This window comes from Vigna angularis, chromosome 4 (assembly GCF_016808095.1).
Source record: "Vigna angularis cultivar LongXiaoDou No.4 chromosome 4, ASM1680809v1, whole genome shotgun sequence".
NCBI lineage: Eukaryota > Viridiplantae > Streptophyta > Magnoliopsida > Fabales > Fabaceae > Vigna > Vigna angularis.
In genome coordinates, this window is record NC_068973.1 from 7939719 (window position 1) to 8011807 (window position 72089).

A 72089-nucleotide genomic window follows, 5' to 3' on the forward strand; every position below is an offset into this window, starting at 1 on the left:
CCATTTTTACACAAATACCCACTTCATTTTCTTTTGACATCACTTTCTTGAAAGTTTCTCTTTACACCATCCCAGATTTCTTCCTGCATCCTGTTTAAACTTTCTGTCTGGGGTAATTGTGGAATAAGGTGGTGGAGAAAGAAATTTGGGGTGATATAGGAAGAAACCCTCCACTTTCTTTCTATGGGCTAGTAAGCCCATTCCATTTTTATTTTCATACCCTCAATTGATTTACCAATTGCTTCCTGACATCCCATCATTTCTTTAATATCATTCCTACCCTTTTGTCTTTTATTTGAACACTATGACGCTGTGGCTATAGCGTTGTGGGGTCTCTACTTAATCATAATTTATACTTTTGATAATATTTTAAAAATACGATCGTCATATGCTACGTTATTCCATTATAACAATAATTTATGAGTATAATTAACTCATATTTACAACAGTGAATCTGCCATTAATGTCAGTTTTAATACACAGTCAAAATTTTGAATGATAGTATTAAATCTCCTCTAACACTTGACTTGCAAGTACCCTTAACAACCCCAACCATGTGATTGGGACAACCTACCCTTGTATACGCATAACCTTCATCTTCGCATACAACGTAAAATTAACACAAATCGTATCATATTATGTAGCAAATAAATTACATTAATACTTTTTTGCATGAAAAGTTCATAATAAAGTTAGTAAAACTATACATTAAAAGATTCATCGATACTAGAAAAAGAGTAATTAAAAACAATATATCTATATAACATAGGACATAATAAGAAAAAATAAAATGCAGCAAGTGTTTAAGAAGTTTATATGAAATAATAATATATCTATATATAGCATATATGATCCAAATTATGATTTTTCTTTACTTTTCATTTACACACATGAAGGAAAAAAGAAGCGAGACTTAACCCATCAAGTGTAAAATGGAAGTTTCGAAAAATCAAGTACAACAAGAAGACTAAAAACAGAAGCAAGAACAAAACATAGTGGTTCTAGTTCTTAGGCGACAACAACTGAGGAGAAAATATTCTTAAAGAAAGTGATTGGAGAAGAAACCTTAATTAACAGATGTTATTATTACACGAAGAAGGGCTAGTGGGCCAGTTTCTGCTGAGGAGTTCTTCTATCATCTGCATAGCGATTCTCTCTTCCTCGTCCATCTCTGTTCTCACATGTTCCTGTCGTCTAACTTGCACCGTCTGATCACACTCAGAAAACGAATCAAACGAAGCACCACTCGTAGAACTGTTTCCACCTTCATCACCCTTCTTTCCAAAGGGAACCATCATTACCCAGTTGGAGTCAGAACAGTGACCGGCGCGCTTCTGCCACACGCCGATGTGGGAGTTCTCTGGGTCCAGTCTCAAGCAAGTCATGGAAGGTGAAGGAAGCTTCCCACACTTTCGAAGCTTTGCGTGAAGAATCTCTTCCAGTTCCTTTGAGGTTGATGGGGTTTCGTGCGTGGCTGTTAGCGTCTTTGGGTCACCCTCTGGTGTTTGAAGCATTGGAAAATTCGTTTTTGCGTTTCGTCCACTCATCAGAATCGCAGCTTGATCGTATGCTCGTGCTGCTTCTTCTGCTGTTTCAAACGTACCCAGCCACACCCTCCTTTTGCTGTTTCATGCACCCAATAAAACACCATTGGTAAAAAGAGTAAAATAATAAAATTTGAGTGAAAAACAGGATGTCAGTGTGAGAAAGAGAAGAGCTTACAGAAGTGGGTGGCGAATTTCCGATACCCAAGAACCCCAATGGCGCTGTCTGACACCTCGGAACTTCCTTGTTTGCACCATGACGACGATGATGATGATGATACTGAAAATGGAAGTGAGTGATTTTGGATTGAGAGTGATGAGAAGATATAAAGGGAGAGAAAAGTAAGAGGAAGCAGGTGAGTTTAATGAAAACCTTTTTCTCTTACTGAATTTAAACATGCTCACCTAGATACTCTCCTTCCAAAACCCAACTAACCTTTCAATAAATGTTCGTGTTTCACTTCCTCTCCACCCACTCCAATCCTTCCCTAATGTACTTTTTCTGCGCTAGGGAAACAATCTTATTAGAACATCTTTATCATTTTCATAATATATAGATAGATAGATAATGTCTATTTTTTTTTTTAAATTATGTAAAGTAATATAAATAGATATATATATTTTAAAGGTTACTTAGGTTCAAACTTTTATAAGAAGGATTTGATGGTCTTCAAATGTTTTTTATGATTGGAGATAGTCTTTAATTTCAAGAAAATTTATATTGTCAGCTAAAATATGAAATTTATTAAAGAGTTTATTAGGTGTTAAGCCTATAAATTTTTCAATGCAACATCATAAGTTACCATTGACTTGTGAGACTTTATCAAAATCTAATTTGACAATTAATATTTGTCTATGAATATATTTTGTTTTACTTAGTTTGTAAACATTTTATCTCAGTTTATACATAAATCTCATACAGAACAATGAGAAACAACATTAAGGATTATTAGATATTTGAAGAAACATAAGGTATTCTACTACAGTATACTCACTAGTGCAGCGAGGGGCTTTTACCGCGGTTATTTTTCACTATACGTCGCGGTTTACGAACCGCGGCATATTCAGCCGCGATAGTAAGTCAGAGACTTTATGCCGCGGTTCTGACCGCGGTATATAAGTTGCAGAATATGCCGCGGTTGTCCAAAGAACCGCGGCCTAAATCCTTTTTAAAAAAAAAAATTTTTGTCCACTATATGCCGCGGTTGGGGTTACAACCGCGGCATATTCCCCTGCATTTTTTTAAAATTGCAGGTCTGTTTTTGTGATATCCACTACCACAAAAACAGACCTGCATATAGTAATGTCTTGAATCTCTGCAAAAGACAATTCATATTAATTAGTGTATATGAATTCAACATTTGGGAAAAAATCAAAATTTGTTAAAGTTATCAAAATTTGTTAAAGTTACCACTAATGAAGAAATCATGTTAAGAATGTAAAAGGGCATAAATACCTGGAACAGGGGCGGCGAAAAAGCTTGGTGCAACAAAGGGGAATGGCAGCGGAGAGGAATGACAGGCGTTTCAAACGATTTTGATCGGCTAAAACTGTTTTTTATCGTCAAAAATGGGAAATGACCGAACAATGTTGAGTTTAAACGGTGAAGAAACAACGAAACTGAGATGGGTGGTTGACGGGAGAAGAAAACTCGAAGTCCAGAGTGTCTGCGCGAACAAGACGATATTGTTCCAAAGTTTTATTTTTTAACTCTGACTGGGGAATCTACCGCGGTTCACTACTTAACCGCGGTATAAGATGGCATTTTTGAAATTATTTTTAAACTATATGCCGCGGTTCGCCGGCAACCGCGGTAGAAGATGGCATTTTTAAAATTATTTTTAAACTATATGCCGCGGTTCGGAGGCAACCGCGGTAGAAGATGACATTTTTGAAATTATTTTTAAACTATATGCCGCGGTTCGGCGGCAACCGCGGTAGAAGATGGCATTTTTAAAATTATTTTTAAACTATATACCGCGGTTCGGAGGGCAACCGCGGTATATTCCTCTAAATATTTCAAATTCATTTTAAATTTATTTCATGTAGGAGAATAGGTTGCGGTTACTCTGAGAACCGCGGCATATAGGCTGTTATTTAATTTTTTTTTCAGACGTGGCGTCAAAGGGGATGATTGACTGGCGTATATGCCGCGGTTCCCCTCTGAACCGCGGTATATTCCTTCGATTTATTTACAAAACTGCCACCGCGCACCATTATGCTGCGGTTTCTAATGAACCGTGGCATAATGTGCGCTGTAAAAACCCAAATTTTTACTAGTGACTGTAAATTAGAACTACAAGATGGTGTGATTGTATTAAGCGAGTTGTCTACTTATAAGACATTCTTTGACTAGTTGAGTGATGCTTATTAACAACTACAAATGAGTTAACATTACTCAACAATTTGAGGTTACTAATTTTAAGGAATATTGTTTATATTGATGATTTGATTAATAAAGAGATAGGAGTTTGCATGATGTAACTTATTATTTTATAACTTTATAATTATATAATTTTATGATTATATAATCTATAAAATTATAAAATGAGAGGCTATTTAATATGTCGTGGATGAATTTACAAAATGAAGAGACCTATACTAGATATAGTGAACATGTATAGGTTGTTGCGTTCCGTGAAGACATAGAAATGAGCATATATTTGATCTGAGGCACAATAAACAAATGATTTTGAAAGTTGAATAGATTTTTGTACCTAAACTCTTCAAACTAGTCGGCTAATTTAGTAGCCAAAAACTAGGGTTAAAGTGTTGCTATCCAATTTATATATTGTTGCATATTGTTGGGACCATTTGGCACATGTAATACATCATGACGAAGTTGACGCTCAGTCAGATTCTATTATTTCTCATTATTATCTACTCACTTCCAATAATTACACCATGCTTAACTTGTTCAAATTCAAAGTAGTTGGTGCATAATTAAATCAACTATGGTAGTTCCTGCATAAACGTCTCAAACCACTGTTTAAGATCCTCATCTATATATGCATGCTCCTATTTCACAATCATAATCGCTCATTTTATTTTCTTTAACTAAAACCACTTTAAATAACAATTTCACTGTGTTCCTTAATATATATATATATATATATATATATATATATATATATATATATATATATATATATATATATATATATATATATATATATACATACATACGCGTAAAAATTAGTGTTCAGTCCAAACAGATTGAAACCTGTAAGTTAATTCGGTTTATCACAAATTTTGATGGGTTGAGTTGAATTTTTTTTTGAAATTTTAATAGAATTAATTTTGAACCCGATTCATTAACAACTCGGTTCATCTGGGTTGAACTTGTGGTGAGTTGAGTTGGTTTCTTAATTTTTCTAATAAATATTTTTTATTGGATTAATCATTTTACAATATATTGAAATGGAGGCTCACATGAAATTACTTTTGTATGAAATAATTAAGAAACATGAAAAATCCACAAATCTATACTTAGTAACTCAATTTTTATGCAAAAAACAAATTTAAATCCCTATGAAACTACTACACATTTTGTTGAGAATTTTATGTGATATCTTTGTATGAATGAAATTTTATGTTTGATTAATCATAAATATAATTTAAGATAATTCCCCTTTATTTATATTTGAATTAAAAAATTGTTACCTTTTTAATTGAAGAAAAAAACTTGTGATTAAATGAGTTAGTGAGTCAACCTATTTAATCCATTAACCCGTGTTTGATCTGATGGGGTTCAAAATTTTTTGACTAATTAATAAGTAAGCAGACTTGGATTGATTCATTAATAACCAACTCATAAAAGATCTAGTCAGGTTTAGTCCAATATTCATTTTGACAATACTAATAAAAATCATAAATATAAAATAAATATATTTTAATGTAAATTCCAACTAGTATAAGTATCAATTACTACATTTTAATATATGGTATGTTTTTAAACAATTTTTTGTTTATATTTTATCTTTGAAAAAACAGTAAGAGAAATATAAATTTAAATTATTCTAATATCAGTTTCTAAGCAGTGTAAAACTCATTACTTAAAATTTTGAATTAGAATTGATTTTAATTTCTTATTAGTGTCGGACTTGTATTTTATTTGTGTTGTATTTTTATTTAAATCTCTTTAAAAATCCATCAATCAACTGGTTAAGAGAACTATAATACCCAAAAATATTGATAGAAAATCCAAAAATCGTTGCTTATTATGAACATTCTAAGAAAAAAAAACATAAACATGAGCCACTCCATTGTTGTGTTATGGAAGGAGCTAATCGTGATCACTTCCACAAAATTATATTAAACTCTATCATCTAATATTAACATCTCACTGGTAAATAAAGGCTATTGGGTGTAAAATTGACCAATAATTTAGATACAAAACAGTAGTTAACATGAAATTAGTGTAGTTTCTTGAACCTGTTTTTCAAAACATTGTGCATAATCTCTATTAACTTCTTCCTAATACCTTTATATTATACTCCTATTTTGTATTAAAACCTTGATCATACAATTATCAAGAAGTCATGATTCTTGAGTCATGATTCAAAAAGTGTATCATTAGTCGGGATGTCTTTTTCAATGAAATTTAGATGGCTTATAAGGCATGAATTTAAGAATGCATGGAGTGAATAACCTAATGTTCGTCATGATGACAACAATTGTGGTGGAGCTACAACCAACGACATGGGTGAAAAAACTCAATTCAAGGTGGCATTGATAGAAATATGAACCTACGACGATGGCAATAAGGAAAATAGAGTAATAAGAGAAGCTCAGGAGTAGAAAAAGGAGCAACTCTATGGAGGATATACTTGTTCATACTTCAAATTAAACCCAAAAGATGACCTATGACGATGGTTACATTTCAATCATTGTAGATATATTCATCAAACGACAGCAGTTTCTTAAGAAATATTCATTGTAAAATGGATACAACAATGGCTCAAATGCAATAGTTGTCATATGTCACTTATGACGACAATTGTATGGTAACTAGTGTCATATAGTTGCCTGAATTTTAAAAAATACCAATGGTCAAGAATCAATTAGGGTTGTAAGGAATTATTGTCGTATCATCAATTCTTGCTTTTTGCACTGTATACGGACTTATCTTGGAGAGACATTATTAGTCGTCTCTTTTATCTATGTTGCAAAAGTATTTTGAACATGTTTTATAAACAGTCAAACAACTTCCTTTATAATAGGTTACCTTATGAAAAAAATTTAAAAGTTTTTTAAAGTTGTATTCAACCCCTTCTATTATAACGATATGTCATTTTACAAATTTGTTAAACTGGCTTTGAAAGAAACTTTAGTTGAGTCACGTCTAAGTAGGACTCTAACACAACAAATCAATTTTCATGTTCTTATATGTTAAATTTGGAGTTGTTAGTTCAGAAAGGGATAAATAATATAAAATGTACTTTAAGAATAATAAATTGACTGCAATATAGATATATGTTAGTTAAAAGGATTACCAACCTTTGATACAACTTTTAGTATGCAAAATTACAACAATCTTGTTCAATGCGTCTATAAATAGAAGTTTCATCGTAGAGAACAAATGAATAATAATCTATACAACAATCTCACGTACAATTACAACGTACTTCACATGAGCCATTGGTTCAAATATAAGTATTAAATAACATATTACTTTATAGAGATATAGAGAGAGTGTCATTGTAAAATCTTTATTTTGTGAAAGATATCTTTTAACAAAGGAGAGTATACTTGTGTATCCTCTCTTTTGATAATTTTAATATATCTTAATCAACTTCCTTTATTATTGTCAAAAGTAACACTAATAGAATATTCATACCAGAAGTGACTTAATTTATGTTTTTTATTTTGTGGGAAGTTAACGAATTATTTAAAAGTGACTTGTGTATTCACATCTACCATAAAAGAATAATTGTAGTAAATATAATAAGTAAAATCATTTACAAATTATAAAAAACTCAACATCGCTTAATGATTTAATGATGGGATGAACCAAAATAAACATCAAATATGTTTATGCTTAGGCTAATATACTTATATACACTTCTTGTTTATCACAAATAATTTCTGAAACCATATTGTAAAGATTATAACCGATAGACATGGCACTACTTTACAATTAGCTTCGTACATAAATTAAAGAAAGAAGGTTCAAAAGTTTATTTTTGTAAAGATATAATCATCATGCATTGATCAACTAGAAGGTACTCAATATTAGACTCTAAAACTAGTTATTATATAAGGTTATATTTTATTGCACAACAATTTATAGTTGAATATTATTGTAGAAAACATTTACTTTACTTTATCGTTGTAATCAAATTAACAATTTGATTAAATTATAACATTTTTATGTAAAGAGTTTATTTGATCGGTTTATTTGTACATGGGATATTTAAATATTTGGGATAGATAAATATAATAGAGTTATAAGTTCTTTTTCAGAATACATTTATTTAAAAGCATTTAATTTTCATTTTAATTTCTATTTTAAAGAAGAGACTTAAGAACGAATATTGTTTCAAATATTTAAAAATAAAAATGAATCTAAATATTTTCAGAAATTGATGGTAGATCTACAATTTTGATTGATATTGACTAAATTATGAAGACCATCTACGGAGTTAGGAATAGTGTAATCATATTACATAAAGTACTTTTTCCCTAGGATTCGGAAAGGTTCATTGGAATCATGATTCACTTTCACATAATCGTAACTTACAACAGACAAGGATTGGCCAAGGGTTGGCCTCACACCAGCCACTACACGACAGACAAATAGTAGGTCGAGGAATTTGAATGAACTTGAGTCTGCAATCTCTACAAAAACAATCTTCCAAGAGTGCCTAGTGTTGACATCTACTTCATAACGTGTGAGTGAAAGCACCTAAGAGCACATAAACACCACTTCAAAAACAGATCAAACATAACCGACTGAAAAGTTAGACGCTTAAAAGCCTTGTATTTATCAATGAAAAGCATGCAACAAAGGTCATAAAAATGCAATTATTTTTAATAAGAGAAGGAATGACCCCAAATAGAAGTGGGGATCATGACAAACCCTAAAGTAATCACAAAGAGAAATTGTGGAAAAGTTATAAGGCTTACCTTATTCAGCATTGTGCGTCTGGTCATGCTCAATAAATTCCAATGCATCTTCTTTGGATACAACATTAACACGACTGACCCTGTTTTTATGTGTTACACCGTATATTTTGTCAGCAACTTTCACTAGCTCTGGGCGAAATGTTGTTGTGATAAATTGAGTGTTTGCTACGTCAGCCAAGCGACGAATCATATCTACGGATAGTTAAGAATCCCAAAAGGGACACGATATAACAGGAAATCTATATATGCAGTTCAGCAAGAATATCACAAGCATGGATTAATTTTTTAAATTTCAATAGAAAAGAATCCCAAAAGAGACATGATAAAACCCTGAAATCTACGTGTCATTCAGAAAGAATATCACAAGCATGAATTAACTTTTTATATTTCAATGGCACCAGAAACACACAACCATAACAAAAGCTTTTTCTCACCAGAACCACCAAAACGGAGAGAATAGATACTATATATCATTATATGGCTTACATATACTTACTTGACATGATTATACTAAATAGGGAAATTAACCCTAAAGGATACTCTTTTAAGATATGATAATAGATTTTCAAAATAATATAGGAGACGAATCATGTCTACCGAGATAGTTAAGAATAAATTGTAAAATAGGATAGAATGAAACGGAATCTAATGATAGTGCATTCCATTCAGTCCTAATAACCCCTTCTTTTCCCTCCCCTCCAATTTAAGGGGACAAATATAAAACCACCTTTTTTCCTAAATAAACATCCAAACAATTAAGTGACAACTTTATTCCACTCCATTTCATTGCATCCCATCCCATTTCACACAGTAAAATGTCCAGAGTTCTGAATTGAGCCACTTTTTCAATGGAAGATGAGGTATGCACTCAATAGAGATGGATGAAATGCACAGGACCAATCAATTGACACAATATGGTAGCAAACATAAATATGGATACTTCCAACAGCAGTTCGGTACTGTGGGTCCAGAGCTGCATCAATCTCATCAAATAGATAAAAGGGAGCAGGATCACATCGCTGTATGGCAAAGATAAGAGTAAGGGCAACAACAGTTTTTTGACCCCCAGACAACTGTTTCATGGACTGTGTTTCCCCTTGTCCAGTAAATGAGACCTGCAAGCAATAAGGAGACAAGAAATGTCAGAACTAAGATGCTATGTAGTTGTAATATAAGTGAATAAGGCATGGCTATCTTAATGTAGTATGATTCTGTCACATTTTAATGCAGTATGCTTCTGTCACATTCTAATGCAGTATGCTTCTGTCACATTTTAATGCAGTATGCTTCTGTCACATTTTAATGCAGTATGCTTCTGTCACCTTTCTTTCTCTGTTTAATGTACAAAACAAACCCACAAGCCTTCAGGTAGAAACATTACATTAATTTTCTTTTTAAAATGGCACAAAAGGAATACACTTGCCTTCACTTTCACTCCAATGTATTTTTCTACTCTCCCCTCTGGATTTGCTTCACGAGGACCATCCTCATCTTCATCGTCATCATGATCACCATCCTGAGGGAAACAGAATTTAATACAGAAATACCACAGTTATATCAATTACGATAACTAAATAACCTTTCTGGAGAATCCTCACTATTTTGCAAAGCACAACGAAATAAAGCAATAATCAAGCACCACATTGAAACAACAGAATGAAAATAGGACATGAAAACATAAAAAAGAACAATGGCACTAACTTTTAAACATGAACCAACAGAACGAGCTATAAAGCACTACTTTTTCCTATGCAAAAAAGAACTTAATGTATAATTCAAGAACCATCACAGACCTTCTTTTTCATCATAACCAGATGACCATGGCCACCCTGCACAAGTTCAGAAAATACTTCCCGAAAATGCCTAGCAACACCTTTGAAAGTGCGTTCTATAGATTCGTCCTTCCGCTGATCTAGCACTGATATCAGCTCCCTAATTTTCTGTAATTATTCAGTTGGTCAAAGAAGTTAGTAATGCATGATACAAAATAGTAAAAAATGAAAAACTTGGCAATGGAATCAGTCTGATTGAGCAAAATCAAGCTTGAAACCAAATAATATAAACATTCCTAGATTATTCCCCACGCATAGGGGATTGGTAAATAAAACCTACTAAAGAGGCACAAAAAGAAACAACAATGATTTGAATCATTACAGAGCAGTGGCACCCAAATCATTTAGATAGCAAAGTGCAGAACTAAAAATATATGCTAGGCAGTGTAGCCATCAATTTTTTTTCTCTGGAAACAATTATAAAGGGCATTCATAATTGAAATCCCTGTAAAGTACCTCATCTCCTGCATCAAGTTCGGCCTGTCTTTTCTGAAGTTCTTCTCGTTGTTCTGTAAAATTTATATACTGGTCCAGTGCTTTCTTGTTTACATGACTGAACTGCTGCAATTGCTCATTGCACCTGTGCAGCATTTTGTGCAAATCTTTTATATTCCGTCGTCTATACCTGTCATTTGCAATGAGGAAAGGAAAAAAAATTAATTAACGGTAGCTAAAACCAAAGCATAAAGGAAGTGATATATAGCTACACAACTAGAAATAAACTGTAATAGCATCATATCCGCCAGATCCTCAAACTATCATGGTATAGAAGTCATGATTAACCCCAAGGAAAGACTGAATACCATTAAGTATAAAAAACGAAGTAACAAAACAATCCAGATAACGATTTTGGAAATTTGTTATGGACTTACTTGACAGTGAAAATAAGAAGGCTAAAGAAATTAATTTATCTTTTAGCTAATTCTTGTTTAGAACAATCCTTACATCACATACAAAAAGACTGAAAAGGTTACACCTAGGTGACAGATGCGTACTGAAAAAATAAGTTAAACTATCCTAACAAGTTAACCTATTAAAAAAAGCTAAACAATTCCAACGGACTTTATGTTCTTGTTTGTTCATAAGCTGTCTCCATGGCTGCAGGAGTTACTTCTGCCAGTGCCATATTTAAAGACAATGAAGCAAAACGAATGTGTTCACTGGACATGTGTCAAAGCAGAATCTTGATGAGCACAAGACTTACTTAAGAATGTGATAACATCAAATTCATTGTGGATGAAAATTGTCACTTTTCCTTACGCTGAGATATTGCTAATAAAGAGAATGGAGAGCTTTAATACTTTCCATATAACTGAACTGTCATTTTTTTAATCTTTTCATATCCCTCTAATATAATTCATCTTATGCACACAGAAAAGGGGAAAATACGATGAAAGAAAATACTTACGCCTCAAAAGCATCTGATGTCAATGGTCCCAGTTCCCTAATTTTCTTGGCATACTCTTCTTCTTTAGCTGCATATGTATTTTTTTTACTCAGCAATTGCTCTAATTCTTTTGCTTCTTCCTGAAGTTTCCTTTCATATTCGTCCTCCAAAGACTGCAGCCAACAGATTTCATCGTTGTTTGGAGCAAAATTACATACAACCAGCATCAAATTAAAAAAATCATTACCTTCAATTTATTCAATTCATCTTTAATCTTTTTAATTTGCCTCATTCGATCATTTATATTTTCAGCAACTCCTGAGGATGAAATTTGATCAAAAAAGGAAACATATTCAAGATATAGATAAAAGACTATATTGATTTAAAATTTGAAGAGCTTACTTCTAAGCTGCTCTGTTAAGTCATCAACCAACATTTTAGCATCACTAAGCTCCTGCCCCTTGGATTCAGCCTCACCAACCAGAGAGTCAGAATCCACGGCCGATATTACAGCCTCCAGCTCTTGTTTCCTTCTCCTAAGGTTAGTAGTAAGATTGGTATCCAGTTCTGCTTTCCTTGCTTCAGTCTGTTAAAATTTCAAGTCAAAATAATAATACTAACTTCAAAAGATTGTGAACACAAATACAATTGATTGAATAACCTCAATACGGTCAGTCTTGCAAGCAACAAGCTTCTCTTTAAGGTCTTTGATTTCAGGGTTCAAATCTGACAAGAGTTTCTTTTCCTCTGGTGTTAAATGATCAATTAGCTCAGTGCCCATCTCAGCATTTTTTGTTGCGATACTAGCCTTAAGCTGTTCAATCTGGTTCTGGACATCCCCAACAGACTTCTCCTACAAGCAATAAAGGAAAAAAGGTAAAACAAATAGTGAAAAATTCCTCAAGGTAACAAACAACCGAAAAGTAGCTCCCTGACAATAATTAAGTATAACCTAAAAATTCCATAACACCTTTTTTGTAAGTGCTTTAGAAATCAACTGCTTCTGCTTATTAGCATTAGCAATATCTTGCTTAAGCTGTTCTATCTCAGATTTGTCATGAGCACGCTTGGCATCAATCTTCTGCTGCTCAGCAACAAGTTCATTAATCTTTTGGTCTATCTGTAAGACTAATTCAGCAAAAACAATGGGAGGAAATTCTTTCATGACAAGGAATAGCTTAGGCATCAGAGAAGACATTCACAAAATAGAAATAGACATAACCCACATTGTCAGGACAAAAACAAATTGAGACTCTCCTGCAAAACTTTTAGCACAAGATGATGCAAATAAATCATCGAAAGGAAAAGTAACCATCACCAATAAATAAATAAATAATTCAAAAAAAAAAGTTCTAGATAATAGAGTCCCAAAGAAAAATGCATAGTGCAGTAAAACTTAACTTTTGTCCCTGAAAACCCAGGTAGAGAATCTCATTATGGTTAACTTAAGCTTGACAAATTTGAAATAAAACAATTTGATGGACCAATCGCCCTTTACCAACTAAACATCTTACCTAAGGCATCAAGATGAATATGACATGCCCCAACAACCAAAAACAAATAACCAGAAAATTGGAATAAAATTACAGTGGTAAAACTGCAGTTAATCAGAGAAATAGGCATCATAACATAAATTAAACAAATGCAACTAAAGTTTCCTTTATACTCACTCTTGGAACTATTATTTCCGACCAAAATATGATCAGGCAAACCAGATAATTTGGATGTTCTTTCCTATGTTTCATCAATCATTTAATTTGCAACTTATAAATAATGAGTTCTCACCTAAGAGAAACAAAAATTAAAAAATTAATGTAAATTTATTAACACAAAGGATATCCTGTAGATTAAATCTAACTTTCTCCAATTCCTCCTCTCTAATGCGAATAGTGCCTTTATTCTGCGTAATGATATTCATAAACCTTAATCTTGATCTTCGGTGATCATAAAATCCTCCAGTCATACTACCTTTCTTGCTTACTTGATCACCTGTAATAAGTTGGTGAGTTTGTCAGGGGAAACACAAGACCAGCCCAAATACAGAAGACAGACAATGAAAAGATGTAGGCCAACCATCCAGTGTGATGCAGTCCAGAGCATCAGTACGAGCAACCCTTGAAGCCACATCCAGATTTTTGCAGATGACCGTTCTCGCAAAAACCTAAAAGAAATATCACAAGTGACGTTAAGGGACATAAAAAACAACTGAATAGTTATGTATTAATATACTGTCATCCAATATTTTTCCCTGCATCAGCATACATATGTAACTGTAAATCTAAGATAAATAACAAGCAGAACAACATTACCTTCCGTGAAAATCCAGATCAATAAATCTATAAAATTTCTATAAAGGTGTTCAAATCCCACCTTGTGTATCTCACAAGAATAATTTTAATTTTCCCAGACAACATTTTGCACAAATCCCAGGCGATTGACCATTACATCAAAATGACAGAAAAATACATCTTATAATTTTACTAAAAAATATTAGTCCTGGTTCATGTATATTGAGTAACATATGTAGGGAGACATGAATCCCTTAAATGAATCTCAATACTTCAAAGCATTAGTAATTGGATTTTAGCCAAGGGATACCCTAGATTCATGAAGAAAAAAATACAATAAAAATTTATTAAAGATCAACTATTATTATTAATTAAAATGTTTACATAGACATTTTTAAGTTAACTGTGACATTTTAATTTGAACATTACATTGATCGGCCCTCAACACGGTACCTTTGAATTTTCATCCAAATACAGAGTGATTGTATGAATCTGTAAATGCCAAACATGATGTTTGTCTAGTGAAAATCTAAAACAAAGGAAAAGAGATGAGTCTGATTGAAGCGTAATCTGGATCACTACAAACACCTGAAGCAGGTTCATAGTTAAGATAAGGCCATATCATTAGATGCGTGTGTTGTGTTACAGTAGGAAACTGTTAAGGAAGAAAAAACAAGAGACACGTGATGAATTCTACATCAAATTTACACACAGGTTCTTATTCATAATACGTCGATACGATTCATAGTTACAATAATTTACAAAAACATGTACAACTCAAAATATCTCATAAATATCTTTTACAACTATTTATATAATGTTTACAAATTGTATGTATACCAAGCCTATTAAATATATAACTAATGCAAAAACCTCTACCACTTTGTGAGAACATCTGCTAGATCATTTGAATTGACAAATCCACAGTCATGTCTCCAAATAAGAACTTTCCCCTATATAACATTTTATCTTAATGTGTTTGGTCTAAAAATTAAATATTGGGCTTAATACAATATGAAGGCAGCTTGGTTGCCACATGATAGCCATATGCAAAACTTCGGAAAACCTTAGTTCTTAGAGCAACCTATTTGAGCCAACATAGTTTGAAAGTATTTACACATTGTAACAAAGGCAGAGGAATCCATTAGGGCAACACAACCAGGTTATTTAGCCACTAGACACAGATAGGTGGACAAAGCAAAGTTTATAGTGTGTTTTGTGGAAAAGTCAAAAATTTAATCCTACATTTTGTAATACTTTGGGTAATCATCACCTTGTGTTTCTAGGGAATTATGCCCTATGCTTACATTCTTATATGGTATGAATGATTAATCTTATATCCATAGTTCTGTTGACCACAAAAGTACGATAGCAGATAGTGAATGATTAATGTTCTAATTTTTTTTTAAGATAAATCATTTTAGATTGTTTACTATATATATATATATATATATATATATATATATATATATATATATATTATTTTTTGCATTTCCTATTATTTTTATTACTTGTTTATTATTTATTTTTTTATATCATATTTTACACCTTATTTAGTTTGTTGTTATTTTGTTTATTATTTAATGTTTAAGGATTTAAATAAATTTTATATACTTTAAAACTATTATATTTCTTATTATTTTTGTTGTTATTTAGTTTATTACAGTATACTAAAATTAATTGTTCACATACTATAAGTTTAAAAGCAACCCATCTAAGATGTTGGACTCAAATTGAGGCCCGAAAATGAGAAATGAAAAAACTACATACTGAAAGACTAAGGACCCACAACCCATCAGTTATATTAGTTAGTGCCACACCCTCAAAGTGAAGCGGTGGTTCTGTGACAGAACACAGTGAAGGTCCACAACAGCATAACGGAGGTTGTTGAATGTCAGGCACAGCAGTTTACAGTTCGGCTTCATAACCACAATGCTCAAATACCCTTAGTGGCCCCACACTGCCACTATTGCAGCTTATCCAACCACAACTCCAAAAAGCAACATGACAGATTCTGTCACAGAACCCTGCTCCACCACAATGGTGGCCGCTCCAGCAGTTATTGATAACATAGCTTATATCCACTGATGGACACATCTATATTTGTTTATGCTTTAGATGTCAATGTCTAAGATCAAGGGGATAGTTATTGGGTCAGCCACATTTTTCCATGTTCCACATGAACCATCCTCGCCTTAACCATTTGTTAAAATAATAATGTCTTTCAGGGGAATACACTGGAAAGATTCACCACCATGTGATGAGCAAACCATATAATAGATTATGACACTAACTTCAACCCAAAACCTTAAGGTTGCATTAGCCGGTCATTTTTTCTTATATGTTACTCAACTTCATCATTTCAACACATGTGACTTTAAACTTCTACTTAAGATTCCTAACAGTCTTCCCCTCAAGTGAGTTTGGTTTTCTTTACCACAGGTTTTTGCCAACACAGGACATGCTTGCTCCCACCAATTATCTCAGCACACTACCCTGACCCTAGCTACTATTGACTTTTAGCACAACAAGACATGCATACCTCAATCTGAACCGGTCACCAAGACAAATCATCACTTCAGATACTGCTGTCATATTTTTCTATAAGGATATACCGAGAAGATTCATCACCAATGAGTCACGAGCAAACAATGTCTTTGCGGGTCTTTTTTCTTTATATGTTACTAAACTTTCTTATTTCTACTCAACGTCAGACTTTTAACTCATTTTCTTTTTCGAACATAAAAAGAATTCAATGAAACAAGAAAAAGACATGGCACCTATTACCCACAATCACAAGAAAAAGTAGAGCTGCCCGGCTCACCAGGGGTTGGTCACTTAGTGAGCCAACCCAACCCAGCTCACCTATTAGCGAGCTGAAAAAATTCGAACCCGACTCGATCCACCACTGGTTGATGGGTTAAACGGGTTGGCTCACTAGCTCACTCAATTATAAGTTTTTTTTAAAGTAAAAAAAATTATAATTTTTTTAATTCAAATCTAAATAAATTTCACTTTAAAATAATGTTAAACTCCAAAGACAATTCAAAATAAAATAAAAATATCATACAATTCAAGTGTAATCCAAAAACAAGCACAAAAGACGAACAAATAAGTTTTTAATATTGATAATTTTTGTATCACTTGTCTATTTATAATATTAGAGTTTTCGAATAGATAAATCTGTAATATTTTTCTCTCTTGAAACATCCTTTTTTTATTCTCATCTAAAATATAATAAAAAAAATGCTAACTAATAATATTAAAACACAAAATAATAAATAATTAAATTAGGTGGGTTGATGAGCCAATTCGGCTCACCATGGGTTCCATCCGGATGAGCTGAGTTCTAAGTGAGTCAGGTTAAAAACTAACCCGCATAAAAAAAATTACATTTTTTTCAAACCCAATCCGGCTCAAACTCGTGGTGAGCCGAGTTGGCTCGCAGGTTACAACCCATTTTGACAGCACTAAGAAAAAGCATGCCAACAACCACAAATTCTCACAATTCCAAAGCACAATCGTCTAGGAAATCAACTCAACTCATTAAGAGAATGACACATGGCACCGATAACCCAAAGATAATAAAAATCCTAGACAATTCCAATATAAAATTAGTTTCCTAAAGCGTATCCTAATGAAACAAAATTAAATACGAAATCCAACATGATAAATATTGTCCTAGGAGGCTAAGAGTAAGGAAGATCGCTTGAATAAGAGATAATGTTATATTTACTTTTAATAAAAACATAACAATATGCCATACACAATAAATAATAATCATTAAATATCACAACTACAATAATTACATTTCTCCATTATGCATCAATTTTTTCATGTTAAGTTGACATTTGTAGACCAAAACTTCAGAATTATTTTATTACCAAATAGCACCTAAAGAAGTTGTACCTGCGTGAAATAAAATAATAAAATATAACAATTTTCAGAAGCTAACCTGACTGAATGCAGGAGTATAGTCATGTTTAAAATTCAATTTCTTCAAAAGAGGTATGACATCAGAACTCTGCGGATAAGTGATGCGTGGAGCCTTTACTCTGTTAAGCGGAATAAATGTAACTCTACCACCTTTCTGTGAATTAAGATGTCTAATTATCTGGGTTGACTTGTCATCATTTTCAACAACAACATGGAATAAGCTGTTCAAACAAAGATGTTAAAAATAAAAAACATTACGCCAAATGTGCAAAAGTATAAAACCAGTCAAGAAATTAGCCCAACAAAGGACTGAAAATAAAAATATTGAACAGCTACATGCTAAAGATGAGGCAAATTCTCCTTTCTCTCCCGTCACCCAAAACAATGTAGGAAAATATACTTAATGCAACAAGTGGTATTAAAATAAATATCAGTGAGAAATGACCTGTTTCCTGCCGTAACTTCAACGGCAGTGAAAAACTTTTCATCACAATTCAGCAACTCAATAATTGGACCATGAACTCCAGAAATATTATACTCCCTGCAAATCTTCCTAACTGAATTCAGCCCTCTTCTCACATCCTGAATGTCATAATAAATCCAAACATCATGATAGTTAACCCTAACACTCAACAGATAAACAATGGAATAAGATCTAAGTACCCGTACACATTCAAAAAAATATATACACGGACTTGGACTCATACTCGTGTCGATAATAATTTTAATCATCTTACCCCTTACCAGTTGGATATCTATTTACGCATATCTGTATATGCTACCCACATTTTAATTAACTGCAACAGAGTAATCAAACAAATATTCAAGTATGTTTTCTATAAAAGATTACAAACATAATACTTATATAATACACTTCCACAACAGTAAATTTATAAATATTCAAATCCAATGCAGCAAATGTACACCACTTATACAACAAGCCGGAACCTATTTGCATTGGTTGAGTTAAAATTGTGTTAGAATGCTGTAAATATAGCAAGAGTGAAGATTTTCACTAACTAAATTTATATATACTTGTTATTACCCTAAAATAGGGTAACTGAATGTTTTGTTATTATGTTTTCACCCTTATAAATTTAATAGATCTGTTGTGGTCTATAAACATTAAATTTACCCTATCCTCCCGTTTCTCCCTCTCAACCTATTATTATAGTCCAAAAAGATGCCGATTTTAGGATATCCCAAAGAACACATCTAAATTGTATTCTAATATTTTGTCACTTGGTTGTGGTTAGATGGGCTCCAACAAAATAACAAAGTCAGATTATGCTCTTTTATAGTCTCTGTTTAAGAGACTCAATCTTAATTTTCTCAGAAACTCCTAAATGGATGTTGACTTACACAGGTTGCAACCTTGTCATAAGTGGTAGCAAACCAGCAATTACTCAACTCATTTACAAAATCAAAAAATTAAAAGCATTTTCCAACAGAACAAAATGATTTTATATCTTCTATCATTCTAAGTGTCGCATAATATATGGAAGAAAAGTGTTTCTGCAATTCCCTTCATCTATATGCTGCATAAAAGATGTGAAAAACCAACAAAAGCCATGTCAAAATCTTTCATATACTTTAGAGAGTCATAACACTATGTTAATTCACATCGAGTAGGTTATAAGTTAAAATAAAACTCTACACTGAATAAGCCCGTATTAGGCTGTACATGTTGAAACATGCTATGCCTAGAAATACCATGTTGAGTATGCTTGATAATTTAATGGTATTTACGAAAAGGGATGTAAAAGAAGCTACAAAAGAGGGATTACTCACACCAGGAATTGCATGATCAAGATTCTTTTCAGCCTTCTCAACTTCTGCACTCAGCTTATCAATTTCAGCAGTAATTTCATTCTCCTTTGTCCATAGGGACCTAAAATGTAACAATTTAATACACTCATTAGCAATATTATATTTACTCGCAGTTTACTATGTTCCTCCTTTCTGCTGTTGGTTAGGAGGGCAGGTATCCTACACTTTCAGTGTACTCATTCTTTAGTGTACCTAATTCTTCTTTAATCTGGGAAAAAGTATATCTAGAAATTTAAAATAAAAAACGGTGACAAAAGGAGGACTTTTACATACTTCCTCTCAAGATTTAACTTGTCTCTCTCCAATTTGAAATGATTAAGCCCTTTAAAGGACTCAGCAATGCCAGATTCGAAAACAGTAATATCTGATTTACGTTTATTTATGTTTTCATCACAATCACGCAGTTCTTTTTCAAGCCGATCAATTTCATCCAAAAGCTTTTGCTCCTGCAGACCAAAACCACAATTAAAAACATGGGAGCATGGTTTAAAAGATCACTATTCATACAACAGAAGATAAAAATAATGATTTAAATTTGAAAATACAGAAATAAATAATGGAAATTATGGCAAGAGTCACGACCACATCCAAAGTTACTGAGAATACTCATGTCAACACTAACAAGTTGAGCACCATTACATCAATACAGCATAGAAGAGATATAGCAATAAGGAAAAAAATTAATGACTATTAGTGAGAATTATCGGCCGAGATATTGATAGTGTTGGAGTAAATTGTTAACTTGAGTCCCCCAAGATGACCACCGTATAAGGAAAAAAGTCCATAAACTTATTGCCTTAAAGTTTTAGATTAGAAGTACTATCATGTTTTTTTATGTAGTTGGTTCATGACCATATGTTGCTCACCCTCATGGAACACAACAAACTAGTAACAAAGCCAGCCAGTTCTGTTCTGGTAATCGACAAGTCCGTCTGGATAATTTGCTGTAGAAGTACAATATGCCAGACAACATGGGTAACATTGTAAAAGTACTTTTGTGCTTCCGCTACAGGGGTAGTGTGTATAATTATGGAAGAAACTCATACTTAAGGGGGAGATTATTGGTGTAAAGTGAGTTAAAGTCTCACGTTCAATAGACATAGGCAAGATGAGCAAATATAAGGAGGACCCATAAAACTTCTATGTTAAAATTTTTAGTTGACAGTGGTGTCATATTCTCTTATGTAGGTGGCCAATGACCCATTGATCAGACATCTACCATAGGATAATGGTATCAGAATCAGTCTCATCCTGGTGACTGAGAAGTACATTAGGAATTATTTATGTGCTACCACTGGATGGGGAGCACGTACTAATGTGGAAAGGATATTCATATATATATATATATATATATATATATATATATATATATATATATATATATATATATGTTGCGCCACTCTTCACAAATCCTAAATAAATCAAGAGGCTATATAGTCTTTCAAGTCCTTGAAAGTAATTATCACCTTCTAGTCAGTCCATATAAATGTCGAAACTAAAAACTAGACTCTAGTAATTGTTGATATGTAATGTATTTTGGTAGTAGGCTTTTTAGGAGCCTTCTGTTTTTGTTTATGCTGAACTACTATTCCTTTCTCTTATATAAGTATGATTAGTGATGTATTAGGGTTAAGAGAAAATTATAATGAAGTTTTTGGTTTCTCTCCCAACTCTTAAGTGTAATATCCATCTTTCACGTTAGTTCTTTATATGGATAATGTTAGTTAACAAAGTTCATTGACATCACACGTTAAATGATGGGTGAGTTGTCACCTGCCATGACAAATTCAGGCAAGGTGGCAACTAATATGTCACTTAACATGCCATATGAGCAAACTAACTCTATTAAAAAGGACAAATGCGAAAGAAAGGTCTCACTCTCTTATTACCAAATTTTAGTTTTGATGCTTTTAAGGACGTCAGCAACATTAAATGACAGGTCAATTGTCGCCTATCATGCCAAGTTGAGGCAAGGAGGCAACTAATATGTCACTGATCATATCGCATCATCAAACTAACTCTATTACAAAGACAAATGTGAAAGATAGATCTTACTCTAGGTTAGTTTCGACGGTTTTAAGGATGGACAAGAAGGCAACATACACTTCATGTATCCGAAAAACCATTCAATCTTATTGAATAGATTTCCTTCTTCAATTACCCCCTTCTCCCTCTCCCCCACACTCATCCTCTTTTCCTTCTTCCTTCTTCCTTCTTCCTTCTTCCTTCTTCCTTCTTAGTGCATATTGGTTTAATCTTCATGTTTGTTCGTCTTACTTGAAAAAACAAGGAAGAAAAAGCAATGTATTCAACCTTCATTGGTGTGATTTTAATTTATGTATATATAGGAGTTACAAAGTAAGGTAAGACACTTACCTTAAACCTTAACCCTCAAGTTCGATACATACAAAAGAAATAATATTAAAAGAACATCAATTTTTAACACTCACTCGCAAGCTTAAGCATACAAGTCATGGCCCCAAGATTGGAACATAGATCCTCTTAGAGATTTAGTTATAATGTTAGTGAGTTGATCGTTAGAACTCAAACTCATTAATAAGATCCTTGCACAAGAACTTCTCTTTACCAAAATCACAATCAATCTTTGGATGTTTAATTCTCTCATAAACACCAGATTGGAGGCAATATGAAGAACATGATTGTAACAATATAACTTCATCTGCCCATTTTCAACAATCTTCAACTCTTGAAAGAGGTTACAATTAGTTAGGGCCATAGATTTATACACAACTTCTGCACTAGATCAAGTAACTACACTTTGTTTCTAACTTTTCTAAGATTCCATCCAAGGAATAAACAATATCTGGTGGTATATCTCCTATCAATGGGACAATCAGCCCAATCTACGTAATATCCAAAGACTTGAGTATTTCCTTTATTCTCCAATACCAATCATTGTCCCGAGGTCCTTTTATATATCTAAGAATCCAAATCATAGCATTTCAATGATCAATGTGAGCATTCTGCATAAATTGAGTTACAACTCCCACCAGATAAGAAACATCAAGTCTTATTACAGTGAGATAAATGAGTATTTATTTGTACTAACCTCCTAAATCTCTATGGGTTTGGAAAAAGTTCAATTTGGTCTCTCATTAACTTCATATTTGAGTCCATATATCAATGGGCTTGCAATTTGCCATGTTCATCTCCTCCAAAAAAATAAGAAGCATATTGTCATTGTGAAATCATGACACCTTTGATTGCACCACTTCAATATCAAGAAATACTTTAGATAGCCCAGATCTTTGGTCCAAAAGTGGTAAAAATAAATGCTTTTTTAATTGAACAATTTTATTATTCTAATTTCCTATAATAACAATATCATCAACACAAACCATAAGATAATCACACTTCCGAAGAGAAGTATGACAACAAAACACTGAATGATTTGTCATGTTCGTTTCAATCCAAAAGTATATACAATTTTTTAGTGTAATAGTGGATATTATAGTTTTATATTTAGCTTTATTATGGAATTAAAATGTAGAATAAGTATGCTATTTATTGGTATTTTAACACTTTTTAACATTAAATATTCTGAATGTATAAGTTGTGCTTATGGAACCTCAAAGAGTTTACTTGAAATCTCAATTTTTACAACGATGATAGCCAAACAATGTTTCGGGATGGAGAGCCTCCCATGATTTTTAATTTTTTTTATTCCCTAATAGCACACTGCATCTTAAATACGATCATTCACAAGATATAATCACCTTGTTATCAAAAGCTATCTAAAGAAGTTGGCAAAAGTAGGTAATAATTCTCCCAAATAGACATATGCATTCAATCTGTTAATCAGAAAAAACATTAATTAAAATAAGCATATACAACAGGGTAGGAAAATGATTTTGTTATCACACTTAAAATTAATAGAAATCAAGATTAAATAAAAACAGACATCTTCATGTCATGAATCTGTTAAAAGAGTGTTTAGGACAAAATTAATTAGAGCTCACATAGATAAATGAATACTTGCCTGCCCCTTATTTGAAGAATGCACTCGTTCAAGATCATCAATCTCCTTTTGAAGCCACTTATCACGAGCAGCTTTACTTGAAAACTGGGTAGCTCGACCTTGCTTTTGATAGAGTATACTGAGTTTCTTTTCACGCTCCATTATTCTAACAATTCATTTATTTAAGAGAAATACTGATTAGACCTGTTGAATATCCTCAATAAATGATAGAAATATGTGCCCAAACATATACTAGCTATAAACATGTAACAAATATTAAAGAGTTGTAGAATGGGAATATTATGCTGGGTTGTTGGGTCAAGTTAGTTTGCCCTAAGCAAGCTGGCAAGTGACATCGAGTTATATTATCTCTGTTCTAACTTGTAACAGAATGCTAAGAGAATGAAATACACTTTTTCTTCTTTCAAAATTCTGTCTCTAAAACTCTTTGTAAACTTCGACACAGTTGGGTATCAATATCCTGGCCGAATACTGTACTCCATCTTCTTCCTCAAACACTGTCACTCATACCCGATCTCAAAGGAACTTAAGTCAAGTTAGTTCACCCTAACTAGCTGGCAAGTGACATTGAGTTATATAATCTCTGTTTTAACTTGTAACAGAACGCTAAGAGAATGAAATACTCTTTGTAAACTTTGACACAGTTGGGAACCAATATCCTGATGGCAGTATACTCTACTCTATCTTCTTCCTCAAAAAATGTCTCTCGCACTCGATCTCAAAGAAACTTAATGACAAGAATTTTCTCCTATGCCAACAACAAGTAGAACCTATAAGCCAGGCTCAATGACTTCAAGAATGTTGAATCAACATTTCTAAGTGACTAAGATTCCTTTCTGATTTCTGAGTGAAGCCAACTGCAACGTTGCAAAAGTTAGTCCAGTGTACAAAGCCTAACAACAACAGAAAATACTCTTATCACGGTTTCAGTCTTCACTTTATAGTTCCCTTCTCTCACAAGCCTTTTTGTGAGCAATGCATATCATGTTAAGGATAAAATTCTTGACTTTTTTCAAAAGCAAAGATGCACAAAAGTACACAGCTGCATACAGAACTGCAATCTACAACACTCTCCTTCACATCAAAATTCATGCTGATGCGCTTGCTTCAATTGCGATCCAATTTCACTTCAAGAACATATTTCAATTGTCAGAAGCAAGTGTAAACCTCTTCCTATTGAAGAAATCAATGTGTTTATTCTTGCTCATTAAATGCAACTTCAGAAGTTTTTCCAGGAAGTTCTATATGATTTGCTAAAGTTCATCTTACTCGAGCACTGTCCAATTCTGCTAGTCACAACCACCTCTAAGAGGTCAGAGATTGTAATTCTTGCAGTCATTATTGCAGTCACTTTGCTAACATGCAATGCAAAGTATGCTTCAAATATGGCCATATTGCCTCAAAATGCTAACACATACACAATCCTGTATTATTTCGGAATCTTGCATTACTTGGGTCTCCCAAAAACATAAGAAACCCAGCGTCAATATCAGTAACTCCAGCCCTGCAACCAGCTAAGCCTGGTCCCCTAAGGTGCCTCACATCATATCAACTTGGATCCTTTATAAGGAAAGGACCAGATTCACATTAGTAATAGACATGGTCAGCATATTACCTCCTTTTGTTCTTACTTTCCCTCCCATCTTAAACTTACTGTCGTACTCCAATTACATAATTTGCTTATAACAAAAAACCTAGTGAGTAAATTTTCCAAAGACAACTGTATTTTTCAAGTGTCATGCTGATGGCTTGAACCAGTTTTCAAATCTCCATTAGCATCCACATTCTCAAGTTTCTCTTTCTGCTAGGTGTATAATTTATAATTCCGTTTCTTGTGCTAACTCTTCAAATATAATATTTCCCCAGTCCCATCTTCAAATGGCTTTCACTATTATATTTCTTTTCTTGAAAGCAGTACAAGCATGTTAAAGATTAAAAAATATATTTTACTGTCCTATATCCTACCTAATCCAAGATTATAGCTAAATGAGACACTAAAAGAGATAAGATTAATCCAGTATAATAGAGTGCACTAAAATATGTAACTACCATGTTAAAGAGTCAGAGACAATAAACTAGGAGAGTTAGATTAGATACGGTGAGCTGATTCAAGCAAATAAACGATACATTCAACCATAAACATACTGCATGGCAATGTCTTTTTCTTTCTGAATTTGATCCTCATGTAAGGGAATGATTTTGCCCAGTTCAATGGTTGAATCTTGAATTTCTTTCTCAAGTATCTCCAGTTGTCTTGCAGCATCTTCCTGAAAGCATGTAAGAAAAAGATGAGCCATGTACAAAACAATCCCATCAAAAACAACTCAAAAGGTCTTCTTCAAATTAGTACCTTGGCTCGGATGTTTCCAGAGTTCTTCTCTTGCAAGTCTTTGACATCAAGCTCAAGTTCTGTGTGCTTCTTTAATGCAACTGTTTGTCGCTTTTCAATAGCTTCTTTTTCTTTGTTAAAGTTTTGAAGTTCTTTTGATACATCTTTTAATGTATTCTCTAAATCTTTGGATTTCTCATGGGCATCAAGAACATCATTATACATTTTTGCTGATGTTTCAGAAACCTTGGCCCGAACATCTTCTATCTAAAACAAGGTGACAAGCATTCAATTATAGAAATCAGAATAACAGAAAAGGGATTAAAAATGTCTGAACAATAAATATTTGACACTCAATATTATGATTGATCATAAGAATCAGCAGAGAAAATAAAAGTGTACAACTATAAACTCCAAATGATTGTATCAAGTATATAGCAGGCCTTTTACCAGTATTTATAGCAAGAAAGAGAAGCCAGGGATATCAAGGCAATTATGAATGGACCCAAGGGTCAAATTGAGAAATCAAAAGATAGAAAGTGAAATAGCACAGTGGACAACTGGCAGAACACCAATTGTGTAGAAGTTAGGGTTTTCCGTGAGGTGGATGACTTGGGAATAAAAGGAGAAGGAAAGCAGAAAGGAATCAGAGGAAAATGAAAAGAAGGAAATTTGAAATTGGAGGAAAAGTTGAGTTCGACAACAGTTCTGCATGTCACAACCCTCTAGACCATATGTGATTATCTTAACCAAAGTTTTCTAATTTAACTTTCATGTTAAAATTTTATTTTCACTGTTTACAAGATTTCCTCTATTGGTCATCATCATTTATTCAAACTCGAAGCTCTATCATCAGAAAACTATTTTCACAGTGAAAATAAAAATGTTCTCAGTACAAAAAGTGACTTACAGATGTTAGCCTACTCCAATAATATTATATTATTATTATTAGTTATTTATAGTATACATTTGAAATATTAATATTCGGCACACAGTTTGCAAACACTTGTGTTTATAATTGTACCGAACACATAACCCAATCTAACATGTCATTTCGATACCCAACACGAGTCTGTAGCAAAGTACCCAAACCCACACACAAAATTATAATATGGAGACATTTGTTTGAGTTTAGATCATTTTCAAGAATGTTGATAAGCATATATTAGCATTCCAATATTTATATCATGTTTTATACATATATTTCCATCTAAAAATTATTCTGACATATTTCTTAAATGAGAACTGTTCAAACATCGTTTAGATAAATAGGTATAGTTTATTTAAGGGTAATATTAGAATAAGTATTAAACATGAAGTAGTTGTACTGGAAACTACTACCTGCTACACAAATAAATTGTACCTAATTCAGTACCGAGGTTACTAGTTCAGACTTTTCATCTTAAATCTTCCATCTTCTCATTGCACCAAAATTCTATGGTTATAAATATGAGATCATAAGAGATGATTTCCAGCACTATAAAATGCATTATCTTAAGTTGATACCAAAGCAGGTTGATCCCACTTTGCTAATCACAGTCTTTTCGATATTGTGTCCATTGTTCGCTGTCGGCCACTATCTCAGATTTCTCCTGTGTCCACGGGATCTAGAGCGTCTCTTTAGGCAACAACCAACCCCATCGGTCCCAGAAGGTTGTTCCACTCCTCACTTTTCAAACATTGTTGGTCCCGTGACACTCACATGCCACCTTCCTCTCACCCGAGACCAGTCCAATGCTCCAAATGAATCCTCTTCCTCAAGTTCTTCTCAATCATCAATCAAAACCATGGCTCCTAGTGATGATGATTCAACCTGGCCCATTGCCCATTGAAAAGGTACTCTTTCTATTAGTAATTCACATCCTATTTAGACTTTTTAGTTATCAAAAGTTGGCACCTTCCTTTTGTTCTTTCCAATCCTCGGTGACAATCCATGATTGCAGAGAGGCACACTCATGAAAACATAAATTGGCATATCCATAATAATTTATTTAAACTTTCATTGTCTTATCTTTAGTTATATACTTGTGATTTTGAAGAACCAAACCAAAAGAATAATCACCAAAAATAAAAAACCAACAAGTCCAACAGTAAGAAATTGTGCAAATAATTATGAGATAACAATTAACCCGTAACCTCTGTAAGTTTCTGCTGAGCATCTTGAACTTCTTTGCTAAAAATAGCATATTCTAATGATTTTCTTTGTTTGTCAAGCTGTTGATATTTTCTAAGTTCCTCCTTTTCCTCATCTAGTTCTTTCAGCCTTTCATCTAAATACTGTACAACTTGGATTATTTGCTTTCTTTTGTTACCTGTATAACAGAAAAATGCATGAGAATAACAGGAATAATAATCACTATAAGTTGTAATAAACACTACAATGTGATACTTTATTTTCATATTATCCATTATTTACTAACAATGATGATATTAGCCCAATTTTTTTATTTTTAATATAAATATATTTTAATACATAATCCTAAAATACTAAAATATGTGTTTGGAATCTTAAAAACTTCATACTAAATTATTCAGTTATAAACTTACAATATAAAATGTCTCTCACATAATAAAAATAGTTCTTTAATCTAATTATTACAAATCAAAATAATATTTTATACACCTTTTAATTCCTTATTGGAAGAACTTAATAGCAATTCTTATAGGATTAAATTAATGCTACCTCTGGCCATATGTACAAGAAACTAAAGATGATTTTCTATGTCAAAGAAACAATGACTCGTTTTCAAACCTACCTGATATTAAATTTCTCTTATTCCCATAATTTATTGTAAAGTTCATTTATTAAGTATTCACTTATTCTATATAAAAAGTAGAGCACTCACTACATCAAACATTTAACAATAAGGGTATACTTGGAATAAAAATTGAATTTATGCTATCATTAATCGAAAAACTAACCTAGCCACTTTTATTGATCTTGATGTATTAGTTATTTCTTTTTCACATATATAATTATCAAGCAAATAGAAAATTAACGTTTCATTCCTAAAAAATGTTAAAGTATTAAGTTTGAAAATTTAATTTATAATTTACTATAATTTTCATATTACATCAAGTACACACACGTACATGCATACATATACACATATATACATACATATGAAATATTGATTAAAAAATAAATTATGTCTCCCTACCCTAAACCAAAGAATTCTTTTCACAAGTAAAAAAACGTATTAATCTAATCAAACTTAATTTAAATTGAATTTCGTCGAAAGAAATTTAAAGGTAAGAATTTGAAGGCTATTAAAATCTCTTTTTACTCTCATCCCATCAGGATACTTTAAACCAATAAATATATTTATTCATTAATTAATAGTAATCAATTTAATTCAAATAAATTAACAAAATTTTATTTTACAATCCATTTGATTGATCATAATTTTAACATTATAACAACAATTAGTTTTAAACTCAAAGATAGAAAATTTTGAATACATTCAAATGCAACTAACAGTTTAATTAACCTTCACTACTTTTGAGTTGTTTCAAAAAAAATATCTTATTGCATTGAATAAATAATTTACAATATACATGAAAATTACATAAAAAAAATTTAATCTATAACAATATATAATGGGGATTCCGTCATTTGCCTATAATCTATAATAATATATAACGGTTATCCCCCATTTGGTGTACATATATTGTTTTCCTATTTTACTTCTAATAATTTTTAAGGGACGATGCAAAATTCAAAACCGATGTAAAAAAGCAAAAAATAAAATAAAATATGGTGGAGAAAAAATAAGAAATAGCAAAGAGACTAACATGTAGTGGGAATCCTCCGTACAATTAAGCTTTAAAAGTTTAGAATGTTTGATTCTATATAATTAAACCTTTTATTATAACATAACTTCAATAAAATGTAGAATATAATATATATTTAATCATCATATTTTCACATAAATAAAATCACATAAAATAGAAAATAATATATATATATATATATATAGAAAGTTATAAGCCAGATTATTAAAAAACGCAGACACATATGCTAGCATTGAATCAAACAAGTTCTAAATGTGTTTCTTTTGTCAATGCCTAGTAAAAATAAAATTCAAATACATTACGAATATAAAAATCAAGTATAATAAAATAAATTATCAAATTCTTCTATTGAAACTTTCAAGAATTTGTATCTATACCATTAATAAAGGGGATTCTCCTTTTTGATGTACAAAACTTTTTCAGTTTTACCCTTTTAGTAACTACTTTTTTGAATTCGAATAATTACTCATAATAAAAAAACCATTTACACAATAAAATAATTACCTATAATAGAATTATAAGAATAATTTATTTTTATAATTACCTTTTTGTGAAATTTATTTTATAGTTTATTAATATTTTTTATTCCAATAATTAAAAATCATTTTATAGTTTAATAAAGATTTTGCTATAATAAGAAAAAAGTGGACACACATGGGCATAGTGCATGTGTGTCCACTAGTGTACTAACTAGCTGATACTAATCATATCTACACAACAATTCAGTTTTATAATAAACTTGTAAAATTTGTCAGGTCTGGCAAGTATAAATCTACAGCTAAGTAAAGAAAGTACTAAATGGACATTATGTTAATGTATATATTCATTGTTCTTTATTTGATGTGTGTGTGTAAGAATATGATATTTCATTAAAAATCATAATCCATTTCTTAACTCCAGAATTTAGAAAAGAAAATTATGAGAAAGTGTCATGTGGTAATTTTAGAAGAATAACCCTATTATTATACGTAGATTAGAAATCATGAACTCAAAAACTGAATGATAAATAAATAGGAAAGACTAGATAAATCATAAACTTAAAATAAAATCATGAACTTGCCAGTTTCCTGCATTATTTTCAAACTTTCACGGCGCCTCTCCTCATAAACTCTAGTACCACCTATTTCCTTAAGCAAGTCCAGTCGTTCAGAGTCTTTCATCAAGGTTAATGATGCTATCTACACAATATATAAATGGAACAAGTTTAGAAATCAACTTCAAAGTGTTTGAATATAACAACAATAAACCCCAAACCAAATTCAAGTACTGCCACCAAGAGCCAATACCTTTCCTTGTTGTACAACATAATAAGGATTTGAACGGGAGAACCCAGCACTCTCCAGCAAGTTCATCACTTCAGTTTTCCTGCAGATAGTATATGATGCTTAGAATCAGAGTAAATACTCATATGACCAAATAAAATAAGATAAAATAGGTAATTTTTCTCAATAGTAAAAATAAAAGAAAAATACATTTGACACATAGCTCTATTTAACTCACGTTATGTGTTTTCCATCAAGAAAATACTCATCCTTTTTTAAACCAATAGTCCGACGCAATCGCACTTCCTCCTTGTCAACCTATTCACCCAACACAGATAGATGCTAAGATAGAGCATATTTTATCAAGCAAAAATCACTATTGCCACAAAAAATAAAGCACATTTGGTCTGACAAAAAAGTAAAAGGGAATCAGTTCAAAGCAGTGCAATTATTACATCAACAACCACTAACAAAATTTTACAGTTTAAGCTGAAAAGGTTATTTAATTGAAATTGCGGTGTAGAAGCTCTGTGAAACAAAAAACACAGCAAAACACGTCATTAATTGTATTACTTCTCAGCTAGTACAAAATATGCACCATCAAATAAATATGAAATCATGATATTGATCACTAGAATAACAAGTTATTATCCTCAACATATTACCGGGATACGGTTGTCTGAATTATCAAAGACAATCTCCACAAAAGCAGATAAAACTTGGTGTCCAGCTCCTTCCTGTGCACAAAGAATAATTTATTTAAGCATATTCAAAATCTATAGTTGATTCTTTATAGGCGACAACTACAAGTATAAATAATGGATGAAGTGTGACATACATGGAGTAGTGCCTGTCGATCTTCACCACGTAGGTTTTGAAAGAGATCACTTAATACAAAACGGATGGCTACAAAAGAAAAAAAAAGGTGTAGCAAAGTGAAGATCAGAGATTTGGCCGTAGTTACTTCCAAATTGCACACAGAAGAAACGGTGATCATTTTTTACCATGAAAAAAGTTTGTCTTCCCAGATCCATTAGCACCAACTGCAAAAATAAAAAATTAACAGATATATTAAATTACAAATAAATACAATTTAGATGCGTTCATCATTTGAGCTGAAAGAAAAGATGATGTTCATCTTTAAAATATAATTTAAGAAAAAGGAATGATGTGTAAGAGTGGAAAAAACTAAGGAAGTAATGAAAAGGAAGGTAATGAAGAGAGCAAATAATGCATCTATGCCAAAAATACCGCATGTGCCCTTTACCTTGGTGTGAGAACGTATCAGCTAATAATCAAGTACTACCGAATCATAACATTGTTATCAGTTTTACAATAAAATTCTTCTTACATATCCTTCACTTTTTTTATGGGTAGTCTTTCATCACAGTATTGACGAATAACCTTCTTTCTTAGATATATACTAATAAGTACTATTATATGTATATTTGCAACAATAAATAATTTACTAATTTTGATGATAAATATGAACTATTATTATATCTACCTTACTACGTAGTCTAAGAAAATATGTCTGAATTCAAATAAGAATCGACCAAACACCTTCTTTTTATGTTGATTTACATGTTGCATTTCGCTGTCATCATAACATGTTACGAATGAAATGCCCACATCATACATGCCGAAGAGTTTCCAGAATCAATAGAAGATAGGATCTAAAAAATTGTCAATAAAATTATTACCAACACAGTTCACTTTAGAGCTGAAAGGCTCTGTGGAAATTTGCTCTCGATAACTCTTAAAACCTTCGATCACAACCTAAAAGCACAAACAAGCAAATATCAGCATAATATGTGGTATCTGTGACAGAGGAAGTGTTTATGAATCATAATACAAAACAGAATCTAGTCAAATCTAATGTAGTTTATCTCACCGTGAAAAGTGAATTAAATAAACAAACTCCAAAATTAAATTACCTGTTTGATGTACATGTTCAAAGTGTCATAACCGTACTTTTAACCGCAACTACAAAAGCAAATGAAAAAAATTCCATAAGCACAATCACATTACAACCACGCCACAGTACTGTACACGCTTCCTTGAGTCACAACAACGGTTTTTTATAAAACAGAAGACGGGGAACTATCAATCACGATAGCATTAAAAAAAATATAATTAAGCATATTCATAGGAAGTCACTGCAACTATCACAGAGTCAGAGATGAAATGACCGAATCCTCCACACGTACTAGTTCAAATGGAAATTCAAAAATCAATACAATTTGACTTCCAAACCACAAAACATACTGTTACAATGAACAATCTAGGGCAAAATCGGGGTATAAAGAGTTTTAGCAGCGAAATCAAAGTACAAGAACAGGGAAATTCAAACAAAGGCAACTCCGTGAATGGTATTAGGGTTTTGAGGAGCAAAAAACTGTGAGAGTGAAAACAAAAATTGCGGACAAGAAAGAGAAGCAGAAGCATACGAATAATTAGTATGAGTTTAAGAGAGCGAAAAACGAGTACCTGAGAATGTTTAGTGAGAAAGGAGTGGTTGTCGCAAAAGTTGAAGTTGGAGCGATCAGTTTGGGTTGCGAACTTTAATATCGTTTGGTCCGAGAGTGGACGTGGAGGGAAAGGAAAAATGAAAAAGAATATAACAAAGGGGCAAATTTTGAGAAGATGTTGCACGACATGTTTCGTTCATAGTTCTTAATTTCAGAAAAAGAAAAGGCAAAACTTATTTAAATAAAAAAAATGAAAAATAAAAACAATTATATATTAGTGGAATAATAGACAATATGAGCTCTATATCCATGTCTTTAGGATAATAAAATAATTATTATAGCCAATATTAAAATAAAAAATATTACAAAAGTAATTTTATTTAGAATTTTATTGTGAGTAATTTTTTAATAGATAATGAAATTAGTTATGATTGAAATTAACAATTATTAGAATAATTAATAAGTTTGTATTCCTATACTTTAGAATTACATATCTCTATATCATACATTCTTATTATTTAAAATGACAGGTTTATCTTCCATATATCAGCTATATATTCCTATAATTTAGAATGTCAGATTTAATTTCTACACTATCTCTTATGTATACAATAAATATTTTACATTCTTAAATTCTTATCTTACTTTTTTTATTGTCTGTTTGAAGTTTGACCCTTTTATAATTTCAGATTTAATTTGTACAATATCTCTTATGTATACAATCAATATTTTACATTCTTAATTCTTATCTTACTTAATTTTTTTTTGTCTGTTTTGAAGTTTGATCCTTTTATTCTTAAATACATATAAAGAATAAGAGGAAAAAAATTATTTTAACTTATCATATGTCCTAACTCTTAAATATATTATTGAATATATTGGAACAAAAATTATAATTTTATGACATGATTATTTATTTCTTTAATGATTTACTTTAAAATTACGAAACTAAGAGAATTCAAACAGTGAAATCATTTCAGAAAACATACTTAACATCAATATGTTATACTATGAAAATCTCTAGGTTGATAACTCTTTTTTGTACTTATATATTTCTTTGTCAACTTTTTTTGTGTAAAACTTTTAGTCAAGAAATACTTATAATTTTTGCTATGCATATTAATTTATAAGAACTTTTTATCAATTATCTTGCAAAAATATTTTGTATAAAATTCTGGTGAATTTTACATTAGTGTTAATATTATTTATTTGATTTCGCGGATTAAAAGAAGCAAGAAAAGTTGCTGATTTTTTAAAGTTTTTAATGCATATTTGTTTGGAAAAAATAATTGGTAAATAAACTTTATAATATTTTAAAATTTACTGGAAATCTACAATCTATTTGTAGTTTTCCTATGAATAATATTTTTTCTAACAAAAAAAATAAAATATAGATTATTTTTTAAAGTAATTATAATCATTTTATTAATTTTTTATATATTTGCTTTATGTATTTAAATCGTAAAACATTTTTTAAATATTTATTTAATCAAAATTGATAGCCTATATTTTCATTTTATTTAAATATTTCTATTGAAAATTATCATAAACTACTAATATTATTAATACATATAAAATTCTAATATAATTTTTTATGAGATAATCTTATATGATAAATAAATAAAAAAAAGATACGAAATGATAAATATAAATTATTTTTATATTCATTCAATTAACAGTTATTGAAAATTATTGAAACCTTTGGAACATTTTTTTATTATTATGAAGTGTTCATGAGTAAATACAATACTTTCAATTGGAAACACAGTAGCAAAAACTCAAAACCTACAGGCTCATCGCGAGGTTTTTCCTATTATTGCGGCTAGAACCATACCGAATCTTCTGCACTTCGGAAGATTCAAGTTTCAGTCTCTTTGTCTCTTTTCTATTGTACTTCGGAAGCAACTTATTAGGTAAATTTATTCAGGAATACTCATGGAAATATGCTTTTCTTCAAGTTTTTTATATGAAGATTCATTGAGATGAGTACTATCCTTCTCAGGAAGATTTGCCAGTAGTTTTATTGGCATTTACCATTTGTTAGGCTTTCCTTTTTACCTTTTCGCTATTGGAACATTGTTGCATACGATGCTGTATTTCATTTTTTATTTGGCATTTAGATTATGAATTTTGAAGTATCAAATATGTATTTGTCATAAATATTGCTGTGTAATTCATAATTTTGCAAGTTTCTGCAATGCATTCTACTTACTTTAGAATTTTCACCTTCTCACTACATCTTTGAAATCTGGTCTCAGTGCGCTCACTCTCAGTATTGTTTCTTGTTGTTTTCGCTCCCATTTTATCACTGAACTCACTCTCACTTACGCTCACTCACAACTCATACGCTCACTCACAACTCATACGCTCTCTGTTTACGATTTTCACAAGTTCGGTATTGATTTTCATAGGTTCAGTATAAATCGTGTTTGGCATTCGATTATCACTTGCCTACGATCTGATAGAGTTTTTTCGCATTTACTTTGATTTTATTTGGATTTCATTCTCATTTGTGGTTTGATTGTATTTAGTTTTTCGTCTGTGTGTGACCTGCCACTTCTAGGGTTTTGTTTTGTTTCATGACGTGAAGTCTTGACTTTCGTGTAATTCAAAGGGTAGGTGCTTTGTATTTAGTTCACGTTAAGATTGGTATATATGTAAGCAAACTCAAGTGCACCCGTAAGAAATCAGATTTTTTGCAGGGCAATTTTTTTTTTCTTCAGCAAAATTCTGTCTGCAGTTTTAAGAAATCAGAGATTCTTTCGATCAAATTAATATTATTCTTCTGTTTTAAGTGGAGATATTGGCAATGAAAACGCTCTAGTTTATTCATTTGCGAGACTCTGAATCTTTATCATCTTAGATTTTGAATTCTCAAACTTGCAGAGTTTTAACTTGATTTAGTTTTCCATTTTTCCCACTACTTCAATCCCATAGGCGAGAGAAGCAGTAAAAGTTGTCTGGTTACATGATTTGGTGATCTCTACTCTTATTCCGATTCTTACCTTTTGCTTATTAACCTTTTTTTTTTGTTTCTTTGGTTCAATCTTACAAAACTAATGGTTTAATATCCGAGGTAATTATTGTTTTCGAAGCATGATTCGATGCATTTTTGCAGATGAAGGTGAAAAAGCAGAAGAGACATAGAAAAACTTTGACTTTTTACACTGCGTGCTTTGCTTTTCGGAAGCCTTTCAAGGTTTTATGTGATGGGACATTTGTGCACCACCTTCTTGTGAATCGAATAACCCCTGCTGACATCGCACTTGGCAATATCCTCAGTGCTACTGTCAAACTCTACACTACCAGGTTCCTCTCTCTTTTTGTGTCAAGATTTATTTCTATAAATTGTTATTGTTTTTGTTGGAATTGGATCTTTTTGTTTTTGTTTTTTACTTTGCTTAGGGATTTTTGATGAAGATGATGCAGGTGTGTTCTGGATGAGTTGAAGCGACTTGGTAGCTCATATTCGGAGACTCTGGAGGTGGCTCATAAACTCATAGTTGCTAGGTAATTACACTGCTCTAGCACATATGATGTGATGTGGATTGTTTCATTAGTTTTACTGTTTCAATGAATGTATTTCATGCACAATGAATGATAACTGAATGCAAATAACTCAGACCGTTTGGATTTATGCTTGTTTTGGTCACTAAACCCTTGGATTAAATAGACCCTTGGTCTAGTTCTCTATCATAACTAGACCCTTGGATTAAATACCCTGGACAATGACTGGAGTAGCTAAAATATTTGATACTCGTTGGGAATGCGGATGCAAGACTCTACTACTTAAATTATTATTTGATTCTATTAGAATGTATAGATTATCCTTTAGATTCTGTTTCCTATTTTCCCCTTTCTCTTAGGACTAATGGTCATATCATAATTGCATTGGAATATATCATATCATTTAAGTTAATTTTAATTTCATGGTATTTTGTCCTTATCTCTCCCCCTTCCATACCTAATTAACTAACTTAAGTACCCTAATGTCAGAGGGTAATTGTATGCAGCCTTTCCCTAGCATAGGTAAAGAGGTTGTGGTTGGATTTGAGCCCACAACCAACTGCTCAAATGAGCCAACTCACTACTCTATAAGAAAAATTTATGTAGTGCAGGTTGGAGGGTCATTCTTTAAAACAACTGAGACTTTGGACGTTGACCCTACTCTGTGAAGTGTCAAAGTGACGTTGACTCTACTTTGAACTTGAGTCCACGAGAAAAATAACGGATGTGGTGCTTTTGTGAAAATTTCAATACAGAATAATACTTAGAGTATTATTAATTGCACTCTCTGACCACTGTATTTTTTTTTTATATTTTAAATTCATCCTAAACTTGTTAGGATGAGCACTTGATGTTATTTTAATACTTTGACTGCTGGTATGTCTGTGAAAATGTTTGACTCCAACCAATTTGCAGATGTGAGCATGATAAATGTGTGAGTGCAGATGTATGCATCAAGGAGGTTGTTGGAGAAAACAATTCTGAACATTTCTTTGTTGCTAGTCAGGACACTGACCTCCGGAAAAAGTTGCAAGAGGTTTGCATCATATATTATTTGTTTGAAAAGTTGATTCTAATTATTAGATACGTTTTTCATTTTAGTATTGTCTTTGTAATCGTGGTAATATTTTTATATAAATGTTGAATTATTTTTTGTATAATATCCAATCATAATTATCTCTCCTATTGGACTTAAAATACATTTATCTTGGTATTAGATTTTTTGTAGCGGGCTCATTATCTGAGAAAAACTTTGTGTGAAAATCTTGGTTTGTGGGAATGAGGTGGATTTGAATTGAACAACAATATAATGTTACCGAATATGGAATATTGGTCATTTGATGAGCTTAGTGTTTAGTTGACATTTACATAATCTTGAAGTTATCCAAACAACCAATTTGAAGGTGGAACTACTTTAAATGCAAGATTGTGACACTATTTGAAAATAGTTGATATTTGAAGTGTGTAAAACAAGATACTGTCTTGTCTAGAGTGTCTGCCTTATCCCGGTACTTATTTTTTATTCTTCTTGACACAGACTCAATGAATACCTCATTTACTATTATCTCTCTCGCATTTCTAATCTCGTTCAATCAATACCCTGTGTTGCATCACCTTGCCTGAAGCATCTTCGTACTGAGGTTGCGGATTTAGCCATTTGGAATAGTTGTCTCTAATTAGAATGGTTGAATAGAATTTTCTTTAACATCTTGATGCCTTGGCATCTATAATTTTTTTTATTTCTAAGTTTTAATGTGTTTCATTTGGTTCCTAATTTTCTTATAAATGATATATTATCATTATTTTTATGCACCTCTTTGGTGTGATATTCTCACCAAAAGAAAAAATAGAAAACTTGTGCATATTTTTGTCTAAAATCTGTTGAAGTGCTATAATGCTTTTAAATGCTGCAAGATGTGCAGAATTGTACCTTCTTACATATTATTCTTTTTAAATACTTGTATCAGGTACCTGGTGTGCCTCTCATATATGGTCTCAGAAATGCTCTTTTTCTTGAATCCCCATCTGCATTTCAACGACAGTATGTCAAAACTTCTGAAGAAAGACGGTTGCATATGACTGAGAAAGAGTACAAGATATTGAAGCATAAGGTGATGAATAGACTGACTGACGAGAAAGCTAACAATTCGATTACTGAAATAATGGAAAATGTAGATTCAGGATATCAGACCACAAATATTCAGGCAGTTAAAAATAGTACTGCTACAAAGAATCGGATGGAAATCAAGGATAAACCTCAGTTCAAGAGAAAAAAAGCTAAGGTTATAATTTAAGCTTGTGCTTTATCTTTTTTCTTATTTTTTTCATTTAAAAAAAAAAGCCTAATCACACGGTCCTAAGAAAACATATGGTCAATGTATTATTTCCGTTGTGTGCAATTATGTGGTTTTATCATGTATATTAGGCGTGTCACCTTCATGGCCTATTTCTTGTCAATGGAAAACAAAGTATTGTGAGGCATTTTCAATTGTGTTTTATCATGTATATTAGGCCTGTCATCTTCATGACATATTTCTTGTCAATGGAAAACAAAGTATTTTCATGCATTAAGGTTATTTATGGAAAGTTTGACAATATGCAGGCATTCCTTAACAGGAAATGTTGGCGACATTGTTTTAGGAAAGATTGATGACCAAAGTATTTACGTTAATTACTGGGAAAGATTCTTATACTATATTACTTCTAGCAGTTTATGATTTCCATTTAGTATTCTTGTAGTTTGGTAACAGTGCTTTTAAACTTTGCAGGGTCCAAACCCACTTTCGTGCAAGAAGAAAAGTAAAAGCCAAAACATTGATCTTTCGAAGGTAGGGGTTGCAATTTCTATTTATTTTTTAATGTGAGCACATAAACACTTGGCTTGGAAATCTTGGAGTTAATTTTGTTTCAACTTTTATGTAAATCATTGGATGAGTTTAGTTTATGTTGATGTATCAGTCATTCAGATTAAAATCATATAATTTATGCTATACTTTTTTGAAAAAAAAATTCCACATTTTGTTACACGTTGCTTTTTTTTTTGCAGGAAGCTAAAGGAGACAATGCATCGAAGAGAAGTAGGAAAAGGAAAAGGTCACGTAAAGGGAATATGCCTACAGAAGGAGGCAGTTAGGTTGATTTATTTTATACTTTGACAAAAAAAGAACTTCTTGACTTCACTTTTTAAATATTAGATTTTATAGTCTTTCAATTTTGCCATTTGCGTATGTATGGACTTCGAAATAGCTAATGATTAGTCAAAATGGGTTTGAATATTATTTAAATGAATTATATCTGAATTGTCTAAGGTTTTGAATATTAAGTCTTTGTTGAGGAGATTTTATCTAACTATTACTGCGGGTTAATAAGTTTTAAATTCATTTTAAATTTGAAAGATTTTAACTAAGTTTAAATTTTCATTTTAGTAAGTATCTAAAAAATTTATACTTTTGCAAGAGTTTCTATCTATTAATTTTGTTAACTATTATCTTATATTGTTATTGATTATGTGTTTCTATATACAAAATAAAAAATGATATACTTAACTTTTAAGATTGTTAGAATAAAGTCCAATATATTTCAATTTTTTTTTTGGTTTTATAATAAAGTATAATATATCATTTTTAAATATATGTGAATGTTTCATTTAATTTACAAAGGCATAGTATTTTGTATGCCAATCTTGGATAGATGATAGAGAGAAGGCATTGTGTTTTGCACGCGAATTATAAGACCATATAATGTATTTTTAAGTTTAAACTTCGATAATCATAACCTGAAAAAGTACTTCTCTAACGTCTTATAATGATTAGAAAAAGACTATCAATGATTCTTTCTACTTATCTTCTAGATACTTTTGAAAAAGAAAAGTTGATGAAATTAGCTATTCTTGTGTTCTTGATGAGAAATTCATTTAACCCTAGTTTTTTTAGAAATAACACTCTTGTATTCATAAGTTATATAGAAGGGTAAATTATATTTATATTTGTTGAAGGACATTGTCTTTTCTTTTGGTTAGTAAGCCTATGGCATAGGCCTTTTATATCACAATGCTTGTGATATGATTGTTTAACTATGAGTAACTACAATTCAAAGAATATTTGGTGTTTTATCTTTAAGTGATTAAGATTTAAACAATATTTTGTTTTATAAATAAGTGATTTTGTTTGATAAATATTCGATAGTTTTTAATAATAAATGAATTAAAATGACAAACTCAGTAACAATATCATTTGATAACAACTTCTCTCTAATAAAATGATAATCAATTTCTATGTGTTTTGTTCTTTCATGAAACATTGGATTAGAGGCAATGTAAAGGACGGCTTGATTATCACAGTACAACTTCATCTGCTTATTTTCACAAAATTTCAACTCTTGAAGGAGTTGTCTAATCCTCACAAGTTCACATGTAGTCATGGATTGATATTCAACTTCAACACTAGATCAAACAACAACATTTTGTTTCTTACTTTTCCAAGATACAAGATTCCTTCCAAGTAATACACAATATCCTATGGTAGATCTTCTATCAATTGGACAATCAACCCAATATGCATCACAATATCCTTCCACTTGAGTGCTTCCCTTGTCCTCATACAACAATCCCTATCATGGGTTCCCTTTTACATATATGAGAATGCGAATAACTACATTCCAATGATCAACATGTAGATTTTGCATAAATTGACTCATAACTCCCACCGGATAAGAAAGATCAGGTCTTGTTATGGTAAGATAGATGAGTATTCCAATCAGCCTTCTATATATCTCTAAGTTTGTGAAAAGTTCACCTTGGTCTCTCATTAACTTTTTATTTGAGTCCATAGCACTATCAATGGGCTTGCAATTTATTAGGCTTGTTTCCTCCAAAATATTGAAAGCATACTTTTCTTTGTGAAATGATGACACATTCTTTTGATTGTGTCACTTCAATACTAAAAAAATATTTTAGCCAACCCAGATCTTTGTTCTGAAAGTGGTTGAACAAATTATTCTTTAGTTGAGCAGTTCTAGTGACGTCATTTCCTGTAATGACATTATTATCAACATAAACCATAAGATAAACACATTTATTAGGAGAAGAGTGACCATAAATTATTGAATGATCCACCTCACATCGTTTTAATCCAAAATTATGCACAACCCAATTAAATTTATCAAACCAAGCTCGAGGTGATTGCTTCAAACCATAGATGGAACAATGTAATTTACAAACTAACTCATACCCCCCCCCCCCCCCCCCCCCCCCCCCCCCCCTTTAAGCAACAAACCTAGGAGGTTGCTCCATGTATAACTCTTCTTCTAGATCACCATGAAGAAATGCATTTTTAATGTCCAACTGCTAAAGGGGTCATTAACGAATGACAGTCATAGCAAGCAAAATACGAACAATATTAGTTTTAGCCATAGGAAAAGAGGTATCACAATAGTCGAAGTCATAGACTTGAGTATACCCCTTAGCTACTAGACGATCGATTGCACTAGTAGGACCAACCTTAATAGCATAGGCCCATCTATAACCAACAGGCATCTTACCAGGAGGAAGAGGAACAATGTCTCAAGTGTCATTGTGTTCAAGTGTCTACATTTCATCAATCATAGCTTGTCGCCATCTAAGATGACCAAGTGCCTCATGAACATTATTAGGAACCTTAATGGAAGATAAAGGAGGAAATAAAGGAAAAGTATAGAGGAGACAAATGATGATAACTCAAAATTATAAATAGGATAAGGATTACGAGTAGAGTGAATACCTTTCCGAAGGTAAATAAATTATTATCTAGGTCAAGAGAGGGTAAGGAGGATGAAGGATCCATGGTATGGGAATCTGATGGAGGAGGATCTGATTCTCGAGGATCTTCAGTGTTTTGAGTTTAAGATTGTATCTGACAATGATATGTGAAAAAAGGTGGAGGAACAATGTCATTTACATTTTGAGTTTAAGGTAAAAATGCAGGAGTAACTAAGGGATCACATAATAGTAGAGGAAACATTTGTTGAACACATGAATGATCTCCCATGGAGGAAAAGAAAAAAGGTGTATCCTTAAAGAATGTGACATCAACAGACATATAATACCTCTCGATTGAGGGAGAATAACATTTAACCCTTTCTAAAGGTGAGAGTATCCCAAAAAGACACACTTAATAGCTTTTGCAAAGAGTTTATCAAGACTTGGAGAAACATTATGAACAAAACAAGTATACCCAAATATACGAGGAAAGATATGGTATAAAGGGTCATTTGGAAAAATGATAGAGCGAGGGACTTTGTTCTCAAAAGAGAAAGAAGACATCTTATTGATCAGAAAATAGGTAATGAGGATTGCATCACCCCAATGATGAATAAGAGCATTAGTATTCAACACTAGGCAACATGCAATTTCAATGAGATGTCTATTCTTTCTATCTGCAATGTCATTTTTGTTGTGAAGTGTTTGGACATGTTGACTAGTGTAAAATTCCTTGGGAAGATAACAATGAAGAAAATGCTACAAAAAAATATTCCTTATTATCACTTTTGAAGATTTTAATTGTCTTCCCAAGTTCGTTCTTAATTTCATTAAAAAAGGACACAAATATAGCCAAAAGTTCATATCTCACTTTCATTAAATACACACAAGTACATTGAAAGAATTCATTAATGAAGGTTACAAAATAATTAAAACCAAAAGAAGTAACATGACTTGGTCCCCAAATATTAGAGTGAATAGTTAAAAAGAAAAAATTACATCGCGTCTTAGACTTTTTAAGATAGGAATATCTAACATGTTTTTATAACTGACAAGACTCACAATGTAAGACTTGAATGTGTTTAAGACTTGAAACCATCATTTTAAACTTGGATAAGCTTGGGTGGCCCAACCGATCATGCAAAAAATTTGGGGATGAAGTTGCGAAACAAGAAACTAAGGAGTTAGGTTTTAAGAAATAAAGTCCTCATGACTCGTGTCCTTCTCAAATAAGACAACTCGTACTATGTTTGTGTATAATAAAGAAATTAGCAAAAAATGTTACAAAACAAGTTAAGGAACGAGTTAATTGACTTAAAGAGATTAAATTGTAAAGACAATGAAGAATATACAAAACAGAATTCAAATTTAGTGAAAGAGATAAGGAAACTTTGTCCATTCCTCGAGATTTCACTTTGGATCCATTAGCAACGGTAATGAAATGAGGAATTTTCGGAGAGGACATGGAAGAAAATGAAGGAATGTTACTAGAGATATAATTTGAGGCACCTGACACAAGAATCCATGGACTATAACCTTTCACAAATTGAGAGATGCAGACAGTTGACACATTTGCCATTGAGGAGAGTTGACCAAGATTAGAAGATTTTCAGACTTATAGCTCAAAAACTCTCGGTACTCTTCATAAAAAATTATAAATTATGAATTATCAGATTTAGACACATGAGCGGCTTTGTTTGGAAAGCCATGCAAGGAATAGCATTTATCTTAGGTATGAACCATTCTCTTACACATTGAGGATGTCCACTTCGACCACCACATCCTCCTCAGTTGATCCTACCTCCCCCTCTTCCTCGTGGTGCCACTATTGCTGATGTTTCAATAATATCACTTAAATTCTCGTCTTTTACCAATGTAGGTATCGGAAGAAGTCTAGTAACTAAGCCATCCATCGACGAGAGTTAAAACTTGATCATGTACATGATCAAAATTTGAGTGTAAACTTTTAAGAATTAGGACCATGTAATACTTGTCAAGCTTTTTGTTGATACTTTCTAATGAATCAACTACAAATAAGTTCTTTAACTCTTCTGTCGCAACCCTAACTTTTGCTATATGGTAAATCATATCATGGTTGACTTGTTTGAGAGAACCTACTCTTTAGGTTGCATCGAAAAGACATTGTACATCATTAGCAAAAGTATCTTGTGCCCTTTTCCAAAAAGAGGAACATGTCTTATAGGGTTTTAAGATATTTAGAACCTCTTGCTTAACCGATTTCCATAAAACAACACATAACTGAAAGTCTAGTTTATGTCATCGAGATTTTTCTTCAACTGGGACCATAGAAACATCTTGTTCAAGGTGATTATAGTGTCCTTGATCAAGAAATCAAAATTCCACAGCAGAAGACCATGATAAATAATTTTTCCAATTGATTTTTGCAGACATAATGATAGGGGTAGCAAATAAAGAGGAATTAATTCAAGTAGAAGAGGTCATTCTAATATTGTGAGAAGAAACATGACTTAGGGTTCCAAATAACTTGAGGGAGGAAACCCTGAGTATTAGCCCTAACCAACAAAATTGAGAAACAATAACCAAAACACACTTAGGAAGCATCGGCAAGACGAACGACGGTGGTGCGGTGTAACTCTGACCGAGAAGGCGACACGTGAGGAACATGTGCTCGAAACTGGTTGGAGAGAAGCGGCATGTGGCGAAACATGTAGAGGCTTTTGAGGAAGGGGCCACTAAGGTTGGGCCGCGCTTTGTACACCTAACCCTTGACTTTGTCGGAAAAAGCGTCGGTTGACAACGGCGACGATGACAGACAATAATGATGACAATAACGGACAACAACGACGAACAACAAAAATGATATAAACCACAATGCTAACTGATATACAAGAAAGATACAAAAGTTTGGCTCTTGATACCATTAAAGAGTTGAGAAAGACAAAAAAAGTTTTATTTCACTTCAAAAATTTGATACAACTTATTACTGCATGAATAAAAGACCGTAGTTTTGAAAAGCAAAAAGATGAAAAACTCACAAAACCCTAAAAGTAAAATCCTTTACATAAATATTAATAATAACAAAGACATTACATTTCTAACATGTTTTATAGACCAAATCTAGTGTATATTTTTTTTATCAACAATACTTAATTAAAATATATAAAATTTGATAAATTTTATTGTAAGAGTTTCTTTTTATACATTAGCTTTAGCATTATTAATGTTAAATATTTACTTTTAATATTATTTCAAGTATGTAGAGTGGATAGCATAACATTTCCTCTTCATATACATTAATAAAAAATTAATTTATTAGTATGTTTCAATTACTACATTCTTTTATATTAACATGTATCAATCATGTCAACTCTGTAATAATATTTTTAATTTTATATTAAAAGAATTATTAAGTACGATTTAAATAAAAAATCAATCCACCTTATCAAAATTTAAATAAAGTAATTTAAAGGTAACCTTTCATACATTAAATGTTTTTATTATTTTCATGTTAGCAGAATAATAAAATTATTATTATTATTATTATTATTCATAATTATATTTTATAACATTTTTATAATATTAATTGTTTAAATTAAATGATAATAATAGTAGTTAATTAAAATATTTAATATTTTATATAAATATAATTTTAAAATAGTAATTACTTATTATTATTACACATAATTATATTTTATAACATAATGCTCATAAATTTAAATTAAATATTAATAATCACTTATCATAATAACTTCATTCTTATTAAAAAATAAATTTATAAAATTTCAGAACTTTATATGTAATTTTTTAAATTATGAAAAATATATTAAATATTATGGTTGATAATATGAAATAATATTACTTCAAACTATTAAATTTAAAACAAAAAGAACAGGGTATTTTGTATTAACTTGGTACTGACAAAGGTGATTTCTCCTCCTATCCGTTCTTAATATCTTACCCTTTTGTAAGCTAAACCAAGCTCTCCTCCGTGCTTGATCGTGACGGCGATCTTTCTTTGTTTCATTCCGCAACCCGCTCTACTCCGCCAGTAGACCCGTCAGAACTTTCGTCCGCTGTCATCCGTGTGAGAAACTTACATCACATCCGCGTGATTTCTGTGAGTGATTTTGCCTCTTCTAGGGTTTTTGAAGGACATTTTCTTTTTCTTCAGCCAAATTCCGTTTGCAGGTTTTAAGAAATCAGAAATTCTTTTTCTCTTTGGTATCAATCAAATTAATATTATTCTTCTGTAATATAGATATATGGGTGATGTATGTTTAATGTTAGATAAATAATGTCCCTAAGCATGGATGGGTTTGGGTTATATGTTATGTGAGTGGCATATTGCATCAGCATATAGTCGTCTAAATCAAAAGTTTGCACTTTGATCATAATTGAACACCTTGACACCTTTTGCTTGCCGAATTAACTGTTCCTTCCCTTACCAGAAAAGAAATACGGTTTTAGGTACATAATTGTAAGTTTTTTAAACTGCAGTGTAATACTCAAGCTTGTGTGCCCATCGGTGACACTTTCACTTTCAGTACTTTCAGTTCAAGCGTCCATGTCATTATTCTTGATATTTTGAATGAGAGAAATATAACTTATGGTAACATAACAACCACCATAATTCTTGCTTGACAGCATTTGCCTTAAGGACTAGAACAAGTCCCTCTCTGGTACTCTAATGACAGGGTATGATCATGTACCCAATTTCTTTGCTCAAATCACACTCATAAGTTTAATTTATTTTCACCACTATGATCAATTTCGTATCACAAATCACACTGTTAACTACTCTCAATTATCGATACACTATCTGACTACCCTTAAGTGGAGATTTTGGCAATGAAAATGCTGAAGTTTATTCATTTGCGAGACTCTGGATCTTTATCATCTTAGATTTGAATTCTTAAACTTGCAGAGTCGCAACTTGATTTAGTTTTCCATTATTCCTACAACTTCAACCTCATAGGGGAGAGAAGCAGTGAATGTGTGGTTACATATTTGGTGAATTCTGCCCTTGATTCTGATTCTTGAATTTGATTTCACTCTTCACTGCTCTCAAAATCTTATTCCAGATTAGATTTCTCAGTCTTTATCCCTTTATTTTTATTCAGTTCAATCTCAAAATATGCCTCCTTTACTGTTGTCTGTCTGCTTTGTTTGATGGGATATTAGTTGTGAAACATAATCAGGATAAACTTTTACCTAGCAAGCTCCTAAAATCCACAGCTGTCTATGGATACCTGCAGGTATAAAATTATATCAATAATTTTCAACTGAAATGTAGCATGTAACAGGGTGTTTTTTATGGGTGTCTGTATATTTGCCATTCGTCTCTACCTGTTGTCATCCACAACTGCTGGGGTGGGCATGGTTTGAGCAATGTTTGATAAATTATAATAGGGAGTGTTCTTACTTCATCCTTAGTTTGAAATTTGATGAATATGTGTTTTTCATTGTAGAAAAAACAAAGAGGGGAAAAATGAACAAGGATAAGATCTTCAAGTTAGCAAAGGGGTTCAGGGGTAGAGCCAAGAATTGCATAAGGATTGCAAGGGAGAGAGTGGAAAAGGCCTTGCAATATTCTTACAGAGATCGTCGTAACAAAAAGAGGGACATGCGATCTCTTTGGATCCAAAGGATCAATGCTGGTACCCGTGTACATGGGGTATGTCTTCTTGCTTCTTTCTTCTCTTACAAATCCATAATCTTTTACAATTTTATTGTTGACCAAAAAATTCAGTGTTAAGTTTTCAAACTGTCATTACTAAGTGCGTGTTAGGTTTTCATTGAGAAAGAGCCTAAAATATGCTTATTAGAGAGAAATAGTTATTACTGTTGCACTTGCATGTTTGGGGATTTGTGATATCAGAAAAACAAACATTGTCTAAAATGTTGGTGATCCAATTATTATGACTGTCAGCCTTTTGCTATTTCTTATACATAACACATGTATACGCATATAACTCTAACAACTTCTCCACTTGAATCTTCTGCTAGAGCTCTTATTATCAGGATGTGATTACACATAGATGTCTAACTTTAGCAACAGTTTCACTTGAAAGCTGTGGAAGTAAAACCTGTGCTTTATATAGTTAAACTATGACTTCTTTAAATAGGCTGCATGAAAAATATAGTCACATTGCCGTACTAATTTTGATTTGTTATGATGTTACCTATAAGAATAATTCTTTGCTTTAGCATTGTCTGAAACATATGAAGTAACTTTCTATGAGTCTTCTCTTTCCCCAATCATGTCATATTTATCCAGCATCTCTAGACCGAGCAACTGCTACTCCTCTCTAGTTAATTGGTTTTAGTTAGAAGCTCAGGAGGATGTGAGCTTTGGCTGATGATAAATGGGATCAATGAATTTATGTTCCGCTAATGCTTTATTTATCAAGGAAGCATAGGAGGATGCACGGGATGAGCAAATCATCCAGAGATGGATTTTGTCTTTGATGTGTGATAGGAGTATACTATGGAAACGAAAGTGTTCTTTGGTGTAAATTAGCTGACTTGGTAGACAGATTGGATTATTTGGTGAACTTGCATCTGAACCTTATTCGCTGTAGTAAATGACAACGGACTGAATACATGGTGTCTGTAACTGATACATATGTAACCTCAAACGAATTGAATATTAGGAGAACATGCGTCTAGAATCTGTAATTTTTCTCATGCATTAACACCTTTATTTTGAGTTTATATTTGCATGCCACGAGTTATTTAATCTTCTGCCATTTTCTTTGGTGAACATTTTTTCCTTTATTTGCCAGGTCAATTATGGGAACTTTATGCATGGGCTGATGAAGGAAAACATCCAACTTAACAGAAAGGTTCTATCAGAGTTATCTATGCATGAACCCTATAGCTTCAAGTCTTTGGTTGATGTATCGCGAAATGCATTTCCAGGAAACAAGAATGTTGTGATTCCTCCTAGAAAGGTTGCTTTTTAGGGGTCATGATACTTTAGCAAACATTTAGTGGTCTTTTATGTTAGAATCCTTAACAAATTTTGAGGATTTTGGGTTTCGTACGCTATCCTTTCAATTTTGTATGTCTGTAATTCTCGAAGTCGGTATTGAGTACTCTTTATCTGTATGCTCTTCCTCCTTCCTTACCCCTTTTCAATGTCAGAAATGTTGGAACAATAATAAGCCTTAATCCCAAGCGTTTTACTTCCATTAGCCTCTACCAAAAATTAAAAGATTTTTTAATACAGATGTGTCTCCAAGGTCTTTTTTCTTAGGACAAGATCATCAATACAGAATCTTAAAGTTGAAAAATCATTTCATCTCGATCTTAATAATCATTTGTATTATTTGATTATCTGAACACATTAGAATCTTAAATTCATAAGACAAGATCATCAATACATCACAGTAAATATTATTTTAAATTTCTGTGCTACATTGAATTTGTCCAAGGTTTTCATTACACACATACAGTACAGATTTGATTATTCACTTGCCGAAGATTATTACGAGTCTCCTTGCACGAATAGATTGAGTGATTATGTATAGAATCATTGTATGTTTCTCTTCTAAGATATAATAACTTTATAAATACCAAAACTTCTGAAAAAGATGAAAAAAAAAGGCCAGAGAATTCAATATCTTGTAACTCTTTTATCAATAGCTATATTTATTTATAATAATGTGAGAAACAAATTCATGCCTGAGTATTTATTTTTTCACACTTTTAAGTGGCTACTTTGAAAATATATAAATGCAAAGACAATGTGCACATAAAATTAACATAAACCGTGCTATTATTTTCTTTTATATATATCTTAAAGAAGAAAAAAAGGAAATAGGCAATAGTATATAAAAGAGAAATACTGGTTTAAAAAAACTGATTTAAAATAATGAAAAAAGTTAACATTTTAAGATTTTTTATAAAACTATAATAAAATACTTACCAATATTTCTCCACATAATTAAAATATTTGTAAAAAACAATAATCTTCGTCTCATCATTCATTTATTTGTTATCAAATATTTAAAAAAGAAAACTTACCTTCAATATTTCAAAGTTGTTTTTTGACTTTTTTTTATTTATATATTTATCTATCTATATATTTTATTGTTTTTTACTTTATCTATTTAAAAACTTTTATTTGAATTATAAATATTTGTTTTATGCTAAAATTACCCTTCTATTGATATTTTCATTCAGACAATTCTAATTCGATATTTTACTTTTTATTTTGGACAATGCTTGTTTATTGTTATGGGTCAACTACACTATTTTCTCTTTTCATTTCACAGTTATAAAAATATATTTTTTAATAATAATATTATCCTTAAAAATGTGTTGTAAAGGATTACAAAAACATGTTTTAATAGAAAATAAGAGAAATTGAACCGTTAGGCATGAAAACCTTTTTAAATCAAAATCAAATAGTTAGGCTTAGACAAGAAGAAGTATAAAAATGGTGCAAAGTTAGAGAGTCGTAGTCTTAAGTTTTAAGAGGGAGACACTAGAAGATTATCAATGAAAGGTAAATAAGTCTATATAATATATGAATATGTCATTCTCAACAATTTTTTTAAGATAATAGGTTGATGAATTCTTCTTTTATATATTTTTTTATTCGTTTTTATTACATATAAAACTTTTAACTTACTTTGATTTTCTCTTAAATTAATAAAATTTATAACAATTAGATATTATCTTTTCTTTATCTTTTATTTTTAATTAATTTATTATTATTATTTATTTATATTTTGAGTTTAATCATATTTCTTTTATTATAAATAGAAAACCTTATATATATTCAATACAAAAGAAATTAATTTAAAAAAAAGAGGTAAGAAGAAATAAATAGAATGTAATAAGTTAAAATTGAGAATGAATGAAATTTAAACACCAAAATATAGTTGCAAATTTGGTGGGTAGGATATTTTTTTCTTTTTGGTTTTGACAATATATAAAGAATAAGAAAACCCTTAGCAAGGAACAATGTAAAGTTCTTATCTTAATTTACACATTAATGTTTATTTTGGAGAGGCGCATGAGGAAGAGAGAGAAAAAAAACTGATATTGCCAAGCATACAAGCAAAGTATTCTTTGGAGAAACAATGTGTTATTTTCTCCTTCTCTTGCATAGGACAACAAAGAAAAATCCTCAACATAGTTAAATCAATCTTTGCACGAAAAGGAAGAACTAGGTTCCAAGAAAACAAATCTATCTGCTCTCCAATGTCTATATAATCAACCTAACTTCAGATTTCATTCACCAAGACAAGAAACAAAGATATTTACACTTAAAAAAAGAAAAGAAAAAACAAAGGTGTGAGAATGTCGTTAGATGAAAGGACAAATCCACAAGCAGCAGCTGAACCTGTTCATGAAGATTTTATACCACCCTCCGATTGGGATCGCCAGGAAAATAGTGACACCCTCATTCTTATGCTTCCAGGTTCACTGCTTTTAGTTTGTATCATTTTCATAATATTACTGTTAAGGAATGGATTCTAAGACTAAAGGAATTCTGTATAAATTAGGTTTAAATTCATTTCTTAATATTACAGACAAAATAAAAGCACAACAATAAGTAATTTTTCAAAAAAGAAGAAAATAAAAATTTTAAAAAAATAACATCAAAGTATATTTTTCTAAATACAAAGGAAAAGTAATTTTTGTTTGAAATGAAATAATGAATGTTTGATTCAACAGGGTTTAGAAAAGAGCAATTGAAGGTTCAAGTTTCCTCTAACCGTGTGCTAAGGTTGAGAGGTGAAAGAAAGATCAGTGATAACAAATGGCGTAGATTTCACAAGGAAGTAATCCTTTCTGATTCTCATGACACCACTGGAATCAATGCCAAGTTTGAAGCTGGAATGCTATATGTAAAGCTTCCCAAACTCATCAAACTACCACCACCACCGTCACCAAGACCACAAGAACCTTCGACGCCCCACCGACCAACAAGTCCAATAACTTATGATGATCACAAACCAGATGCTACTCAACTACATGATCATGAAAAAGACTCAAAAGAGGACACAACTCATGAAGAATCCAAGATCGAGGAACAACCACCGCCAGCTCATGAAATCTCTCAAGTGATGCTGCAAAAGGAAATGAGCAAAGCAGAAACTGAAGACAAAAGAGAAGAAATGCATGAAACCACACAAACAACAATGAAGGAGCAGAAGGAAGGTCATGAAGATTCTGAAAAGAAGATGGCAGAATCACAAATAAAAACAGATAATGATGAGAAAGAGATGAGGGAAGTTGTAGCATCTAAGGCTCAAGGAACTGGTCTTGAAGGGTTAAGTAGAGTTAGTGTGGCCAAGATGAACACAAGGCTGGAGAAGATTTCTGACATGGTTTTGGAGGTTAAGAAGCAGAATAAAGTAGCCAACTTAGTTGTTCTTGTCTTTCTTGTGTTGCTTATTGGACTCTACGTAAAGAGTGTGGTCAAGTCATCTTTTGCAGGACCCAAAAACCAAGACCTCTGATCAATTGCTTCATTTTCTTGGATTACTGTGTCAACCTGCATCAAGGGCATGAGATAAAATTATCTGTGTGTACGTGAAATTGTAAATAGATTGTGATCTCATGTTCTTGTAATTATCTTTTGTATATTTTTTCCTTTTCATCATGTTCCTTTGTTACTTATGATCCAATGTTCAATCTTATAAAAAAATGAAAAAATGATCCAATGTTGAGTTTTGAGCTAACAGTCGGAGAGAAATTCCAGTTAGGCGAAGAAGTGTCACAATGGGCCAACTAACCTGATGAGTTTGGATTTAAAGTTTGAAGCTTTGAATAGATGATTTCACTTTAAATAGATGGGTTGTAATTTATTACTTAAAGCTACGGAAAAATTGTAAAGGTAAAGAGACATATATCATGAAATTTTTATAAAAACAAACTACAATTATGCTCAGTAAAAAAATATTCTTTTGTTGTTTAGCACAAAGAAAATCATCACTATTCTATTTTTGTTACTCTTACTAAACTAATTCACATAAGAATGAATTTTAACACTTTGTTTGATGAGTAACCTAAATATCTATACCATAAATTAATTGACAAATCCTTGTCAAATGTTAATGCTTGCATCTTTGGAATATGAAAAAAAAAAGTCCGTTCGTCTGTTCATTCACTCCGATCAATGTTCTTATCTTTTATCCTATATTACACACAATTTATAATTGAATGATTAAGTTAGAGACATCAACTAATTGTAATACAGAAAACAATTTACAAGTTAATTGAGGGACAAAAAAAAAGTTTCTACTATCATCCAAAATCATGATGTCCTCTTCCTATTTGACATTTATCAACAATCTTATACGTGTTTGTAATTTTTTTCAGTAAGATAAATTTCTTGTCACGTGATATAAGAGTATCAATTATATTTGATAAAACATGAGATTATTTCTTTATCATAATTTCTTACATTATGAAAAAAATAATTATTTCTGTTTATATATATATATATATATATATATATATATATATATATATATATATATATATATATATATATATATATATATACGAAATGCAAAATTGGAATTTATGCAAAATTTTAATACAATTTGATGATTAAACTTTAAAAATAATTAATATAATTCTTTTAATCCAATTGCATTATATATTTTTAACATTTCAAAAACATTTCACGTTAAAATATTTAAAGTAATTAAGTTAAAAAAATTATATATATATATATATATTAATTTGAAAATTAAAATGTATTAAAATTTTGAACAAAAATAATTTTAATTTTACGTCAAAATTAAAAGAATAAAAATATTTTTAATCCTAAAATAACATAAAGAATCAGTGATAATATAATAAATTGTAAATGTAATTTTTTTTATATATGTACTTTTTTAATTTCTAAAACACTTTGTACCGAAAACTCTTTGTATATTATATTATTGTTCTTTAAGTATTTGAAAACATTATAACGGGACTTTGAAAAGAGTCGCCATAAATATAAAAAGAATGAGAGATATTTGTATTATTTTACAAAAAATTAAAAAGTAACTTAATGTAATTTAACATCAGGTTAAATAAATTGAGTAACTCTAAAAATTAATAGATATTAAATTTTTTTCAGTCTTCTTTATTCCAAAACTTTAATAATTATACGAAATTAGCCTTTGTAATATTGTTAAAAACATATTTTTCTTCAAAATATTAATTTTCAAACTAACACAAATTTATTTGATGTTTTATTATTTAATACATGAGACATACATATAGACACCCTAAAGATTGTAATTAAATATTTTTAGAAGTTATAGATTTCTCCCACCAAAACATTATAAAAAAAAAAGAGGAAAAACAAAACATTAACTAGAACAATAGATGATTGCATATCTTCTATTTGTCTAGATTCTTCTAATTTGAAACCCAAAGTGAAATTCCCATTTCATCACACAGAACAGAAACTAAACATTGCAGTTTCTAAACCCAAAACAGAAGGGTAAAATCGTCAACACATAAATATTTCCCTTAAACCCTAACCCCACAAACATTGTTTTCTTTGTGTCCAAGCAAATTTTCCCTTCTTCATTTCCTCACTTTTCTCCTCAAAAACCACTTTCTCTCTTCAATCCCAACTCGAATCTCTGCTCAATCCGTTTTCTTCGGCCATGTTCTTCCACAGGGTGCTGTCCCGTTCCTCTGCAACCCTTTGTCGAAGCTTCAGCCTTTCTGTTTCACGAAATTCCCAACCTTTCTCCAATCACTTTCATTCTCTCCTCCACCCATCACCCAACAAGGTAACCCTATTCTAAAAATCTGAACACAGTTTTCCTTTTTCTTTTTTTTGCTAATTTTAGTATTGGGGTTTAACTAGGGTTTTAGGGTTTATTGAAAACATTACCGTTTTGGCATTTTGTATTCCATGTGTGAGTTGTGTTTATCATTATGATATTTTGGCAATGAATTATTGTGTAGATTTTGTAATTATTCTATTTTGTTCCTTAGAATTCTGTGTTCAGGAGATTTAGCTTTGTTTAAGTATTCTCATCATGTGATATTTCTAATGTTCCAGCTGATTCCAGTTGAAGCTACTTTGCGGAATCCACTGAATTCATCTTTGACTTCGAGATTCGGATTTTCTTCTTCGGCCTCATCTGAACCTGCTAGTAATGACCCTGTAAAGGCATGTGAGGAAGAAAAGGTGACTGATCAGTCTGAACAAGCCAAAGCTGCTGATCAAACCGAAGAATCAGGTTTCGTTTCGAAATCTCGGTCTTAAGCTTGATTGGTCGAAAGAAATATTTGAAGTTTTGAGTGAACTGCGTTTTCTGCTTCAGATGTAGAGAGTGAATGTGATCAATCCAGGGATGATTTAATAAAGCTTGTTGCTGAGAAGGAACAGCTTTTGAAGTTGAAACACAAGGAGATTGCGCAAATGCAGGACAAAGTTCTGCGAACTTATGCGGAGATGGAGAATGTCATGGCCAGAACAAAGCGTGAAGCAGAAAATTCGAAAAAATTTGCTATACAGGTCGATTTTTGACCTTTTTTAAATTGTTATTTTGTGATTTGGGAAGAGTCTTCACCTCTTGGTACTCGCTCTTCAATTTTTGTGCTGAGTGGCTTTAATGTGATGTAGAATTTTGCGAAGAGTCTACTAGATGTTGCTGACAATTTAGGAAGAGCTTCCTCTGTTGTAAAGGAGAGTTTTTCAAAAATTGAATCTCCTAAGGAGTCTTCGGAAGCAGCACAACTCCTGAAAACACTTCTTGAAGGTGTGGAAATGACTGAGAAACAACTTGCAGAGGTAGACTGTTATACTCTATGGCTATGTTGTTTATTTGCAATAGTCCTAGCTAGAATAATGTATTTTCTCAGTGTCATTTATAAAGTTGTTTTACCTTTTGTTGCAGTGTTTAGATGGGTTTCTGTGTACATGATAGATAACAGGTGGATTTGAAGGTTCTTTGGGTCTGTATGAAAGGGGTTTTGGGGAGTTGATGTGCCAGGAATAGGAAGTGGACTTTGGCTAAGTTGGTGACTGTCAAGCTGTCAGGGTGTTATCCACACTTTCTAGGATTAATACTGGTTTTAGAAAATCTTAAAGGAAAAATTAATTCTGGTACTTTGGTTTTGGTGGGTTGAATTGTCCATATTGTCTGCAAGGGAAGTAGCCTGGTTGTAGTGAAAATCGAAGAAAACAATAGAAAAGATTAGAAGAAAACTAGGGAATCAAACCTAGGGTCTGATTGTGCAAGCACCCTCTAGAAGATACAAATTTGCTGTGAATTGTAATAACTTTTTGGTGAATCATTCTGTTTTTTTAAAAGCGTTTTCAATTAGACGTCCTTCAAGCATTATGATTAAAATCCTAATGTTATTGTCCCTTATATTTAAGATTTAAGAGAAGCTTGGACACAAATTAAAGAACGCATTAAAACCCAATTTAAGCCTGAGTCCAAGAAAGACCAGTACAAGAAAAGTGAATGCATAGTTAGGCTAATACGTAAGTAACAGTCATGTAGTGATTGATGGAATATTAAAATCAACCCTAACAATAGGTCCGTGGTTAGAACAGAGTTGTTTAGAGTGGTTCATTTGGGAGGGAGGTTAGAAAAGAGTTGATTTGAGAGTGGTTCGTAAGGGAGTGAAGTGAGGCTAAGTTAATCCTTTTTATATTGTTTGCTTGACTTAATGTGCTCCTAGAAATAGTTCCAGTGTGTAATCTTGTTCATTTTGGTTGACAACTATTGCTTATAGGTACTGAAAAAGCATGGTGTAGAAAAATATGATCCTACAAATGAGCCATTTGATCCACACAGGCACAATGCCATGTTTCAAATCCCTGATGCTACCAAGGCCCCTGGCACTGTTGGAATTGTTCTAAAGGTATTCTATATACTTCTTTGTTGTAGTACTGTGATTTTTTTCCCAATGTCGACAATTTTTTTCAAAATTGGGTTGTATTTGGAAAACCTTCTCGAACGCGGAAACTATACGAAGTCTAGGTTGAGGTGTTTCATTATTAATGATTAGCTTTTTGTTTATTGTATTTGCCACTGATTATTTCCATCAATGTTTATCAAAGATCTCTAAGAGGTTTTGTGTTTGTGCTTGTGTCCTTGACAGAAAAGGTGTGTTGGAAATATCACATTGATCCGAGATACAACCAAATTATAATTTATAAATGAGTGCAAATTCACCTTACAAGTTAGTTTTATAGGATTTAGTTAGGTCTAAATTTAGGACCTATCTTGGCAAGGTTTAATAAGTCTATAGTGGCACTTGCTATTGAGCTGTCATTGCGTCACTCGCAGATATTAAGTTTCAAACTCAAGATGTTCATTCCCAGTGTGAGGAAGTGTGTTGGAAATCACACGTTAATTAAATATATAATCATATTATAGTATATAATCGAATGCAAACTTCATCTTTGATGACATTTTGATGAGGGTGATTTGGATTTAAAATCCATTTTTTGAGAGTTTGGAATAAATGTGGTCTTGTTCTTAGGTTTGATTGACGGTTCATTCATAAACACTCAAACAATGCCACCGTTAGTAATTTCCTTTGTTTACATCCCTTACCATCAATCCTTACATGGCTTAACCCTTGGTCATTTTTGCAGGCTGGATATATGCTCTATGATCGTGTTCTTCGTCCGGCAGAAGTTGGTGTAACTCAAGAAGTAGATGATAGCAAAGCAACTGAGTGATGATGGCATGAAGGAAAGCCTGAGTAGTGAGTTCTTGTTGAATACCATTCAACGTCTTTTTGCAATATGCTTCTATTATTCGGACTCTTATTTTTTAATAAAAAAAATACCATGTACGACGATCTTGATTCCATGAGATTTTGATAGTATACATGCTATTTGCATGTTCAATATAGTAACATCTTTTGTAACCTCTGAGTACCCGCACTGAGTTCAGGAGTTTTAGTCCCTTTTTGCAAATCATAATTTTACAAGGGGACTTTTGTGCCTGATGGTTAATTTTCACATGCAGCTTCCCCCTTCCCCCATTTTTGTCCATTTATTGAATTCTCTATGGTTTTCTACATACCATTATATCTAATGAATACTTGGTCAGTATAAAGATTCTGTATGGTTTTCTACATATCATTATATGTAATGATTACTTGGGTCAATACTTGGTAAGTATAAAGATTTTTTACTGTCAAAAAATAGATGGTTAGATGGTGTTCTACATATCACATTTTTTATAATCTTGTGCTTTATATTATTTTGTTTCACTAAGGTTGCTTAGATGGTGTTATTCAAAAATTAGGCCGAGGAATCTAATTTCTTCTGGCAGGCCTTATTAGCAAGAATGTGTTACCCGTCCTTAATATGTTCAATTGCAGAATTGCTGAAAATTGCAGAATTACAGTTTATTCTGAGAATTTATGTATGCGATAAAGATTCAATTATTATTGTTATCAGTAAAAAGTGAAAAAATTGTCATTTTTCAAACATTAATTGTCGATTTAGTTTATGGGTATTTTATATAACTCATCCAAAAAGAAAACGGAGTAGGTTAGTGATATAGAAAGGAAGACGGATAATAGGTTAAAGTGAGAACTAATTTTATTTGATTTTGTATGTAAATTGACAAATTTGAATCCAAATTAAAACAAAATTGATTCATGTTACAGATTCATTTAATTTGAAAAACGTTATTAACATTTACATAGAATTTATTCTTGAAATAGTTATATAATGAAAGGAATCTGTATTGTACTTAAACAATGTGTCTTGTCATTTTAAAAAACAAAGGTTAAGAAATAAAATTGTTTCGAAATATAAGGTGGAGATTATCTCTCAAGCAATGTTACCGTGAAGTACTCAAACATTGTCCTTAGCTCTAGATCCGCATATTCTTCTAACACTGTTCGAAGCTATTAAATGTGATTACTTACTTTTATTATTATTATTATTATTATTATTATTATTATTATTATTATTATTATTATTATCTAATTACAGTTCAATAGAAAGTAATTATGTTTTATCTTACATTATTTAATATTAAGGCCAATTTTCATGTAAGATAATTATTCGGTCTATTAATCATAATTACATAATCACAGTTATATTTCGTCGTGAAAATACTTTGATCAATGACCGTTCGATCTTATAAAAAAAAACCAAAGTCAATAATTTTATGTTAAAATCTAATTTCGATGCACATTAATAGAAAAAGTTATTTTAACGTTTAGTAAAACGTTTGAAAGAAGCCTGAAGACGCCGAAAGCTATATAATATAGCTCTAAATTCAATTATGTGGATGTGGATAGTTTGACAATACTAAACGTGGGTTTAGTTTAAATTCAATTGTTATATACTTCATTTTTATTTTGAATACATTTTTATTTTTCATATAACAACCCTTTAAACGTCTAATCATATACACTAAATGTGCATTTATCAAGGGTAAAAAGCACTTCAGAAATATTTAGAAGCAATTAGGTACATTTAGTTGGGTGGAAAACAAAATAAGTTTTGCATCTAAAACTGAAAAAAAGAGGTACAAGAATAAAAAAACAAATTTTTATTTATACAAGTCACGTTTGCTCTTACATTAATTAATTTTTTATTCAGACAAGTCACATTTTATCTTAAACTTCCTTCCAATGTGAATGTTTTGTTTAATTTTAAAAGTATTTTTAAGAAAAAAATTATTATTAACAAATAATTTTTACAAAAATAAAATGATTTACATTAGGTTATAATTAGAAAACAAATATTTTTTTGGCTAAAAGTATCCGTTCATGTCTATAAAACCAAAATCTATGACAATTTTTTTGATAAACTATTTCAAATAATTTATTGAAATAAATTGGTTTTAACTTTTTTCTTGTTATACCTTTTTAAAATAATTTTTGAAAAATATCTAAGAAATATATAGTAATTGCTTTTTCTGTTAAAAGCGACTTTTTCTCAAAAAAAAAAAAATACTGAAAGAACCTCACCCTTAATTTCTATGAATCTAAATAGAGAGAAATTTTGTTACTCCATTTTCCCCTCCCGGCCAAGCATTACACTAAAACAAAGCATACCACAATCAAAAAGACTGTCACAGGGTTTGTCATTTCCCCCACACTCCCTTTATACCAGATGTTTCCATTTAAAATTCAAATTAAAACTTGAGAAATTGCATCTAAATTTTGCCCTCCACAGTAATTAATTTCTAAAGGCTGAAATGCACAATAAGAAGGCAATACACAGTAAACATCACATCATACATATGATCCATCACGAAAAATAACTGATCATCCCTTGTTGACCAAAACTAGTCACTGATCATTCCTATACTACTGGCAGCACTATAAACAAGATTATGGCTAATTACATTACATGTCAATGTATGATGGTAGGAAGGTAGAAGATAAGAGGTATTATATACTCGCTCAGTATTTCTTGAATGAACACTTCGCTGCCTCACACTGATTTTCTACTTACATATCACATACTCAGTTCATGGACCAACCACTACACATTATTTTCCAATTGAGTATCACTGTTCTGGCTGGTTTCATCATTGTGGCTTTGCAAGTCCACCAAACCATCATCATCCTTTCTAACGATGTTTGAATCCTGCAACACATTGATATGTAGACCAATGCTAATAATGATCCTAATGCTATACTCACCATCAATAACAATAACAAAAGCCTTATTCTTCTATTAAGTGGGATAAGCAGTTGGCTACAAATATCACCAATGTACTATGCATTCTATGAATCACACTATATCAGTTACCTCAATCAAACTCCAAATCTTCAAATATAAGGTCAAGTTGGCAATGATCAACTTCTCAATTTTGCAACAAAACCCTCCTCTTTTATTTAGTACAACATAGGCAATGTTTATAGTGTTATACTTGAGTTGGAAGAATGGTTTTCTAATCTACTAGAGGCAAATAATAGCAGCAATCTTTACATGGCATTATGGTTTATAGCAAGCACACATGATTGTTCTTGAATGTTAACACTAGGTTTGTGTGTCAATATTGGAATTTAGTAAGCAAACTATAATCTAAGCGCAGTATAATGAAAGAGAGGAAAAGAAAATTTTCAAGCATATCAAATACCGTCAACTTTTTGAAAGCCCGAAAATCGAAAGCAGAGTAATGTCCTAATCCATTCATAACAGGAATGAAGGACTCTGTTACTTTACCTTTGTTTCCTCCGACATTTCATTCATGTTCAATTTCCCTTGCATTTCATGAATGACATTTGTCTGTCTAGCTTCGGATTGATCACTCTCAGTTGCAGGTTCATTTTCATCCTTCACCATATTCTTTTTCTGTTCTTCTAGAACAGCAATCTGCATCATTAAATTGACCAATCCTCACTATAATGAAAATGACATATTTGACAGAAACAATGATCCACCCATCCACCATCCCATACACAAATTTATGACATGACTAGTTTCTACCGACAATAAAAGATACAAATTTCAACCCTCAGTGGAATCACAATTTCCACCCAAATAAGGACTAAAGCAACCTTGTGCATATGTCCACTTTTTTCTCCTATATCATTTCCTCTCTATTTTTCTCCCTTATTTCTCAATTGTAATATTTAGTTATTGTTGTTGTTGTACTTTTAGAAGTTAAACTTATTTTTTTCATTTTCCTTCACCCAAAAGAAAAAAGAGAAATGTATTCTTTTACCCACTTTTGGTCAAACTACATTTTAGTTCCTATACTTTCAAAATTAAGAATTTAGTCTCCAAAGATATGACTCTAATCCCTTTTCTAATATACTAAAAATCAAAATCAGTAACTAAAGTTTGATCATTGACTGGGACTAAATTACATATTTTGAAAAATTAGGGATCAGAATTCATCAATCTGAGATTACATGCACCAAAATTCAGTTTCGGGCAAAGCAGAGGTCCTAAACACATTTTTCCACAAAAAAAAAAAGAAAAACTTTAATCTGTACTTCCTTTTCTCTGTTTTCTTCCCTCTCTGTCACACATATATCACGACCTAAAATTCACACATAAGGCAGCTAACAAACCCTTTATCACATCCCCAAACCCCAACTCACTCCTTCATTACAGAGCAAAAATCCAAACCCACTTAAACACCACACCCCATCAACACAGCGCAGGAACAAAATTGGAAACTTTTTACCACAAAACAAAACCCCAATTAAATATTCACCCCAAAATTCAAAAGGGTAAACCAGAAAAAGACAGGGACAGAGAGAGACATACAGGGGTGTAACGGAACTTCCTCCTAGGAGGCTCATCGGTGGCGGCAGCGTCATCGTCGGTGGTTGGGGTCCACCGGCGCAGGAGGAGAAGAGAGGAAGCGTTGGAATTGGCAGGAGCGTGAGCGTTGTTGTTGGTATTGGTGTTACTGGGTGAGGAAGAGGGAGTGACGTGGACCCACTTCTTCTTCCACTTCCTGACGGGGCCGGTGAAGACGGTGGTGGAACCGTAACGAGAGGAGGCGCGGCCGAGTCTGGAACCGACTGCCTCCATTTAGTGGCGGTGGCAGAACACGAAGAGGAATTGGAGTTTTGGGTTGCTTCTGGGCATGCCAGGGAAGAAGTGGCACAGTGAGAAGTAGCTTTTGTTCCGAGAATAAGGTTAAAAGCAAGTACTGGCAGCTTTTAAGATTATTTTATTATTATTGAAAATATAAATCCTGTAAATGTAAACATTTTAAAATTGTTATGGTATTAAATATAATTTAAAAAATTATGTAATTATTATTTTTATTTTAAAAAATCACTACAAATATGTATAAGATAAAATTACAATAAAAGATTATAAAAGTGACTTATTTTTTTCTACAAAACAATTTATTTAAAAGTTAAACATGTTTTGTTTTTTTAATTTTAAGTAAAAATTAGAATTAGTTTTTATTTTGTTTTGTAATTTAATTTAGTTTTTAATTTTAAAAATATGTGAATTTAATTCTTTTAATTTAATTTTTTTAAATTTAATATTTAGATTATTTAATATATTTTTTTCAACATTAATTGATAATCGTACTTGATGCTAAAATTTGTTATAATTCTATTACAAAAGTTAAGAGGTAAAAATATATTTAATTTTTTATTAAATTATATTTAAAAGAAATATGTATATATTGATAGATAAAATAAAAACAAATGTGTGTATGTGTCATTTTTCTTATTCTAGCAAATATTTATTAAATTATAATTTATAAATTTTCTTTGTTAACAATATATAGGTAAAGAGAATTTTCCGTTTTGGAGTTGACATTTATTTTATAATTTTATACTTTAAATATAATTTTTTTAAGTTAAAATAATTATTTAATTAATTTTATCTTTTATACAATTATTGTTTTTAAATTTAACCGTTTTTCTCCATTTAACTGTTTTTTTAAACTTAACTCTTTTTTTAATTATAAAACTCTCCACAAAATAAACAAAAATTATTTATAATATTGTAAAATTTATTTATATTTAATTTTATAATAATAATAATAATACTTTTTTATTATCATATTCAACAAATTGTTTTTTACTAGTAACTATAAAAAATACTTTGTATAATTTTATTATTATATAATTTTTTATTATAAACAATTATTTACATTTAAAAAATAGTTATTAAAAATTGGCTGACTCAATTCAGAGATAAGAAGATCAGATTTGGGCGTGACTTACTTAAATCCCAAGACAAATAAAAAGGATCGCATGGAGCTACAAAGTGAAATCAAACAATTGAGCCTAAAGAAATAAGAAGACCAATTAACAAACATGACAATGGTGTGAGTGAATACCACAAACAAGCTTTGGTGTAAGTGTTAAAGGCCAACAACAATTTGTTTACCTAGACTACAATAAACATATTGGACATTCACCATAGAGTGATGTCCCACAAGCTCGTCTTGTTTAAGAAGGCCTGCCCGATGACACTGAAAAAGCATCACCTGGGTAAGGAAAAAGAATCGTAAAGGTCAAGGTCAATAAGCTAGAAGAAGCCGACTTCATTCAGGAGGTCACATATACCACATGACTAGTAAACATGGTCATGGTTAAAAAACTGAGCAGTGGAGGATGTGCATTGACTTCACTAACCCAAACAAGACATGACAGAAGGATGCCTATCTCCTTTCTAGCATTGACAGATTGGTGGATGATGTGCCAAGTCATCAAATCCTCAATTTTGCTATATGCATACTTTAAGTATAACCAAATGCCCATGTACCATCCAGATAAGGACGAAACGTTCTTCATCACCGAGCATACTAATTACTACTACATGGTTATATCGTTCGATGTGAAGAATGTTGGGGCCACATACCAACGACTGATGGACAAGATCTTCCACCATCAGATAGGTCGATGCATGGACTTCTACATGGATGATATGGTGGTGAGGTCTCATTCAGTTAAAGAACACACAAAAGATCTGAAGTAGGTATTTGATTAGATCAGATGCTACAACATGCAGTTAAACTGCTCAAAGTGCACAAGTTTTTGGGTTTCATGCTCAATGTAGAAGGCATTGAGGTAAATTCGAACAAGTGCACGACCATCCTAGAGATGAGGAGTCAACAGAATCTCAAGGAAGTGTAAAGGTTAGTGGGTCGTCTGACATCTCTTTCCCGGTTCATCCCCAAGTTGATGGAAAAAATAAAGTCTATCTTAAAGACGATAAAGAAGAGCTCTCATATCAAGTGGGATGAGCAGTGTGAAGCCTCATTTACGGGAAAAAGACTCTCTTGGCCAGCCCACCTATCATGGCACGACCGGTCGTAGGGAATGAGTTGTAACTCTACTTGGTCGTCTCGAATGAAGCGATAAGTGTAACCCTAATCCAAGACGCCCCCGAACATAAAACAATCTATTTTGTTAGTAGTGTTTTGCAAGATCCAGAGACATGTTATCATTAGATTGAGAAGGTGATGCTAGTGCAACTCACAGCAGCCCACCGACTGAGGCCATATTTTTATAGTCATTAATTGAGATTTCTCTTGAAGCAGATAACCATGTTCATAACACAATCACCAATAAAGGTGATAGAGTACTTCTCTTTTATTGAAAGAATTTATGTCAAGCAGACCACATGTATAAATGTGTATGAATTGGAGAAGCTTAGTGCTTCTTATGGATATTTTCTTTATGTGTTTTGTCTATTTGCCTTGAATACAATCCACACACACATTTAGACTACTAAAATCTAAATTTGAAAGGATTTAATTTTTTACTAATCCTTCCATCGTTTCTTTGGAAATGTGTCCTAAACACTTATGCCATATGCAAGCAGATCATTTATCCACTAAACTATGTTGTCAACATTATGATGAAGGTCAAAAGAGTTTCAACATATAAATTATCCAAATTCAATTTATATAAGTCATCATAAAATGTATCAGATACAATCAAACAAGTACGCGTAAACAAATTGAAACAATCATTCCCAATCTTAAAAGAATATCCAACAACATCAAGCATATACAAAGGAATTGAATTTCTACGTTTTATGTACTCTTTCTAAAAATGTCGAGACTTTCTGATAAAATGACATTTGTCATTTTTCTTCTCGATTTTGGTGTAGGACTCGCCAATCCTTAATGGTCATTTATCCTTTCCATATTTCTTTACAAATTTCTTTCCAACTCCTTGATTTCTTATGTAATGAACAAAGTGACTCCTTAAGTTCTTGAGTCCGATCTCCTTTTGAACTAACAAATTGTGCAATTCATGCACATTCCACTTGTCTTTCATGGTATTATAGCTTATTTGAAACAAATCATACTCAGACAGTAATGAGTTCAAAATGATTTGCACAAGAAAACTTTCATCCACTGTCATTCCTAAAGACTTGAGTCTTGTTGTGATGTTTGTCATCTCGATCACATGATCGTGCATAAGAAGCAAACCATCAAACTTCATGGTGGTCAAGGTACTCATCAATGTCATAGTGAGGGAGTTGTCATCAGTTTGGGAGCGCTCTTCCACAAATTTCTTAAACTCTAGCGAACATATTGTTGCTCACTATGCTCATGCGCTTAAATATTAGGTTAAGCCTGATCGAACTTTTCCAAGCTTTGTAATGGGCTTTCTCTTTATTGCTAATATCATCAATAATGATAGCAACAAACTTAAAAAGCCAAATCAAGATCTAATACACCTAAGTGAAATTGGACTTGCTCACTCTAGTAAAGTAAATTCAATCCATTGAAGACTGAAACAAACGTAGCGAGAACGAATGTAAAGATATCATAATAGATACTGCAATTCACACATGTCAAACATTAATGCTTTAATTAAGAAAACTAAACATAAATACAGATTCAAACAAAAATAATCATTTTATGTATGCTAATGTTCTCCTTTGAAAGATCCACTAATATATAAATATAATGATGTTAATGATATTACATTAATGATAATTAAAATACACATCAATTTGTGTCACTTACTTCCTTTAGATATATAAACAAAACTAGTGACACATACAAAATTATCTATAACTATGCTCATACAGAACAATTAATCAACATTTGAACAGTCCTAAAATGTTTTATAATAATAATTTCAATTGATCTATAAATCAATTATTCATTATTTATTATCCATACTAGATAATTGAAATAAAGCCATTAATAATTTGAAATCAAATAACTTTAAAATTTTGACCACATGACCAACAAAATTGATCCTACTTGATTTTAAATAAATAAATAAATATCTTAATGGTTATAAACCGCTTTTTCCTTAATTTTAAATAAAAATAGGGATACATTATTTACATAATAAAATTAAAAAATTAATTTTAATAGAAATTTTCCAATTCAAATATTTTATTTGCAATTCATATCAATAAAGGCATTTAGATTTTCATAATAGGGATGGATCAATTTTCAAATTGCATAATAGAAAATTGTTTTCCAACACAAAACCTTTATTGCATTTAATCCACGTTAACATCCTAACAGGTGCAATTTTCTTCATCATTTAAAACACATAACACTAGGATTTAATTTATTCAATGCTTATTAAATGCGATTGAAGCGCATAAATAAAGCAATTCAAGACAAGTAACAAAGTCAATTCTTGAATTGCTTTCAAAAACACATCCATCCATGGCAAGTGAAAAATACTTTTTTAATTTACAATGATAAATTAATAAATAAAACATGCAATGAAACATCAAACATGCAATGAAACATCACCAAAAACATAAAAAAATATATAAAATTTCTAAATTTCATAATTAGGGTTCTACTAATTTGAAAAAAAAAACTTAAATTAGAGTTCAAAAGTATTGTAGAGAAATTCCTAAATTCATAATTAAAATTTATCTAGATTTTGGTAAAACATAATATAGAACAAACATCATATGAAAAATCATAAATCCAATTATGATACCACGTGTAAATTAATTTCTAACTTTCCTACGTTCTTAATTCATTGCAAAAAAACTACTTTAGGATTTTAAGATTTACAATTTTCACAATATAATCTTGATGGGATATTAACCTTGATACATGAAAGATCTAATGAAAATGAGTTCTTCAATTTCTATTATTTCTATTTTCTCCCATATCTTATTTTCAATCTATTTTCTTTGTCTCTCTTTTTCCTCACTGACCTAATGTGAAAAAACATTATAACTAAATACATAATCATAATCCCTTTTATAGATTAACATTAATCAAATTGATTTTTATTTTATTCTATTATAACATCCTATAATAATTAATAATCTTTATATTTTATTAAATCACATTTATACAAGTGAGTCATATAATAAATTAATTCTACCACAAAATAGCTACGACAATTGGAAGTTTATATAGTAAATGTACCATAAATAATTTTTTTCCATAGACTTAAACCTAAACTGAATAATTTATTGGGTGTAAGAATTTATATTTTTAACAAGAAACCTTATTTGATCCAAAAAAAAGCTTTTGGCAGTGGCAATAATGAACAGGGTAAAGTAAAAGAAGCATGAAATGACCAAAAGGAACACGGAGGAAACAGAACAAAAAAAGGTTATGCGGCTATTTCCCTTTCGGGTAATTGATGATGTTACTCTAATCACTCTAATAACTATTTCAACCTTTCTCTTCAACAAATTATCTTTCGGAGTTTGCTGAAAACTTCCAATTCAACTTTCTATACTAAATTTGCATTTTTTCTTATAAACAGTTTGAGTTCAAATCAAAGCTTTTGTGCAATACTGTCACGACAAGGGACATAATGTCTGAGAAAAAGTCACATATTAGATAAAGGAAATGAATTTTACTATGGGAGAAGAAAATAGGAGCACGAGAGAGAACATGTACCCGAATAGAAACCAACATAAAGTTGGAAACGGGAATCTCATATCATTCACACAGATCTTATCTTTAATCAAAATCATTTATCAAATTCCTAAAATCCATATCAACATCATCGTATAGACACAAAATACAAATTAAAAATTTATAAAATATATGCACTTATGGATTTTTTTACTAATAATTTTGGAATATCAAAATAATATATTCAGAGTGTATTTTTAATGTTTACTATGCAAAACTATTAGACTTATTTTTTTTAGGTTTAATACCCAATTTTGTCCCCACTTTGGTTCGGAAATCTCAAGTTAGTCCCTTTATAGAAATGTGAGTGCAATGGATCCTTACTTGTAATTATTTGAGTCTAATGAGTCCCTTCCGTTAAATAGAAGGAAACGGAGTTAGTGGGCTGATGATGTGGCAGTTGTCTTTGGTGAGGTGTCAAGACGCAATTGTTTGCGTGCTTACGTGGTGTTAGGGTTCCCCATTTTCAAATTGGGTTTTATTAAAAATTGGGGATAAAAGGATTTGGGGGTGATTTGTTCGAGATTAGGGCATGTCCGTGTGCGAGAAAGAAGACAGAGGCAGGCAGTGATCGCGGGAACTCGTAAGAACTTTTAGACAAAGCATTTGTGAGTGGACGACCATTGGTGGGGTAAATAACGAAAAGCGACTTTCGAAGGTGCATTTATGGTAGGTTTTGTTCTGTGTTTCGTTGCTTTCAGTGTGGTCCCCCCAGAAGTTTTGATTTATTTTATGGTTTGTCTGTGTTGTGTGCCCCATTGTCAGTGCATTTGCTTTGTTTCTGTTGCGACGTTGTCGTTGTGGTCCCCCTTCATAGTGTGTGGTACTGTGTTGTGGCATTTGCTTTATTTAATGTCATAAATGTGGTTTTGTTTTGTTTGAGTTGTTTATGGTCTGTACAGTAGTATGTTTATGCTTTGTTTTTTGCTTAGATATCATTTGGGTTAAAGGTTAAGCATAGATTAACTAACTGTGACCAATTTTATATTAGATAATATGGCCAACTCACACATTGAAGTCGTGTTTCACCATGGGGGGAAATTTGAGAATAATGGGACATTTGGATATCACTATGGTCAAACCACAATTATAAAAATAGACCCTGATCGATGGAGTTATTTTGAAATATTAAGCATTCTAAAGGAGATGGGTTATAGGAATGTAAAGGACTTATGGTATTCATTGGGTCGTGGTCCTGTATTAGAAGATTGTTTGGAACCTTTATTAGATGACAAGGGTGCTTGTCATCTGATCAATATTGCTATGTTGAATGGTGAAGCTCACCTTTATGTTATACATAGGGTGTGTGAACCTGAGTATCTTCTGCAGTTGGAATACTTTTCTGAACCCCAAATTGATAGACCTGAGGTAGAGGTAGAACCTGAATCAGAGGTTCATCCAGAAATGATAGAAGTTGAGGTTGATGTACTGGCTGATATAGAGGGTATGGTAGAGGATGTAGAGGATGTTGGTGTGTTGGATGTTGGTGTGGAGGATGCAGTGGAGGATGTTGGTGTGGAGGCAGAGGTTGAGGTAGAGGATGTTGGTGTGGAGGCAGAGGTTGAGGTAGAGGATGTTGGTGTGGAGGCAGAGAATGATTCAAAGGGTGAGGGAAATGGTGTGAATGTAGACGTCCAGTCTGATGTGGAGGGGCAGGCAGAAGTAGAGGGTGAGGTAGAGGGTAATGGAGTACAAACTGATGAGTATGATGTTAGCAGTTGGAATGGGTCCGAAGAGGATGTATTTGAAGGTACTAATGAAGTTGAATTTGGTGGACCTAGGGGTTTATCTGATAGTGATTGGGAATCCGACAGTTTGAAGAGTGTTGTGGAAAGTGATAACACAGATGATGACAGGGATGACTATGGGGATTTTGGTGTTTTTACAATGCCCAAAACTATGGAACAATATAAATGGGAAGTGGGCACGTACTTCAGTGACAAAAAAGATTTTACAAAAGCTATAAGATCCTATGGAGTAGAGAATGGTAGAAAATTAAAAGTTTATAAAAATGACAAAAGAAGAGTGTGTGTCAGATGTTGTGGGGCAAAAGGAAAATGTCCTTGGAATGCATATTGTGCATATAAGGCAGCTGAAAATACATGGCAGCTAAGGAAAATAGTAGACAACCACACTTGCAGTAGAGAATTTAACATCCGTCTAATGACTTCAAAATGGTTGAGTGGGAGGTTAGAGAAGACTATGAAAGAGAATCCAAATATTAATCTGTATAACCTCCATAACAAAGTTTCTAAGAAGTGGATCATTGGTGTTTCACGGTCCACAACCTGTAGGGCAAAAGCAATGGCATCCAAACATATAGAAGGTGATTTTAAAGAACAATATAGAAGAATGTATGACTATGCCAATGAGTTGCTTCGGTCAAATTCTGGTTCAACTGTGAAAGTTCATGTTCAACCTAATGAGGACACTCCAATTTTCAAGAGACTATATGTGTGTTTGAAGGCCTGTAAGGACAGCTTCGTGTCATGTAGGAAGATTATAGGTTTGGATGGTTGTTTCTTAAAAGGAAAATTTGGAGGTGAGTTGTTAACTGCAGTAGCAAGAGATGGGAATGACCAAATGTGTCCTTTGGCATATGCTGTTGTGGAAGTGGAGAATAAGGACACTTGGAGTTGGTTTCTACATTTTCTCATTGATGATCTTGGTGGTGTGGAGATTTCTTCAACCATCACATTTATGTCAGATCAACAAAAAGTTAGTAACTTATTACCATTGCCATATTTTTTTATGTTTTAAACCTTAATGTGTTTTATTTTAA

General features: G+C 31.7%; 7 protein-coding genes across 9 annotated transcripts; 4 read left to right on the top strand and 3 right to left on the bottom strand.

Annotated features, from left to right (window-relative positions):
- Positions 1 to 834: 834 nt before the first annotated feature.
- On the bottom strand, positions 835 to 1936 carry LOC108331281 (ethylene-responsive transcription factor WIN1). Its single transcript, XM_017565932.2, has 2 exons — positions 1723 to 1936; positions 835 to 1623 (listed from the first exon to the last, which is right to left on the bottom strand). Exons 1-2 carry the CDS (start codon positions 1800 to 1802, stop codon positions 1071 to 1073), a joined length of 633 nt encoding a protein of 210 aa, XP_017421421.1. The 5' UTR covers positions 1803 to 1936; the 3' UTR covers positions 835 to 1070.
- Positions 1937 to 8118: 6182 nt separating this feature from the next.
- Positions 8119 to 33979, bottom strand: LOC108331504 (structural maintenance of chromosomes protein 3). Its single transcript, XM_052875920.1, has 30 exons — positions 33822 to 33979; positions 33269 to 33317; positions 33035 to 33110; positions 32336 to 32374; positions 32170 to 32237; positions 31997 to 32068; positions 31570 to 31649; positions 31356 to 31434; positions 31130 to 31247; positions 28411 to 28586; positions 26296 to 26541; positions 26091 to 26212; positions 23946 to 24090; positions 20219 to 20391; positions 19907 to 20006; positions 18561 to 18697; positions 18135 to 18336; positions 13965 to 14052; positions 13730 to 13880; positions 12862 to 13012; positions 12553 to 12744; positions 12294 to 12477; positions 12139 to 12209; positions 11913 to 12064; positions 10961 to 11129; positions 10466 to 10612; positions 10096 to 10188; positions 9613 to 9787; positions 8673 to 8864; positions 8119 to 8451 (listed from the first exon to the last, which is right to left on the bottom strand). Exons 2-29 carry the CDS (start codon positions 33281 to 33283, stop codon positions 8674 to 8676), a joined length of 3612 nt encoding a protein of 1203 aa, XP_052731880.1. The 5' UTR covers positions 33284 to 33317; positions 33822 to 33979; the 3' UTR covers positions 8119 to 8451; position 8673.
- A 1569-nt stretch (positions 33980 to 35548) lies between these two features.
- Positions 35549 to 40616, top strand: LOC108330938 (uncharacterized). 2 transcript variants are annotated; one of them, XM_052877117.1, is made up of 7 exons: positions 35549 to 35715; positions 36921 to 37111; positions 37232 to 37312; positions 38225 to 38345; positions 39277 to 39420; positions 40078 to 40137; positions 40356 to 40616. In XM_052877117.1, exons 2-7 carry the CDS (start codon positions 36921 to 36923, stop codon positions 40440 to 40442), a joined length of 684 nt encoding a protein of 227 aa, XP_052733077.1. In that variant the 5' UTR covers positions 35549 to 35715; the 3' UTR covers positions 40443 to 40616. The 2 variants fall into 2 exon arrangements, with proteins under 2 accessions (XP_052733077.1, XP_017421030.2); XM_017565541.2 differs by having other exon boundaries at positions 35550 to 35715; positions 39277 to 39591.
- A 6304-nt stretch (positions 40617 to 46920) lies between these two features.
- LOC108330716 (uncharacterized) lies at positions 46921 to 50186 on the top strand. Of its 2 annotated transcripts, none has more exons than XM_017565227.2 (3): positions 46921 to 47142; positions 48494 to 48699; positions 49811 to 50186. In XM_017565227.2, the coding sequence occupies exons 2-3, from the start codon at positions 48514 to 48516 to the stop codon at positions 49988 to 49990; spliced, it is 366 nt and encodes a 121-aa protein (XP_017420716.1). In that variant the 5' UTR covers positions 46921 to 47142; positions 48494 to 48513; the 3' UTR covers positions 49991 to 50186. The 2 variants fall into 2 exon arrangements, with proteins under 2 accessions (XP_017420716.1, XP_052732779.1); XM_052876819.1 differs by lacking the exon at positions 46921 to 47142 and adding an exon at positions 47991 to 48280.
- Positions 50187 to 52291: 2105 nt separating this feature from the next.
- On the top strand, positions 52292 to 53720 carry LOC108331242 (inactive protein RESTRICTED TEV MOVEMENT 2). The gene is made up of 2 exons (XM_017565888.2): positions 52292 to 52458; positions 52716 to 53720. Exons 1-2 carry the CDS (start codon positions 52338 to 52340, stop codon positions 53501 to 53503), a joined length of 909 nt encoding a protein of 302 aa, XP_017421377.1. The 5' UTR covers positions 52292 to 52337; the 3' UTR covers positions 53504 to 53720.
- A 1733-nt stretch (positions 53721 to 55453) lies between these two features.
- Positions 55454 to 58983, top strand: LOC108330060 (grpE protein homolog 2, mitochondrial). Its single transcript, XM_017564517.2, has 6 exons — positions 55454 to 55786; positions 56062 to 56242; positions 56327 to 56520; positions 56629 to 56796; positions 57750 to 57878; positions 58618 to 58983. Exons 1-6 carry the CDS (start codon positions 55658 to 55660, stop codon positions 58702 to 58704), a joined length of 888 nt encoding a protein of 295 aa, XP_017420006.1. The 5' UTR covers positions 55454 to 55657; the 3' UTR covers positions 58705 to 58983.
- Positions 58984 to 61213: 2230 nt separating this feature from the next.
- On the bottom strand, positions 61214 to 63594 carry LOC108330770 (uncharacterized). The gene is made up of 3 exons (XM_017565314.2): positions 63223 to 63594; positions 62170 to 62319; positions 61214 to 61587 (listed from the first exon to the last, which is right to left on the bottom strand). The coding sequence occupies exons 1-3, from the start codon at positions 63490 to 63492 to the stop codon at positions 61483 to 61485; spliced, it is 525 nt and encodes a 174-aa protein (XP_017420803.1). The 5' UTR covers positions 63493 to 63594; the 3' UTR covers positions 61214 to 61482.
- Positions 63595 to 72089: the final 8495 nt, after the last annotated feature.

Coding starts and splice junctions, on each gene's coding strand:
- LOC108331281 (XM_017565932.2), bottom strand. CDS start 1,802: ATGGTGCAAACAAGGAAGTTCCGAGGTGTCAGACAGCGCCATTGGGGT. Junction 1,624..1,722: donor GAAATTCGCCACCCACTTCT/GTAAGCTCTTCT, acceptor TGCATGAAACAG/CAAAAGGAGGGTGTGGCTGG.
- LOC108331504 (XM_052875920.1), bottom strand. Junction 31,248..31,355: donor ATGTTGTACAACAAGGAAAG/GTATTGGCTCTT, acceptor TATATTGTGTAG/ATAGCATCATTAACCTTGAT. Junction 12,478..12,552: donor GCAAGACTGACCGTATTGAG/GTTATTCAATCA, acceptor AAATTTTAACAG/ACTGAAGCAAGGAAAGCAGA.
- LOC108330938 (XM_017565541.2), top strand. CDS start 36,921: ATGAAGGTGAAAAAGCAGAAGAGACATAGAAAAACTTTGACTTTTTAC. Junction 37,112..37,231: donor GTCAAACTCTACACTACCAG/GTTCCTCTCTCT, acceptor AAGATGATGCAG/GTGTGTTCTGGATGAGTTGA. Junction 39,592..40,077: donor TCAAGAGAAAAAAAGCTAAG/GTTATAATTTAA, acceptor TAAACTTTGCAG/GGTCCAAACCCACTTTCGTG.
- LOC108330716 (XM_017565227.2), top strand. CDS start 48,514: ATGAACAAGGATAAGATCTTCAAGTTAGCAAAGGGGTTCAGGGGTAGA. Junction 48,700..49,810: donor CTGGTACCCGTGTACATGGG/GTATGTCTTCTT, acceptor TTTATTTGCCAG/GTCAATTATGGGAACTTTAT.
- LOC108331242 (XM_017565888.2), top strand. CDS start 52,338: ATGTCGTTAGATGAAAGGACAAATCCACAAGCAGCAGCTGAACCTGTT. Junction 52,459..52,715: donor CCTCATTCTTATGCTTCCAG/GTTCACTGCTTT, acceptor TTGATTCAACAG/GGTTTAGAAAAGAGCAATTG.
- LOC108330060 (XM_017564517.2), top strand. CDS start 55,658: ATGTTCTTCCACAGGGTGCTGTCCCGTTCCTCTGCAACCCTTTGTCGA. Junction 55,787..56,061: donor TCCACCCATCACCCAACAAG/GTAACCCTATTC, acceptor CTAATGTTCCAG/CTGATTCCAGTTGAAGCTAC. Junction 56,797..57,749: donor CTGAGAAACAACTTGCAGAG/GTAGACTGTTAT, acceptor TATTGCTTATAG/GTACTGAAAAAGCATGGTGT.
- LOC108330770 (XM_017565314.2), bottom strand. CDS start 63,492: ATGGAGGCAGTCGGTTCCAGACTCGGCCGCGCCTCCTCTCGTTACGGT. Junction 62,320..63,222: donor GGAAGTTCCGTTACACCCCT/GTATGTCTCTCT, acceptor TTAATGATGCAG/ATTGCTGTTCTAGAAGAACA. Junction 61,588..62,169: donor AAATGTCGGAGGAAACAAAG/GTAAAGTAACAG, acceptor AATGTGTTGCAG/GATTCAAACATCGTTAGAAA.